General features: G+C 37.9%; 1 long non-coding RNA gene across 1 annotated transcript; it reads right to left on the bottom strand.

Moving 5' to 3' along the window:
- Nucleotides 1-53,462: 53,462 nt before the first annotated feature.
- On the bottom strand, nt 53,463-53,969 carry LOC128648131 (uncharacterized). Its single transcript, XR_008400515.1, has 3 exons — nt 53,924-53,969; nt 53,694-53,771; nt 53,463-53,611 (listed from the first exon to the last, which is right to left on the bottom strand). It is a non-coding gene; the product is annotated as an uncharacterized LOC128648131 (long non-coding RNA).
- Between the last annotated feature and the right edge of the window lie 18,120 nt (nt 53,970-72,089).

Raw genomic sequence — 72,089 nt, 5'->3', positions numbered from 1 at the left:
TGCTAAGAGCTTTATGTTCCGGCATTAGCCCATAAAACTCTTAACTACTGACTTTTAAATGCGGTAGGAGTCTTGGAGGTAGAGGCTGTACCGCTCACTTCTTCCAAGACTTGTAATACCAGCATTAGGAAAATCCCATTAAAAAGATAGGATACGCAATTGACGTAAGGGGATTTGCGGTATGGAAAAGTCGTGGAAGAAAAGTGAGCGGTACACCTTTACCAGCCAGACTTGTAATACCAGCAGGCGTTAAAAAGCAGAGTTAGGACCCCTTAACGCTGCTTTTTAAGGCTAACGCAGAACTCGTAATCTAGGCGTGTTACACAAAAAATAAACACTAAGTTACAAAAAATAAAAAAGAAATTATCAAAGATTTAAACTAATTACACCTAACCTACAATAAACTACAAATAGCCCTTAAAAGGGCCTTTTGCGGGGCATTGCCCCAAAGAAATAAACTCTTTTACCTGTAAATAAAAAATACAAATACCCCCCACAACAGTAAAACCCATTACCCACACAACCAACCCCCCAAATAAATCCTAATCTAAAAAAACCTAGATAGAATTCTATCAGCCAATCGGAATCTAAGGGAAGCCATCTTGGATGACATCATTTAAAGGAACCTTCATTCCGAAGAAGCCGTCGATTGAAGAGGATGCTCCGCGTCGGATGTCTTGAAGATGGAGCCGCTCCGCGCCGGATGATGAAGATAGAAGATGCCGTCTGGGTGAAGACTTCTGCGGGCTTGGAGGAAGACTTCGGCCGTTTGGCTGAAGACTTCTGCCGGCTTCTTGGAGAATGGATGTCGGATCTAATAGTTAGGGTAGGTTAATTATTAATTTAATATAGTTTAATGTAATTTTAAAGGTAAGTTTAAATTTATTATAAGATAGGGATAAGTTAATATTTAATATAAAGTTAGCGGGTTATTAGGTTTAGGGGTTAATAGTTTAATTTAGTTTATGGCGATGTGGGGGGCTGGCGGTTTAGGGGTTTATAGGTTTAGTAAGTGGTAGTGATGTGGGAGGCCAGGGGTTTAGGGGTTAATACATTTATTTAGTTGCGGTAGGGTCCGGGAGCAGCGGGATAGGGGTTAATAACTTTATGTAGGTGGCGGCGGTGTAGGGGCGGCAGATTAGGGGTTAATAAGTATAATGTAGGTGGCGGCAGTGTAGGGGGCGGCGGAATAGGGGTTAATAACTTTATTTAGTTGCGGTGGGATAGGGGTTAATAAGATAATGTAGGTGGCGGTGGGCTCCGGGAGCAGAGGGATAGGGGTTAATGCATTTATTAGAGTTGCGGTGGGCTCCGGGAGCGGCGGTTTAGGGGTTAATAACTTTATTTAGCTGCGGCGGGGTCCGGGAGCGGCGGGATAGGGGTTAAACATTTTAGTATAGTGGCGGTGCTTAGTGACAGTATACAAATAAAGTTGGGAAAAAGCCGAATAGCAGAGAGATCGATGACTGTTGGTTAACAACAGTCCACTGCTCATCGCCCAGTACTTGGTGCGCAGCTTTTTGACAGCTTTTTTGTTAAATATGGAGAGCGTATTCAGGTCCGCAGCAGCGATGTTAGGCGATGTCAGGCGAGCGTATTGGTGCCGGCGAATGCAGCATAGTTGACGGCTTGATAAATAGGCCTCAATGTGTGCACTGAAAACCTCCAATAGTGCATGCGAGTGTACACCGGCAAGCTATTGGTTAGACCAGATAAGATAACATTAGACAAAAGTACTGATAAGGGAAAGAGGATAGCGGCACAAGTAATTTGCATATTTTTTTTATGTTTTATGGCACTTGTAAGTCATGTTTATTAAAAAAAAATAATTAAAACAGTTTCCCCAATTTAAGCATAGTTTGTTCAGTTATTTTAACTCAAGTATGACCAAAGACAATTTTCCAAGCTGGTTATCATTGTTGTTGTGCAAAGAAAATACAAAGTAACAAAAACATTACAATTTCAAACACAATCTATTAATAAGTTATTCAATTAGCTTTAATGGCATTTTTTTTCTTCCCAACCTGCCTTGCTCTGTAAATATTTTTCTCATGGGTAGTAAAATTGTTTTTAAGGAGCTGGTTTCTTTGAATGCCGCAGGTTCAGGGGGTATTTCATTGGTATCTGAATACAGTAGATGTGTTACAAGCTGTTTCAGATACTCTAAAAAAGGCACTTTTTGGTTTGATACTGCTACTTTATAGGCAATAAAGAAGCTGTAGGCAACCTTTGCTTTTTACTTGTACCAGACTATTTATTTTTATTGTAGAACAGAAAGGTCATGGGACTTGGTTTGTTCTGTCAGCACCACGTATGTGTTTATTGGAAATATTTCCACAATGTTCAGCTGGCAACCATTAAAGGGACAGTCTACACCAGAATTTTTATTGTTTTAAAATATAGATAATCCCTTTATTACCCATTTCCCAGTTTTGCATAACCAACACATTTATAATAATATACTTTTAACCTCTGTGATTATCTGGTATCTAACGAGCACAGTGTTATCTATATGAAATACGTGAACTAACACCCTCTAGTGGTGAAAAACTGTTAAAATGCAATCTGAAAGAGGTGGGCTTCAAGGTCTAAGAAATTAGCATATGAACCTCCTAGGTTAAGCTTTCAACTAAGAATACCAAGAGAACAAAGCAAAATTGGTGATAAAAGTAAATTGGAAAATTGTTTAAAATTACATGCTCTATCTGAATCATGAAAGTTTATTTTGGCCTAGACTGTCCCTTTAATGAAAATCATGATTATTAGACTATTGTATAAAAATAATTACAGGTAATTGTCTGATTCAAACACAATGGGCTAGATTACGAGTGGAGCGGTAGTTTGTGCGTTAACCTTGCTAGACTTCAGCTTTTTGCATGCATTGAGTTGCGCACGTATAACAAATTTAAAGTATGACATTTCACTCGTGTGCTAACCCGATGTGTGCAAAAGCCGAACCTTGAATATTGCAACCTATTGTATTAAAACAAGGGTGAAAAAAAGCACACACAACACAACTCAAGGGATCGCTATGTATACCCCAAATACACAAAAAATACACAAAAGATATATATAAGATATAGTATGTGGTCATATCCAAATGTCTAATGGCTAAATACACAATGTAAGGCAACCTCCGTTATATGACACACCAAATATCTTACAGGTATTCACATAGACAAACCCAATAGATTGCAGGTATACACATAGACATAGAATTACGTATGGGTCTTAAGGATGAAACCAGGTAATAAATGTCCACAATATCCAAAAGCAATAGAGAACATCAGAAAGTCAAAAAATAATAAGTCAAATAATAAGTAATACAAAAACAAGAAAGGGAACAGGGAGGCGCAAACACCTCTAAATGCAGAATGTATGTACAAGTTATAATTTATTAAGATTTTCACAATATAACACTCACACTCAGGACCCTCAAACATATGAGGTATGTAAATTCACAGCAAAAATAAGGCACTCAAAGATTCCTTAGCGATATGTATCATCCAACGTAATACAATCCTCCTTAGGTGATCCAATATTCAGTCAGTTAAAAAGTACTGTTAAGTTCACAAGTTAAAAGTATGACATTTCACTCGTGTGCTAACCCGATGTGTGCAAAAGCCGAACCTTGAATATTGCAACCTTCTTAACATATTCCCCCATAGACTTCAATGGAGCCCAAAAAGTAAAAAAAATAAAACACCATTAATTGCCTGGTCGCATTTCCTCAAGTGTGTGAAGCCAACATGACATATGAATATTTCTCATTCCAATATGTTCTATTTATTCATAAATATTTCTGATGCTATTTTGGTAATATATATATATATATATATAAACAGGCATGGAAGTTATTCTAGTTTTTGTTCTGTCTCAGCTGAGTGTGTCTCTCTCTTTTCTTGATTATGCAAATTGATCTTGGGTCTCCCTAAGAGTAAAAGGGGAAACCAGAAGTGGACTCCTTGCAACTGCACCTCACTGACGAGGCCAACAGAAGGCCAAAACGTACATCTGGGGTTTGTTGTTTCTCTTGTTCAGAGAGGAATTGCCTGGTATTTCGGTGCTGGACTTTCATTGGGCAGGGTCAGACTGATATGCTACAGGATATTTTTACTCTGTGAAAAGGTATAGTGTGCTGAAACAGTATGCACCTCGAGTGGCACTGAAAATGAACAGGCATGTAAGTTATTCCAGCTTTTGTTCTGTCTTAGCTACGTTTGTCTCTCTCTTTTATAAATATATATATATATATATATATATATATATATATATATAATTATATATCTATAAAGGGATATATATATACAGAAATATATAGGAATATCAATTTTAAAATACTTAGAACATATTCCATTATGTGAAAAACATTGGAATGGGAAATGTTTATCGTAAATACACACTCTGGCCTCTATTTATCAAGTAGACAGATTTCCAGCCTCCAGGATATAATAAAAAGACCTTTATTTTCTTTTCACAGGGTCCATAAACAAACAACAACGTTTCAAACCACTTACTGGTTCTTAATGGTTTGAAACGTTGTTGACTTGTTTGTTTATGGACCCTGTGAAAAGAAAATTAAGGTATTTTTATTATATCCTGGAGGCTTGAAATCCGTCTATTTGAGTACTACGTTGGGACCTGGCTAGTCCTATTCTTTGCCACAGGACAAGAATAAACAGGTGCTGTATCCCATACCTACAATTGACTCTATTTATCAAGGTCTGTCGGACCTGATCCGACAGTGCGGATCAGGTCTGACAGACCTTCGCTGAATACGGCGAGCAATACGCTCGCCGTATTCAGCATTGCACCAGCAGCTCACAAGAGCTGCTGGTGCAACGCCGCCCCCTGCAGACTCGCGGCCAATGGGCCGCCAGCAGGGGGGTATCAATCAACCCGATCATACTCGATAGGGTTGATTTCCGGCAATGTCTGTCCGCCTGCTCAGAGCAGGCGGACAGGTTATGGAGCAGCGGTCTTTGTGACCGCTGTTTCATAACTGCTGTTTCTGGCGAGCCTGCAGGCTCGCCAGAAGCACGGCCCTTCAAGCTCCATACTGAGCTTGATAAATATGGGCCTATAACACTTTATTAAATATTAATATTGCATAAATAGGATACGCTGTTTTCAGCTACTTGGCTGCAAAGGGCTCCAATGTACTTATATAGATGTATATTTTTTGTGTTTATATGTGTGTAAATACATATATAAACATATAAATACATAAATATATATGTACACACACACACACATATACACATATACATATTTAGACATGTGTATGTATGTATCTCCATGTTAGAGCCCTTTGCAGCCCTTTTTTTCTAACACCAGAGACCTCATATCTTTAAACCCTTATAACTTTTTAATGCAATTTTTTTAATAGTTTTTTTTTATCAGACAGTGTTATTATGAGTATAACTGTACTTTAAAAAGTAATTTTGATGTGTTTTGTGCAACTTTTTTGACTCGTGTCACAGTGAACCAGAGCTCTGAAGTCGCAATAACCCTTTGCACTTTAAATTAAATTGTGCTTAAGCGAACGCATTTACTTTCAACTCCTAATACAGCTCATCTTCAGTCATGCGCAAAGAGCTGCGATCAAGCCCTTTTCGATTTATAGCCCAACATAGGGCTAGATTACAAATGGTGAACAATCCTTAGTGTGGGCATGATTTTGCAGTATTGCACCCACACTAACGATAGTTCGCCACAGTCATGCGCAAAGAGCTGCGATCAAGTCCATTTTGATTTCTAGCCGAACATAGCGCTAGATTACAAGTGGTGAACTATCGTTAGTATGGGCGCAATACTGCAAAATCATGCCCACACTAACTTGTTTAAAGTGTTAGAGCTAAAGTGTTAGAGCTAAAGAGACGTAACTAGAAACCACAGGGCCCAGGTGCAAGAATCAGAGGTACCCTGTGCCCACAGTCTGTGAGATGGTCTGACCCCCTATTACTGTATATAGTGACACTGTTTAACCCACCAGTACTGTATATAGTGAGTTAGTGACACAGTATGTAATCTGCCGGTGAGATGACTTGCCTGACCCTACCCGCCCCAGTACTTTATAGAGTGACAACAGTAGTCTGTGACATGGTCCAGCCCCCCTGTATTGTATATAGTGGTACTGAATAGTGACACTGTTTCCCCGCGCCCTCATGCTGTGGTAACAAGGTCTGTAATTTGCTGATCCCACAAACATACACACACACATACATGCATAAATACACCACAGTCACATACATACATACAATGGGTAAAACAGAAACACTAAGCCCTGTAGTCAGAGACACTAGTGAAGCATCATGTCACACTCACATGATATCAGTGCAGGCAGTGGCAGGTCAACGTTTTTTACCCTCAGGGGCCCAGTCACAGTTGCGAACTCAGCACCCCCTGTAGTTTTGCCCCAGACTAAATAAAAGGTTACACTAAACACAACATAAATACATTAAAATAAAGTGTTACACCCATATATACACTATGTAATAAAAATGTATTATATAAATGTCTAAATATGTGTATATATGTATATACACTGTGTGCAGAATTATTAGGCAAATGAGTATTTTGACCACATCATCCTCTTTATGCATGTTGTCTTACTCCAAGCTGTATAGGCTCGAAAGCCTACTACCAATTAAGCATATTAGGTGATGTGCATCTCTGTAATGAGAAGAGGTGTGGTCTAATGACATCAACACCCTATATCAGGTGTGCATAATATTAAGCAACTTCCTTTCCTTTGGCAAAATGGGTCAAAAGAAGGACTTGACAGGCTCAGCAAAGTAAAAAATATTGAGATATCTTGCAGAGGGATGCAGCACTCTTAAAATTGCAAAGCTTCTGAAGCGTGATCATCGAACAATCAAGCGTTTCATTCAAAATAGTCAACAGGGTTGCAAGAAGCGTGTGGAAAAACCAAGGCGCAAAATAACTGCCCATGAACTGAGAAAACTCAAGCGTGCAGCTGCCAAGATGCCACTTGCCACCAGTTTGGCCATATTTCAGAGCTGCAACATCACTGGAGTGCCCAAAAGCACAAGGTGTGCAATACTCAGAGACATGGCCAAGGTAAGAAAGGCTGAAAGACGACCACCACTGAACAAGACACACAAGCTGAAACGTCAAGACTGGGCCAAGAAATATCTCAAGACTGATTTTTCTAAGGTTTTATGAACTGATGAAATGAGAGTGAGTCTTGATGGGCCAGATGGATGGGCCCGTGGCTGGATTGGTAAAGGGCAGAGAGCTCCAGTCCGACTCAGACGCCAGCAAGGTGGAGGTGGAGTACTGGTTTGGGCTGGTATCATCAAAGATGAGCTTGTGGGGCCTTTTCGGGTTGAGGATGGAGTCAAGCTCAACTCCCAGTCCTACTGCCAGTTTCTGGAAGACACCTTCTTCAAGCAGTGGTACACGAAGAAGTCTGCATCCTTCAAGAAAAACATGATTTTCATGCAGGACAATGCTCCATCACACGCGTCCAAGTACTCCACAGCGTGGCTGGCAAGAAAGGGTATAAAAGAAGAAAATCTAATGACATGGCCTCCTTGTTCACCTGATCTGAACCCCATTGAGAACCTGTGGTCCATCATCAAATGTGAGATTTACAAGGAGGGAAAACAGTACACCTCTCTGAACAGTGTCTGGGAGGCTGTGGTTGCTGCTGCACGCAATGTTGATGGTGAACAGATCAAAACACTGACAGAATCCATGGATGGCAGGCTTTTGAGTGTCCTTGCAAAGAAAGGTGGCTATATTGGTCACTGATTTGTTTTTGTTTTGTTTTTGAATGTCAGAAATGTATATTTGTGAATGTTGAGATGTTATATTGTTTTCACTGGTAAAAATAAATCATTGAAATGGGTATATATTTGTTTTTTGTTAAGTTGCCTAATAATTATGCACAGTAATAGTCACCTGCACACACAGATATCCCCCTAAAATAGCTATAACTAAAAACAAACTAAAAACTACTTCCAAAACTATTCAGCTTTGATATTAATGAGTTTTTTGGGTTCATTGAGAACATGGTTGTTGTTCAATAATAAAATTAATCCTCAAAAATACAACTTGTCTAATAATTCTGCACTCCCTGTATACATATGTATATATGTGTATACATGTGTGTTTATGTGTTTATATGTGTGTATATATGTGTGTATATATATATATATATATACATATAAATACATATATATTAGGTACATCCTAAAAAACAACTACTTCAGATTTGAAGGAAACTTTTACCTACAATGTACAGGGACCGCAATGGGCACCAAATTTGCGCCCAATTTTGCGAACCTGTACATGGGAGTCTTCGAGGAAGATATGATCTATGAAGATTCTAATTTTAAATATAAAAATATAATCCGATGGCATCGGTTCATAGATGACATTCTGATTATTTGGGATGGCGAAGTTGAACTTTGGAATACCTTTGTACATGAGCTTAATACAAACTGTATGAACCTAAAGTTCACCCAAAGACTAGAAGAGTCCGCAATTGACTTTTTGGACATTACACTATATATTTCTGAGGGAAAAATATGCAGCAAACTTTATAGGAAATCTACGGATACTAATGGTTATCTAGACGCAAGAAGCAGCCACCACCCTAAGTGGATAGAAAACATCCCTTACGGTCAGTTTCAAAGACTGAGGCGTAATTGCACTGATATCAATAATTTTAAAATAGAAGCACATACCCTGAAAGATAAGTTTGTAGAGAAACACTATCCTATAGAGACAGTCCAGGGTGCATATGAGAAAGTAATTAAACTGGATAGGCAGACACTCATACGAGGAAAGGATATTAGTCAAGAACAACCAGCTGCTAATATGAACAACATAAGTAGAAGTACTGCCAGACATAAAAGGGATAATAGAATTAACTTTGTCACTACATTCAATGAAGGACACTGGAAAATCAAAAATATATTACAAAAGAATTGGTCAATACTAAAGAATGACCCTATACTTAAGGATACTATAGGAAATAGACCAAATGTTACCTATAAGAAAAATAAAAATTTGAAAAACTTCTTGGCACCTAGCGATACACAATTAACAAAGAAAAAAGGTAGTGGTAAGATCACGAATCTACAAGGCTTCTATAAGTGCTATAGAAAGAACTGCGTCTGTTGTGCACATACACACAAAGAGAAAAAGTATAACAAATATATTGATAGCGGGACAAAGGGAGACAATTACCCCATTAAAGGCTTACTAAACTGCAAATCAGACTTTGTTGTTTACATGTTAGAATGCACATGCAGCAACCCTAAAAGGTATATAGGGCGCACGACACGGGGTCTTAAAATTCGCTGCCTTGAGCATATGAAAAATATTGAGGCAGGTATACTAAAAAACCCACTAATAACCCACTTTTCTCAGGTTCATGGAAAAAATAACAAGGAATTTTTTATTAAAGCAATAGACCACATACTACCAGGTAAAAGAGGGGGTAGTAGACTCCTAGAATTACGCAAACGGGAGACGATGTGGATTCATAAACTAGAAACTCTAGAACCCAAAGGGCTAAACAGAGATATTGACCTTGCAGCCTTTCTGTAATAATCCAAGATAGTATTTTACTGTGTCCATTCTTAATACGTATTAATAAAAACAGAAACACATACTAATATAATAAACAATGATCAGCTTTTATACACAAAGGCTGTGATAGTTATAGAAAAATTGTTTTAAATACAAAAACAATTTACCCATCATCTACTTACAAACTAACAGCGGTTTTAAGTGGTCCTGTAATAATAATAAAAACAGGGAACCCTATGAAACATTATTTTATAACATGCTTCTTTACAATGTACTATTTTAAAGTTTTAAATAATTTTATAAAGTTTTAAAATGTTATATATATAGATTCTATTTATCTAATCACTTTTTATTTAATCTGTGTAAAACTTAAAACGTGTAACTATGCCTCTAAGATTATGTTGTCTTATGTAAATTCACCAGCTGGTATGCTTTGCAGCTGAAGGAATTTGACATAGGATTTAAACATGTGAGGAGACTAATATGTTTTAGCATTCTCTGAAATAACATGTGGTCCATGTACACAATGGATTATAGGTTTGGGATACTACTGCGTGTCTAAGTAATATTGCACACTTTATGTAAATACGAAATAAGCACAAATTTGTCTGCCCTTATTCAAAATGGCGATAGAGGGGCACACAGGAGGCAGACTAGCCTCACTAATGCGTATAAATAGATCAAGGTAGGGGGGCGGCCCACACCTCTGATGAAGTAACCCATTGGTTACGAAACGCGTTAGGCTCCGCCCCCCGCCACACGCTGACATTGCACGCTGTGCCTATACACCTACACGGAGCTGCATAAAGGATTGGACTGCTTTAATATCTACTTATATAAGCAGATCTGCGAATATCCTTTGGTGCTCCATACTTGTTTATACATTTATCAGAGCAATTTAGTCACTTGTGTTTCTAGCCCTGCATGCTGGATGTAACACCTGTATGACTACAGCTCTATAGTGTTTTTTTCTGCTAAACGTGGAATATTTCTCTCGCTTCTCCTACAAAGAAATACCTGTAGGGGCTTTTATCTTGCACTGTTAAAAACGATATCTTTTTGTGTGTACATATATAAATAAACACCTGTTTTTATCACTATAACCTGGTAGTTGTATATTTTAAACAGTACACACTATCGTACTCCTATGCCCTAGTCCCCTTCTAGATATAGGCTGCAGAGATCCAGGAACACTCTGCAGACTCAAAGGAGGAACTGGAGACCTGAGGACCTATAGGAGGGCGATACGAGACCTGAGTATATAAACAGAAGCGCCTATTACATACCTCATAAGCTGAGGTTGAATCAGGTGAGAGCGGATTTTCTCCAACTGTTAAAGTATAAGTTATTTATCTAAACGTACTACACGAAGTGTGCCTCTGGGCGCTTGTTTTGTCTCACACTCTTCTATATATATATATATATATATATATATATATATATATATAGAAATCAGGAGACAGCACTCACTGGTCTTGACAATACTGGATTTATTCAGTGACGTTTCGGGAAATACACCCCCTTCATCAGACCAAAGTACATAGAATGAAGCAAACATTTATACTGTTCCATAAGACCCTCCCCCAGTGTGAAAATGCACCAAAATTGTTGCCATGGCAACCACCAAATGTCAACAAACCCCATACAAATGAATTAAAAAACAAATTAAATATAACACAATATACCAAATAAGTGAACATTGCAACCATGTACATATACAGAGCAAATGGGAATCATAATGCAAACGGTAGATACAATTAAAGATCAAACAGAATATCAATAGAAAAAAGTATTCAGCATTATGTAACCGATGAGCAGCAGTTAACAGGACCAATGAGCAATGCATAGATTAAACGTTTTATTACAGGCTTATACTGAGCAAGCAATATATACATATACAGGGCATACTATCCCCATCATACAGGCAGGTAGAAAAGATAGCGGAACGACTATAGGTAGAAATCACACTGCAGGCATATATTAGCAGGGGGTGTCCAAGATATATGTATTGGGACTTATCTCATTAGTATCAATGTAGCGCTGGCAGGAAGAAGGGCTATCAAGGCACATGAACATGGAGTAACCAGTGAAACACTCTATGCATACAGATAAGGAGAAGATAAATACCTGATGGGTTTAGAGGGATATAGCTCCGCGGAGAGTTGTGTGTGTTACCGGAGATACAATAAGCTTGGAGTACTGCGCATGCGTATCGCTATCAAACAACGCCCCTAAGGCTATCGCTATGTGAAAGTTAATTGGTTAGAGGAGACAAGCCCCTATGTTGTCAACAGGCAATGAACAGCTAAAGACAGCAGCAAGAGCAGCTGGAAAAAGAGATCCCTGGATACGCATAGCCAGAGATTGTAAGGGACACCCTTACACGGTGTAAAAATTCATATGGGGAAAGTAAAAATAACTGATCTGCCATATATAGCACAGACACAGTCCCTAACACGGTCAAATGCAGGAATATTGAGCTGATCAATAGTTGGTAGATCCATTAGCACCGGATGGTAAACGAAAGAATTAATCAAGGGGGCATATTGTACAGAAGAGTACATGCACAGTGGATAAAATAGTACATGTATAGTATATCAAAAAAGCAAATTTGATTTTAAAAAAGGCAAATTTTGATTTTACAAAAAGCCAAATTTGATTAAAAAATAAACAATTAACCTATTGTATTAAAACAAGGTTGAAAAAAAGCACACACAACACAACTCAAGGGATCGCTATGTATACCCCAAATACACAAAAGATATATATAAGATATAGTATGTGGTCATATCCAAATGTCTAATGGCTAAATACACAATGTAAGGCAACCTCCGTTATATGACACACCAAATATCTTACAGGTATTCACATAGACAAACCCAATAGATTGCAGGTATACACATAGACATAGAATTCAATGTCCAATACCCACGCATGGGTCTTAAGGATGAAACCAGGTAATAAATGTCCACAATATCCAAAAGCAATCGAGAACATCAGAAAGTCAAAAAATAATAAGTCAAATAATAAGTAATACAAAAACAAGAAAGGGAACAGGGAGGCGCAAACACCTCTAAATGCAGAATGTATGTACAAGTTATAATTTATTAAGATTTTCACAATATAACACTCACACTCAGGACCCTCAAACATATGAGGTATGTAAATTCTCAGCAAACATAAGGCACTCAAAGATTCCTTAGCGATATGTATCATCCAACGTAATACAATCCTCCTTAGGTGATCCAATATTCAGTCAGTCAAAAAGTACTGTTAAGTTCACTGTAGGAGTACATGTATTGTTCAAAACAAGTATTAAAATTGTCGCCAAAAGCTCATACCACACCAAACTATCAGGATAAAAAAGCCGGCTCTCCCTCAGCTGATGTGTACGGCGTGTCGAAAAGACGGTGGGCGGGGCCTAACACGTTTTGTAGGACGTCTTCCTACTTCGTCAGAGGCTGCCCACACCTAGTCTCCACCGTCTTTTAATAGCCATATCAGACCTTCCTTCAATCCTATTGGATCTCTGCAACTTATAGTTAAGGTAATGCCTGATAATGTACGGTCCCCACTAAATAAAAATCTGTGTGACAACGAAGTTCAGCTTATAAAATAAACTTATGCGATAATACAAGGATCTTAATTTCAGCATAATAATTAAATTTTCACACTATTATAGAAAATTCATTATAAAATATATACCCAGACATTACCTAATCAGGACATGATAATGTGTAAATCTTATAATAAGCTTCATGTTAAACAAAATTGGGGTTAATCTCATGTTAGATAGAAGAGCTAATCACTTATATTATTAATTAATTGCAACTTCTTAAAAAATGCATTATTAAAACAATATTTGATTCATAAAAATACTGTAATCAAATAAGAATAATGCATCTAAAAAATATATTGATAAAAATAAAATTAAAAATACACTTAAAAATACACAATAAAATCCACATAGAATAAATACATTCATAAAAATATATATGTATATATATTTATACAGAGGCATATACACACCTATAAATTAATAATATATAAAATGTGCTGAACATTAAAATAGTTTAGATGTGCTAAATTAATTACCATAGTCTATTTATAGACATATAGGTGCATAGACCGTAACGGACCATAAGAGGGCATACACACATATATACATACACATTAACCTAAAAAAGGAATCATCTTATGTATAAGCTATATATATATCTGTGCCTTCATACTATTTATGCCTTCATTATGTTACTCATCTATTAAAAACGCTGCAAGGTCAATTTCTCTATTCATACCCTGGGGCTCCATTGAGCCCAGGGTATGAATCCAGAATGTTTCTCTACGCCTCAATTTAATTAATCTATTTCCACCTCTTTTATCAAGTGGAACCCTTTCAATTGCCTTAACTTTTAGACCACTGGGATCTCCATTGTGAATCAAATTAAAATGAGCTGAGACCCCATGATTGAGGATGCCTTTCTCTATATTTGACAGATGTTCCCTAAAACGAGTTTTTAGACTGCGTTTGGTTCGCCCTATCTAAATCTTCTCACATGAGCATGTTAACTGGTAGACAACATGGGTACTCTTACAGTTGATGGTCTCTTTAATTTCATATTGTTTTTTCTTATCTCTCAATGATTGAAAATTAGTGTTACAGGGATCATAGTGTGCACAACTCAACCATCCCCTTCTCCCACATTTAAAGAATCCTTTTGATCTTCTTTGTAACCAATTCACTTGTCTGTCTACCTCTTTTAATTTACTGGGTGCTAGAATACTTTTAAAGTCCAGATTCTTCCGAAATATTACATTTGGTCTTTCAGTTAGCACATCTTTTAAAATAGAGTCCTGTAAAAGAATTGGCCAGTGTTTCGCTATACTTTTTTCTATCTGCCGTGAGGCTCTATTATATTTAGTCACAAATAAAGGTTGGTCTTTCATAGATTTTTTGTGTTGTTTCTTCTGTAGTAAATCTAACCTATTGAGGTTGCTCGCTCTTACATAAGCATTTTGTAAATGCTGAGCATCATACCCCTTACTTAAAAATCTATTCATAAGGATCTCAGATTCTTTTATAAAAGTATCCTCATCCGTACAGTTCCTCTTTACTCTCTGGAACTGTCCGTATGGGATGTTCTGGATCCATTTGCGGTGATGGCCACTTTTAGCATGTAAATATGCATTTGTGTCCGTTTCTTTTCTAAAAAGACTCGTAATAATTTCACCATCTCTATGTGACAAATTTAGATCTAAAAATGTAATACTCTCTTTGTTATGAGATTCAGTAAACTTTAAATTTAAAAGATTGTAATTGACATAAGTGACTAAATCCTTTATACCGGTCTCAGGTCCCCGCCAGATGATCAATATGTCATCTATAAAACGACACCACTTCACTATATGGGGGGTGAGAGGATTTTCTTTAAAGATATACATCTCCTCCCACCACCCCATATACAAATTAGCAAAATTAGGTGCGAATATCGTACCCATGGCGGTCCCAGTTAGTTGTAAATAAAATTCACTCTCGAAAAGAAAATAATTCTTCTCTAGAATGAACTTTATACTTTCTTTTATGAATTCTCTTTTAGTCACTTCAATATAATTAGTCTTCCTAAAATAGTATTCAATTGCTTGTAAACCCAAACCATGTGGAATTGAGGTATAAAGAGAAGCAACATCTAAAGTAATCCACATATAACCATCCTCCCACTTAATTTGGGATAACTGTGTGATTACATCCGTGCTGTCTCTCGTGTATGATTGTAAACAAGGCACCATGGGTTTCAAGATATTGTCTACATATTGAGACAATTTGGTTGTAAGGGACCCTATCCCAGATACTATGGGTCTCCCCGGGGGATCAATGAGCTGTTTATGGATCTTTGGCAGGTGGTAGAATATTGCAATACGTGGTTCCACCACCTGCAAAAAATCAAACTCAGATTTATCTAAAACTTGAGATTCCCTAGCCTTCCTAATCAATAAATTATATGCCTCTGAAAAGGCTGTTGTAGGATTTTGTCCAAGTTTGACATACGTTTTTTTATCCTTCAACAAACGATAGGCTTCTCTCAAATAATCATCCCTATCTTGAAGGACGATCCCTCCTCCCTTATCTGCGTTTCGTATCACCAATGAATTGTTTCTTCTTAGACTTTCTAAAGCTTTTCTCTCATTCAAGCTCAAGTTATTTTCATTGATATTATATTTCTTTTTACAAATTTTTTCCAAATCTTGAGAAACAAGACTATTAAATACTGGAATAAAATTTCCTTGAGCCTGTCTGGGAAAAAAAGTAGATTTAGGCCTAAGACCTGTATGATTTACCCTTAACTCTAAGGCTTCTAGTTCTAATTCTTGAAGTGTTTCCAAAATGTCTGGAGGGTCACTTCCATTATTCCCTGTTAGCTCTTGATCCTCTAATTCCAATAGGGTATCATAAGTACCAGACTCCTCAAGGATGTTGTGTTCATCCTCAGGCTGTTCGAATTCACCACTTATTTTCTTATTATTTTCATGAAATCTCTTTAGGGTTAATTTCCTTGTAAATTTTTGCAAGTCAATAAATAGCTCAAACTCTTTGGGGGTATTTGTTGGGGCAAAAGAGAGTCATTTTTTCAAAACCTCTTCTTTACACGGAGTCAAAACTTTAGAGCAGTGGTTCTCAACCTAAGTGACCTCAAGGCCCGGTAAGTTTTAGCCGGACCGGTCCAGTGCCCGGTAAGCATCGGGAGTGGGTTGCAGTAGGTTTGGAAGAAATATATATACAGGGAGTGCAGAATTATTAGGCAAATTAGTATTTTGACCACATCATCCTCTTTATGCATGTTGTCTTACTCCAAGCTGTATAGGCTCGAAAGCCTACTACCAATTAAGCATATTAGGTGATGTGCATCTCTGTAATGAGAAGGGGTGTGGTCTAATGACATCAACACCCTATATCAGGTGTGCATAATTATTAGGCAACTTCCTTTCCTTTGGCAAAATGGGTCAAAAGAAGGACTTGACAGGCTCAGAAAAGTCAAAAATAGTGAGATATCTTGCAGAGGGATGCAGCACTCTTAAAATTGCAAAGCTTCTGAAGCGTGATCATCGAACAATCAAGCGTTTCATTCAAAATAGTCAACAGGGTCGCAAGAAGCGTGTGGAAAAACCAAGGTGCAAAATAACTGCCCATGAACTGAGAAATGTCAAGCGTGCAGCTGCCAAGATGCCACTTGCCACCAGTTTGGCCATATTTCAGAGCTGCAACATCACTGGAGTGCCCAAAAGCACAAGGTGTGCAATACTCAGAGACTGTAACATATCTCAGCCTAATGTCACTATCCCTTTAAGAAAACCTTCTCTAACTGCTGCATTTGGGCAGTATTCACATTCAGCTTGCCTGCCTGCCTCATTAATCATTCATGCACCTGATTATCTCAGCCTCATTTTAAGCCTTCTCAGGTCTAATGTGCCTTGCATTAACAATGAAGTTGTGATCCTGAACAACAGAGGTCTGTGACTGTTTCCTGTATGAATTTACCAACTATTTCAACCTACAGCATTTTCTATTCCAATGCCTAAAATCATCAAATCGCAAGTATCCAAATAATTCCATTTTCTGTTTCCTGGACACTGCTACTTAACAAATTCAGAACTTTATTATAAATCAAGCATACTTTTGGTTATCATTCACTCTCTAATTACAACAGCATCCTACTCAGAACTTTATAACTATTTCTCTGCTACAAGTTGTCATTGCTGAAATATCCTGCTGCAAATATGTTAACATATTCTGAACTCTGCATCTATGTGTTCAATTAAAAGCTTTCCTGTGATTCTCCAATATATGTTCAAACAGTAATTGATGCCTTAAACTTAACTTTCACCTGTGCTGCTCTGCTAATTACTGACATACAGCTCTTTATAACAATATGTACTGTGAACCTGCAACAAACCAAGTTTGCATCTAAATGCACAAACAGTAATTAATGCCTAAACTTGCAGCTTGTCTAAGTACCTGTGCAGCTGTGCTTTAACTCTGACATACAGCTTTATATAATATTATGTACTGTGAACCTGCAACAATCCTTAGTTTGCATCTAAGTGTCAATCTTTTACCAGATTACTCTGAAGCCTGAACATTCCACTTTGCTATATTTTTCTCTCATTGAATCCTGCAGTTACTTCTATTAACTAACTATAAGTCACAGTGAACTCAGAATATATTGTATACAAATGTTGCACTCTCCATTTATTCTACAATAACTTCTAGCAACTATGAATCACAGAATATCATCTATCCACGTCCAGAATACTCTTCCCCGGGTCAGGGGTCGGTGTCTTCAAATCCCTACCACTGCCCCGAGGGTCTGTGTCCTGAGCGCATGTACACCGGATCATGACAGAGACATGGCCAAGGTAAGAAAGGCTGAAAGACGACCACCACTGAACAAGACACACAAGCTGAAACGTCAAGACTGGGCCAAGAAATATCTCAAGACTGATTTTTCTAAGGTTTTATGGACTGATGAAATGAGAGTGAGTCTTGATGGGCCAGATGGATGGGCCCGTGGCTGGATTGGTAAAGGGCAGAGAGCTCCAGTCCGACTCAGACGCCAGCAAGGTGGAGGTGGAGTACTGGTTTGGGCTGGTATCATCAAAGATGAGCTTGTGGGGCCTTTTCGGGTTGAGGATGGAGTCAAGCTCAACTCCCAGTCCTACTGCCAGTTTCTGGAAGACACCTTCTTCAAGCAATGGTACAGGAAGAAGTCTGCATCCTTCAAGAAAAACATGATTTTCATGCAGGACAATGCTCCATCACACGCGTCCAAGTACTCCACAGCGTGGCTGGCAAGAAAGGGTATAAAAGAAGAAAATCTAATGACATGGCCTCCTTGTTCACCTGATCTGAACCCCATTGAGAACCTGTGGTCCATCATCAAATGTGAGATTTACAAGGAGGGAAAACAGTACACTTCTCTGAACAGTGTCTGGGAGGCTGTGGTTGCTGCTGCACGCAATGTTGATGGTGAACAGATCAAAACACTGACAGAATCCATGGATGGCAGGCTTTTGAGTGTCCTTGCAAAGAAAGGTGGCTATATTGGTCACTGATTTGTTTTTGTTTTGTTTTTGAATGTCAGAAATGTATATTTGTGAATGTTGAGATGTTATATTGGTTTCACTGGTAAAAATAAATAATTGAAATGGGTATATATTTGTTTTTTGTTAAGTTGCCTAATAATTATGCACAGTAATAGTCACCTGCACACACAGATATCCCCCTAAAATAGCTATAACTAAAAACAAACTAAAAACTACTTCCAAAACTATTCAGCTTTGATATTAATAAGTTTTTTGGGTTCATTGAGAACATGGTTGTTGTTAAATAATAAAATTAATCCTCAAAAATACAACTTGCCTAATAATTCTGCACTCCCTGTATATATATATACATATACACACAGTCTCTTTCTCTCCTCCCCTCTCTCTTTCTCTCCTCCCCTCTCTCTCTTTCTCTCTCTCCTTCTCCCTCTCTTTCTCTCTGTCTCTATCTATCTATCTCCTCCCTCTCTCTTTTTCTCTCCTCCCTCTCTTTCTCTCTCTCGTCTCCCTCTCTTTCTTTCACTCTCTCTCCTCCCTCACCCACTGACACCAATGAATTATAAAATTAACCCACTATAAACCATTTATATATATTATATATGGATCCCACACCACTGAATTATCATATAATTATAATATATATATATATATATATATATATATATATATATAAAACAGTGGGTTAATTATATGATAATTCATTGGTGTCAGTGGGATCCATATATATATATATATATATATAAATATATATATATATATATATATATATGGTTTACAGTGGGTTAATATTTTATAATTCATTGGTGTCAGTGGGATATACAGTATATATATATATATATTTACACACACACAGTTTACAAATACACATTGGTGTCCAGTGGCCGCCCTAAATATATACATTGGTGTCAGTGTCCGTAATTATGTCATTGGTGTCAGTGGACTTACTTACCTGTGAGCCGATGCTTCACGCTCTGCACGCCGCCAGCCGCTTCTACCCGCCCGCCGCTACATGCTCACAGTGCGCAAACTGACATGCGCAGTGGCACTCTGACAGGCCCCTCCAAAATTTAGGAGATGTGTAAAGGCGGGCCTGTCAGAGCGAGTGTCTGGAGGCAATGTCGGGTCGCGGCCCACCAGCAGGGCCGTCGCGGCCTGGTAGTGGGCCGCGGCCCGGCTGTTGAGAAACACTGCTTTAGAGGAGATATTAAATAATTTTTGTTCATATTTCTTTCTTAATGCCACTCTCTCTCTTTTCTGGATCGGAGTGCCACTCCTCCTCTGCATCCTCTTCTATTTCTCTTGCCCCTCTTTTTAATAATCTCCCCATGGGAGATTCTACTCTCCCTAAAAAAGTCTGGTTTTCTGAATTAGTTTTAAAATACTGACCTATTTTATTTTGTTTACCTCCATTACTCTCTTTATATCTGTTCCCATAATTGTCTGCTTTTGGTCTAGCTCCTAAGGGTTCATAAGATCCCTGTCCAGTTTGCTTTTTATTTGGGTGTTAATACATACGTTTTTGTTGCATCTCCTGCTCTCTAGGCCGATTTGACCCGTATACATTTGTGTCCTCTCTAAAGGAACCTCTTCTACCATTCCCTGCATTAAAATTTCCATTATTGCCATTATGGGCTTTATTAACAAATACCCTAGGGCTATTCCGAGGTTGATACTCACTTCCTCCCCATTGATCAGGGTTCATGTTTTTATTTTGGTTATTGCCATTTTTGCCTTTATTTTTATTGCTATTTTTACCCTTCACATTATACCTAGGTTGACCATTGGCATAGAATCTACTAGGTTTCAACAATCGGTACTACCTCCACTACTTGAGTGGGCTCATCGTTTGCATTACTTGTGTTATATAACTCAAAAGCATTTCTAAGTTTTCTTTTTTTGATTTTGATGATCTCTTTTTCAAATTGTATGATAGATTGTCGGTTTCTATCATCCAATTATTTAAACCTCTCATTTTCACCACATTTCTCTAGTTCCTCTTCAATCTCTTTAATTTGTTCTGTTGTGGCTTTTACTTTTTTGTCTCTATATTTTATAGCAATATTTATTAGTTTAGTGGAACACTCATCCAGAGCCTCCTCCAACTCTGTATGGAGCTCCACTTCCTCTAATTCAAATATGCAATTCTTTGACACTTGTAATCCATTAGGTTTGAGTTTGTTGCTTTTGAAATTTTCAAGTGCAATCATATCATACCAGTGTCTCACTTGGATCTTTGATAATATCTCAAGTTTCTTGAAAAGCAATTCAGGATCTAGAGATTCAGTTGTATCAGCAAAATCATTAGACAAAATTCTATTTCTATTGGTAGTACTAAAGTACTGACCATATTTAAGGGTCATAATTAAAATAATAATATGCTCTATTTATAGGAAAGAATATATGATAAAGTAATGCAATAAAATAATATTTGTTTCTAGATAATCGTGTGAGAAAAAAGGACAAACAAATATTAGATAAAATATTGTAACCACAGATCAGCTCCTAAAACCAGAAAAAATGAGATAGATTCACCAACTCAGATGTATACGCAATAACAATAATACACAATACTTGTGCAAAATTAGGAGAGCTCAATATGTGCAACCAATATCATAAACCCATAAATAGAAGTGCATATAACACAATTATGGTGCATATAGCGTGCATATAAATAACACAGCTAGTATATGCCAATCGGCACTAACAAAAGGATATGCTTGCTTCAGTTTTTAAGTGCATCTGTTAGGACATCAGTACATCAGTTAGGAGTTGCAGCTTCCCATAAAACACAGCACTGGTAGCTGGATATAGCTAATACAAAAACAAGAAATAATAAGTAAACAACAATTGTTTCTGTGGACTAGCCACAGAGAGTAAACACAGTGTTTACAGGGAACAAAAAGGTGGTACCTGTGTCTTCTGATGTCACAAGAAGCAATGCCAGTCGATACTCATGTTAAGGCCGTGTGGGTGGACTGTGTTCAATTTATAAATCCATTCAGCCTCTCTACGGAGTAGTAGCTTGTCACGGTCCCCCCCCCGCGGTTTAGCGGAGGGATGTGGTCAATCAGCTTGAACCTAAGATCAGATACCGTGTGGCCCATCTCCAAAAAGTGCCTGGCCATGGGTTGGTCACTCTTCCCCTTATCGATGGCTGCTCGTATGGCACTTCTGTGATTCGCCATCCTCTTTTTTATGTCATCAGAAGTTTTTCCAATGTAGAATAAACCACAATTGCAGTTCAGCATGTATATCACATATTGTGTGATACACGTAAGGTAATGTTTAATTTTAAACAACTCATTCGTGTGAGGATGTCGGAATTGACTGCCTTGGAGCATTGAATTGCACGTCACACAACTGGGGCACTTGAATGATCCTTTTTTTAGTGGGTCGGGTTATTTTACTGTAGCTGTTAATGGGATCTGTTTTCATCAGTATGTCTTTTAAATTCCTCCCTCTCTTGTAACCAATTCTTGGAGGGCCATACCCACGGTATGGTAATGATGCATCTGATTCAATTATGTCCCATTTCTCTTTCAATGTCATACCCAGTTTCCTTGTGTCTGGGGAGTAAGTAGTGATGAAATTCATTCTGGTCTTGGGGTCCACACTCGTCCTGTTCTCTGTGATATCCTTTCTAGCTTTCTTAATCAGTTCATTATTATAGCCCCTGTTCCGGAACCTTTCCTCCATTTCATTCAGCTGGGTGTACCTTCTGATGTCAGAAGAGTTATTTCTTGTAACCCGTAGTAGCTGCGCTTTTGGAATAGCTCTTATAAGAGATCTAGGGTGGAAGCTGGAGGCATGCAGCTGTGTATTACGGTCGGTTTCCTTCTTAAACAGGGTTGTACCCAGGCCAGAGTCTTCATTATAGATTCTTAGATCTAAAAAATCTACTTCGTTGTAGCTTTACACCTCTGTGTGGACCCTAGGACCAGAATGAATTTCATCACTACTTACTCCCCAGACACAAGGACACTGGGTATGACATTGAATGAGAAATGGGACATAATTGAATCAGATGCATCATTACCATACCGTGGGTATGGCCCTCCAAGAATTGGTTACAAGAGAGGGAGGAATTTAAAAGACATACTGATGAAAACAGACCCCATTAACAGCTACAGTAAAAAAAACCTGACTCACTAAAAAAGGATCATTCAAGTGCCCCAGTTGTGTGACGTGCAATTCAATGCCCCAAGGCAGTCAATTCCGACATCCTCACAACTCTCTGCGGAGCTATATCCCTCTAAACCCATCAGGTATTTATCTTCTCCTTATCTGTATGCATAGAGTGTTTCACTGGTTACTCCATGTTCATGTGCCTTGATAGCCCTTCTTCCTGCCAGCGCTACATTGATACTAATGAGATAAGTCCCAATACATATACCTTGGACACCCCCTGCTAATATATGCCTGCAGTGTGATTTCTATCTATAGTCGTTCCGCTATCTTTTCTACCTGCCTGTATGATGGGGATAGTATGCCCTGTATATGTTTATATTGCTTGCTCAGTATAAGCCTGTAATGAAACGTTTAATCTATGCATTGCTCATTGGTCCTGTTAACTGCTGCTCATCGGTTGCATAATGTCTATCTATGCTGAATACTTTTTTCTATTGATATTCTGCTTGATCTTTAATTGTATCTACCGTTTGCATTATGATTCCCACTTGCTCTGTATATGTACATGGTTGCAATGTTCACTTATTTGGTATATTGTGTTATATTTCATTTGTTTTTTAATTCATTTGTATGGGGTTTGTTGACACTTGGTGGTTGCCATGACAACAATTTTGGCGCATTTTCACACTGGGGGAGGGTCTTATGGAACAGTATAAATGTTTGCTTCATTCTATGTACTTTGGTCTGATGAAGGGGTGTATTCCCCAAAACGTCACTGAATAAATCCAGTATTGTCAAGACCAGTGAGTGATGTCTCCTGATTTCCATATTCTACACCATATTCTAGCACCCTGGCATTTGGAATTAAAGTGTTAGTGAGAGTGCACCTTCCACTACCTGCTGTATATATATATATATATATATATATATATATATACACATGTATACATACATATATGTATTTAAGCTATGAGGATAGGTTAGCCAAATTGTATCTGTTTTCCCTAAAAAAAAAAATGCTGGAGGAAAGGAGATTTAATCGCCAGCAAAGTAAAGGTTTTTTCATTGTAAGAGCAATCGAATTGTGGAACTTATTACCTAAGGATGTAATACATGCCAATTCCTTAGATACATTAAAAAATGGTTTAGATTCATTTATGGCTAGAAACAGAATTCAGGGATATGATTGTGTTAAATGGGTCACCTTTTTTCATGGGATTCATTTATGCTCACCTGGAGCTTTTATTGCAAGAATATTAAGATTTGTACAAGCTGAACTTGATGGACTACTGTCTATTTTCAACCTCATCTACTATTTTACTATATTTATATATATATATATATATATATATATATATATATAAGCAAGCAAAGAAAGGATGCACTCGCCAGGATTTTCAGTGTTACCTTTTAATGTAACATTTTGGGGTTTTACCCCCTTCGTCAGACAAAATAACAGTGTTAAACCTACTTAACCCCATGCCTTTTAAGCTGTCTCAAGTGATACAGTTGTAGGTCACAACCTGAGGCGCCACTCCCACTGGCTGACATCATCAGGTGGAGCCCCACTAACTGTACTCCCAATGTGAAAAAACTAAACATAAAACACCTCTAAAAAATTAGACGAGAAAATGAAACCATACATGCACAGAGCTCAGACCCAGAAGGAATCGTAACAAAGTAAGTGAGCAATAGTGCCAAGAGCTAGAATGGCTGTCAGATGGTTGTCATAGCAACCAGGAAACACATACAGCCCACAAAAAAGGTATGGCACTATGCAGCCAAATGGATTGTTCGATCCTAGAGGAACGCCCACCACCAATCTAACCTATTATATACAGAGTAACAGCAAAGAGCACAATGACAACATGTCAAAAATAACAATAGTAACACCAAACATCGCTTAACACAATCTGGTGAATAAAAAGAGAGACCGCATCATATGTGGATTGCACAGTCGCATCCATCTAGAGATCAGAATTATGCTCAATAAGAGAGGTGGAAACACCCGCGATGATCCAAGGTAGAGATGTGGCACTGCTGCCCAATAACAAGACAGTCAGGGGTAAGAAGGAGAAATGAATACACAAGGCACTCCAAAATAAAGTCCATTAACATATCAAATTGTGTGATAATACAGCATAATGACAGCAACACCGCATCCATCTGGGGGTAAAAATATACTCCACATAGAGACGGAAGATCACATAACGTTCTTAAGACAGGAGGGTGCGGTGCTACTGTCCAATAGAAAGACAGTCAAAAAATTAAACAAAATCCTCATAGGTAAATGCAAAGTACTATAGTGTAAAGAGGCGGAACCTATCACACTACCGAAACCATCTGAGAGACAGTGAGGCTCAAACACCCTGACATACTTAACAGTCGAGTAAAGATCAGAATCAGGTGGGTGCGGCATTGCCATCCAATGGCAAATCAACAAGCAAAAAGGCAACATATTTCAAATAAAATAAAATAAACAGCCCAAAATCCAATACACTAATGAAATTGAAGTATTGAAAATAGAAATGAAAAACAAAAATCCAAAATTCACAATGCAAAATTCAAATAGTCCTACTGATGGCAGTAGTGATTATCATACAATGCATCAGTGGGTTAGACCAAACACACACACCCACACCCTATCTAGACTTTGAGAGCCAGGGAAAATAAGACAGTACAGACAACAGCAAGTCTATTTAGACTCAGAAGGAATAGCCATGAAGGAAGGGGGAGGGGGGGAGAAAGGGGGGAAGGGGCGGGAAGGGGGGAAGGAAGGGGAAGGAAACATGACAAATAGATATCAAAAATTGATATCACCCATAATCTAAATACAATAGGTTACAAAAAAAGCTTTTTTTATATCTATTTATATATCTATTTGTCATGTTTCCTTGTTCTCCTTCCCTTCCTCCCCCTCATTTCCCCCTCCTCCCCTCTTACCCCCCCCCCCCTTCCACTTCCTTCATGGCTATTCATTCTGAGTCTAAATAGACTTGCTGTTGTCTGTACTGTCTTATTTTCCCTCGCTCTCCCAATCTGGATAGGGTGTGGGTTTGTGTTTGGTTTAACCCACTGATGCATTGTATGATAATCACTACTGCCATCAGTAGGACTATTTGAATTTTGCATTGTCAATTTTAGATTTTTGTTTCTCACTTCTATTTTCAATACTTTAATTTAATTAGTGTATTGGATTTTGTGCTGTTTATTTTATTTTATGTGAGTTATGTTGCCTTTTTGCTTGTTGATTTGCCAATGGATGGCAGTGCCGCACCCACCTGATTCTGATCTTTACTCGACTGTTGAGTATGTCAGGGCGTTTGAGCCTCACTTTCTCTCAGATGGTTGCGGTAGTGTGATAAGTTCCACCTCTTTACACTATATGGACTTTATTTTGGAGTGCCTTGTTTATTCATTTCTCCTTTTTACCCCTGACTGTCTTGTTATTGGGCAGCAGTGCCGCACCTCTAGCTAGGATCATCGCTGGTGTTTCCGCCTCTCTTATTGAGTATAATTCTGATCTCTAGATGATGCGGCTGTGCAATCCACATACAATGCAGTCTCTCTTTCTCTTTATTCACCAGATTGTGTTAAGCAATGTTTGGTGTTACTATTGTTATTTTTGACATGTTGTCATTATTATTATTATTATCATGTATTTGTAGAGCGCCAACAGATTCTGCAGCGCTGTAAACATAGTCATGTACAGGATAGCTTTGTAGGGGTCAAGTGGGTAGAGGGCCCTGCCGAGAGTTTCACTGTTGTAGTCGGCTCTTATGAAGCGATCTGTAAACAGCTGGGCCCATAGGCTTACAATCTAAGGGGTTCAAGGGGAAAGCAATGGTGTTAGGAAAGGTTAGTGTTGGTTGTATGCATCCCTGAATAGTAGAGTTTTTAGGGAGTGCTTAAAGCTGTTAAAACTAGGGGAGAGTCTTATGAAGCGAGGCAGGGAATTCCACAAGATGGGAGCCAGTCTGGAGAAGTCCTGTAAATGTGAATGTGAGGAAGTAACAAGAGAGGAGGAGAGGAGGAGATCCTGAGCTGATCGAAGGGGACGGGAGGGAGAGTATCTAGAGACAAGTTCTGAGATGTAGGGGGAGCAGTGCAGTTGAGAGCTTTATATGTCAGGGTGAGGATTTTATGTTTAATCCTAGAGGCAAGAGGAAGCCAGTGAAGGGATTGGCAGAGAGGTGCAGCAGATGAAGAGCGACGAGTAAGGAAGATGAGCCTGGCAGAGGCATTCATAATGGATTGAAAAGGAGCTATGTGGCAGCTAGGTAGACCAGAGAGGACGGAATTGCAGTAGTCGAGGTGGGAAAGGATGAGAGAGTGGATTAAAATCTTGGTTGTATCTTGTGTAAGGAAATGTGTAATTTTAGCAATGTTTTTAAGGTGGAAGCGGCAGGCTTTAGCCAAGGACTGAATGTGAGGAGTGAAGGAAAGATCTGAGTCAAGTGTGACCCCAAGACATCGGGCGTGCGGGGTAGGGGTAATGATGGAATTATCAACAGTTATAGAAATTTTGGGGGTGGAGACATTGGAAGAAGGGGGAAAAATAAAGAGTTCAGTTTTGGAGAGATTTAGCTTAAGGTAGTGAGAGGACATCCAAGATGAGATGTGAGAAAGACAGTTAGTGACACGGGTTAGTAAGGAAGGAGGTAGGTCTGGTGCAGAGAGGTAGATTTGGGTGTCATCGGCATACAAATGGTATTGAAACCCATGGGACTTTATTAAGGAACCTAGTGACGACGTGTAGATTGAAAAGAGAAGGGGACCAAGGACAGAGCCTTGAGGTACCCCAACAGAAAGTGGTAACGTGGCAGAGGATGTTCCGGAGAAGGCTACACTAAATGTACGGTTAGTCAGATAGGAAGAGAACCACGAGAGAGCTGTGTCACAGATGCCGAAGGATTGGAGGGTTTGGAGCAGAAGAGGGTGGTCAACAGTTTCAAAGGCTGCAGACAGGTCAAGGAGGATAAGCAGAGAGAAGTGGCCTTTGGATTTTGCTGTAAGTAGGTCATTGGTAACCTTGATAATTGCTGTCTCTGTAGAGTGATGGGAACAAAATCCAGATTGCAGTGGGTCAAGAAGAGAGTTTAGTGTAAGGAAATGGGATAGACGTGTGTAAACTAGCTTTTCAAGGAGCTTTGAGGCAAGAAGGAGTAGGGAAATAGGGCGGTAATTGGAAGGGGAGGTTGGATCAAGGGAAGGTTTTTTGAGGATAGGTGTGACCAGTGCATGTTATAGAGATGAGGGAAATATACCAGTGCTGAGGGAGAGGTTGAAAATGTGTGTGAGTATGGGGGTGAGGGTAGAAGAGAGGGAGGGGAGTAGCTGTGAGGGGATGGGGTCGAGGGGACAGGTAGTGAGGTGGGAGGACAGTATAAGGGCAGAAACTTCATCCTCATTAACAGGGGCAAAAGAGCTACATTTTTGGATATTTGGGTTTTGGGTGATTGTGAGCTTTTGAGAGGGGTGGGAGATTGGAAGTATGTTGAGAGCTGATTCACTTTGATGGAGTCAATTTTGTTTTTGAAGTGGCTTGCAAAATCTTGAGCTGAGAGAGAGGTTGTGTTAGAAATGGGGGTGGGTGGAGAAGAGTGTTGAACGTGGAGAACAGACGTTTAGGGTTAGAGGAAAGAGTAGAGATGAGATTACAAAAATATTGTTGCTTATAAAGATTAAGGGCAGAATAGTAGGAGTTCAGGATGAACTTATAGTGAAGAAAGTCAGCTGAACTCCGAGATTTCCTCCAATGCCGCTCAGCAGTACGGGAGCATCTGCGTAGGTATCGTGTCAGAGGAGTATGCCAGGGCTGAGGATATGAGTGTGGTTTCTGAGCTAAGGTTGGAGGGGCTAGAGTGTCAATGACCGATGTAAGGGTGGAATTATACTGGCAGACAGATTGGTCAGGGCAGGAAAAGAAGGTGATGGATGAGAGGAGAGGTTTGAGAGAGCTAGCGAGCTAATGCAGATCTAGTGACTTAGTGCTTCTGTGAAGTTTGGTGTGAGGGGTAGAGGGAGGGGTCATTGTGCTCTTTGCTGTTACTCTGTATATAATAGGTTAGTTTGGTGGTGGGCGTTCCTCTAGGATCGAACAATCCGTTTGGCTGCATAGTGCCATACCTTCTTCTGTGGGCTGTATGTGTTTCTTGGTTGCTATGACAACCATCTGACAGCCGTTCTAGCTCTTGGCACTATTGCTCACTCACATTGTTACGATTCCTTCTGGGTCTGAGCTCTGTGCATATATGGTTACTTTTTCTCCTATGATATTTGTTTTTTAGAGGGGCTTTATGATTAGTTTTTTCACATTGGGAGTACAGTTAGTGGGGCTCCACCTGATGATGTCAGCCATTGGGAGGGGCGGCTCAGGTCGTGACCTGCAACTGTATCACTTGAGATAGCTTAAAAGGCACGGGGTAAGTAGGTCTAACACTGTTATTTTGTTTCTCTGACGAAGGGGGTAAAACCCCGAAATGTTACATTTAAAGGTAACACTGAAAATCCTGGCGAATGCATCCTTTCTTTGCTTGATTCTATCTACACACTCTATATGCATAGGTACGCAGGTAAGCCTATGTCCAAAATGTTGTCATTATTATTCCCCTTTTTTTCCCTTTCTCCTTTTTTTGACTATCTTATATTCCCCTGTATACCTAATTTCACTTCATTATACATATTGATTCTATGTTGATATATAACTTTATGTCAGTATATGCTTTGTGTATAACCATATATTTCCCCTGTCTGTTATCCTTACTGACACTGTCTGCCTCTGTCTCCTAAACCCCATCATGATTTTTACAACACCCCCTACTCCCCTTGCATTCATCCCTCTGTAACACTTTCTGTCTTTTTAGCCATCCTATGTTTTAAGATATAATCTGTAAATTCAATCAAATTGGTCAGTATTGCTTCAGACTTGAAAAAGGAAGACATTCTTCCGAAAGCTTGTCATCTTATTAATGTATAGTAAGTCCAATAAAAAATTATAATTTCTCAATGCAATACTCTTGTTATTTTGATTGATATATATATATATATATATATATATATATATATATATATATATATATATATATATTTTACAAAAAAACATAAATATATATATATTTTTTTTTTTTATTTATTAAAAAAAATTACAATTCTAAAATGATGCATTATATATATATATATATATATATATATATATATATATATATATATATATACCACATACAAAATCATTTTGCAAAATAATTCCATAAATAACAATATATACCATTGTGAAAGAGAGAGAGAGAGGAAAAAAAGAAAGAAAAAGAAAAACAACAAACAAAAAGAAAAATTAATTATAATACCAAATAACTATCTACCTAATTCTCCATAATAACCATAACTAGGTCTTGGCCAAGAATATTATGAAGCTGGGTAGGATCTAACAAATTCATAAAGGGTTTCCATTTTTCTTTAAAACCAATCTTGTTTCCTGCTATGTTGTGATATAAATTATCCCTCTCTAAAATCAATTGGGATATAAGGTTCTGCTTTAACTGTTTGATAGTAGGTACTTTTTTGTGAATCCATAACTTGAAAATATTCTTTCTAGCTAATGAATGAATGAATGAGTAACTTGTATAGCGCTACACAGCAAACTAAATCGCCTCAAGGCGCTTTTCAGCCAGAAGCGGCCTGAGCCTTTAGAAAAGGTGGGTCTTGAGCTTCTTCTTGAAGGCTAGATGGTTTTCTTCTGAGCCTATGTCTGCGGGAAGCGCATTCCATAGCCGGGTCCTTGGACTGTGAATCTTCGATCGCCTTTTGATTTGTAGCGGGTCTTGGGTATGTGGAGGAGGTTCTAGTTGGCTGACCAGAGAGGGCGACTTGGGGTGTAGTACTTTATTTTGTCGCAGAGGTATTTTGGGGCTTTTCCTTGTGTACATTTGTGGATGAGGCAGAGGGTCTTGAATGTAACACAATCCTTCACGAGTAGCTAATGGAGTGTCTTCAGGGACGGGATGATCAATTCCCAGGGCTTTTTCCCAGTTACCAGTCTGGCGGCTGTGTTCTGGATGACTTGCAGTCGTGAGATTTGGTATTTGGGGAGTTCTAAGTAGAGGGAGTTTGCGTAGTCAAGTCGGGAGTTGATGATTGTTCCAACTACAGCTGCGGTGTCTCCTTCAGGGATGAGGGGATTAGTCGACATAGTAGGAGAAGAAGGTGGTGAGATCCACTGACTACTGATCCTATTTGTGCAACCATTGTCATGTCTGAGTCAAAGATGACTCCAAGGCTTTTGGCTTTGGTGCTGGGGGTGATGATTTGTCCGAGGATGGTAGGTGGGCTGGATGTTATACTGTGGTGTTTGTTTCGGTTTGCGTGGAGGAAGAGGAGTTCTGTTTTGGATCTGCTGAGTTTGAGGGAGCTCTCAGTCATCCACTCATCAATCAATGAGAGGAAGTTTTCCAGGGTGTGGTATTGGTCTTTCTAGTAGTATTGTTTGTGTGGTGGTAGTTAGTGGTGAGGCGGTGTTCCTCAGGCTAAGGAGGGTGTCAGATGAGTATTTGATGTTGTGCATGATGGATTGTGAGTTAGTGCATGGGATTCGATTGATGCTGAGTTGAGTGGGCACTGTGGAGTTGATAGGTGAGTCGTGGGTGAGTGGATGTTGTGTGGGAGAGAGGGTACTGTGTACTAGTGTTGTGTGTGGGTGTTATATGTTGGAGTTATATGTGCATGAGTGCAAGGGGTAAGGGTTGGTGAGTGGGGTCTAGGGGGTAAGTGCTTGTGAGTGCTATGGGTGGGTGTTGGTGAGTGAGTGCTAGGGGTGAGTGTTGGTGAGTGGGTTCTAGGGATGAGTGCTGGTGAGTGGGTGCTAGGGGTGAGTGTTAGTGGGTGCATGCTGGTGAGTGTTTGCTAGGGGTGAGGTTGGTGAATGAGTGCTAGGGGTGAGTGAGTGCTAGGGGTGAGTGCTAGTGAGTATGTGCTATGGGAGAGGGTTGGTGAGTGAGTGCTATGGGTAAAGGCTGGTGAGTGTTGGTGAGTGAGTTTTATGGGTGAGGTCTGGTGAGTGTGTGCTAGTGAGTGAGTGCTATGGGTGAGGGCTGGTGAGTGAGTGTTATTTTTACATCTTAACTATTAAACTTAAACATCTACCTTTTATACCGACAGCTTCTAACGCCGTAACTCTAGCCTGGCTATAAAAAATTATGTTTTCAAATGATGAATATCTTTCTAAACGTTTTGATTGGTCCCCCACTGGTGTCCCAACTGACTCACTCTACGCCCACAATTTAAAATACGCATGCGTGTCTCGCGGAAGTCTCAACCTGTATAGATGCCCGCTCATGAGAAACGCATGTGCATTCTCTAAGTGATCTACATACACAAGAATGAATCTACTGATTCAATATGTATCACTGCGGCAAAGATTTTCTCTACGCATGCGCAATTAAATGAAATTTCACAAGAACGCGCACGGAGGTACCAGTAAGAGTGGATAGGACCACTCTTACGTGTAAAGGAATAAAAGCAGGAAATGAGCGTGTGGGCGGAGGAAGGACTCATAATGTTATTGGATTTACTATATAAATATCTGCAAAAGACGAATGAATTTAAAAAAATAAAATTAGCGACTGAGTTAATCTAGATAAGATTAGTGAATGTCATTAATATTGAAGTGAAAAATTTACTTTCACTTTAATTTTAAGGGTTTTTGAAAGGAAATATAATACTTTAGACCAAGTTTATATGTAATGTATAAAATCAGGATTGAATGACATCCTCTCTCCATTTAGAGACCTGCCAAGGTAATATAAAGTCATAATTTATAAATCTAAATTGGGATTTCCTTTGGTCAGCTGATAAAGTATTCCTCTCTACTAACTTCAGGCAAGTACTAATTATTTGTTTAGAAATTTCTAGCTTATAGTTTTTATTCCATTTATCTAAGAGATTTTCTAGTTCACAATCAACTGATTTATGTGATATTACTTTGTGTATTTCAACAAATAACAGGTCAGGAGCACCGGTAGATGAGAAAGGTAGCTTTTATTCTTGCATAAACAGATACAACTTAAAAGTTCCAGTAATATTAGCTAACAAAGTAAAAACTCAGTTTGCATAAATAGTAACTTGGCTTGACAGCAGCTGGTTGGTCAAATTGGAGAAAAGGAAAAAGCAGCTGACATGTTTCGGCTTTACAGCCGTACTCTAAGCTGATAAAAAGTTAAAACCACGCGCCCTTTTTCCTTCCTTCCTCCAATTGCCCAAACAGTGAACCAATCCAAATGCTTTAGCTGACAAGCCGGCATACCTTTTAACATAAACATAAAATTACATTTTTCTTCATGTCCCAAATAAATGTACACAGCCCCATATTATTAAATATTGATAGTCCAGTTCCAATACCTTATTTCTGTTTTTCTTACTATCTAAATTTTGAATACCGCTATATTAATGGTTTTTACTACCTGTTAATCGCTTGAATATCTTTTTAAGTGTCCATATTAATTATATCTTAAAATGTGCTGACTGAATGGGGATATGAATGTGCTGTTTGCTTGAAAAAATGGGATACTAATATGAAAAAAGCCTGAAAACTAGATGCCATCCTCTCCTATTGCCTGATATTGTGTGAAGTATATGAAATCTGTATACAGGTAGCCCTCAGTTTACGCCGGGGTTAGCTTCCAGAAGGAATGGTTGTAAATCAAAACCATTGTAAATTGAAACCCAGTTTATACTGTAAGTCAATGGGAAGTGAGGGAGTTAGGTTCCAGGCCCCTCTCAAAATTGGCATAAGTAACACCTAATACATTATTTTTAAAGCTTTGAAATGAAGACTTTAAATGCTAAACTGCATTATAAACCTAATAAAATAATCACACAACACAGAATATATAATTAAACTAAGTTAAATGAACAAAAACATTTGCTAAACAGCATTATAAACCTAATAAAATAATCACACAACACAGAATTTACTTGCATTTTTCTGCAAACAGTTCTTTCTATGCATTCCAATGTTGCTTGGCTTGCATATCTTTGCTGCAACACAAGCGGACAGCTCCACCTACTGGCTATTTTAATCAATGCACTGCTTCTCAATGCTTTTCAATAGCAGTCACATGACTGAAAAAAAAGGTTGTTATTCTGAAACGGTGTGAACTGAACCTTGTTAACCGAGGGCCATCTGTATTTACATACTGTTATGTATGATTTAAGATAACAAAATATGTTATTTTGCATATAATGCAAGAGTGAGGAGTACTATTTACTAAGAGATCCATGTCCTATTTAGAACAGTTTTCAGTATGCATCTATATAGAATTTACTCAATGCCAATAATTAATCAAGTCATAGGAAGAATTTAGCCCAGAAGGTGTTCTGGTCCCCAATTTGAAGATCCAGAACACCTCCTGTCTACCCAAAAGTACCTCTCTGTCGCCCCCTCTTGATGGAGCTAAAATCCTCTCTATAGCCGTCCATCTAAAGCTGTCAGTCCCTTTATCATGATTTTGTGCGAAATGTTCTACTAATGGGGTGCTTGATCTGCCAATCCTAATTGTTGAAAGATGTTCCCTGATGCGTGACCTTATCTCTCTCGTCGTAAGACCCACATATTGAATTTTGCAAATTGTGCAAGTGATCAAATAAATTACATACTTTGATCTACATGTGATACAAGACTTAATTTCAAAGGACTGACCTGTGGTTGTGGACTGAAAAGTATCTCCACAAATAACCTTTTCACAGGCCACACAGTCCCTGAAATTGCATCTGTGCATTCCCTTCACTGTTAACCAGGCTGAGCCTCCTGGCTGTACAGTCTTGAGTTTGGTAGGGGCCACCTTGTTACCAATTGTCATGTTCCTTTTATAGGCAAAATGGCAGCCTGATTTGGCAATATCCATTAGATCATCATCTGCAGAAGCATATTAAAATGCTTCTTGATGATGCCACAAATTTCACTGTATTCCATAGAATAATCTGTGATGAAAAGTGGGCCTTTTTCAAATTGTTTTTTAGCTGAAACGGTCTTATCCTTGGGTACTAAAAGATCCTTCCTTTCTAATCCTTCTGCTAACTTTCTAGCTTTTTTGATTATTCTATGCTCATAACCTCTGATTTTGAGTCTCCTTGTTAACTCATTGCTCTCCCTCACATAGTGGTCATAATGGCTGCAGTTTCTTTTGACCCTTATGTACTGTCCCTTTGCTACTGCTCCAAACACGTGTTGGGGGTGACAGCTTTTTGCGTGAAGCAACGTGTTCCCTGTTATTGGCTTCCTATAAATTCTGGAAGTTACTTTCTCACCAATTTTACCTATAAGGGTGACATCAAGGTAATTGATGCTGCTACTATCACTTTCAAAGGTAAATTCAATCCCTTTGTCATTGTCATTTAAGTAGATAATGAAAGCATCAACTCCCGTTGTACTGCCTCTCTACACAAACAGGAGATCATCAAAAAATCTCCTGAAAAAGACTATATCGTCTTTATATGGGTTTCTTTCTCCAAATATGTGGCATTCCTCCCACCAACCCATGAACAGGTTGGCGTAGGAGGGGGCAAATTTGGCCCCCATGGCCGTACCACACATTTGGAGAAAGAAGCTGGCGTTAAATTCGAAGATATTATGCGTCAAAAGAAAAAGTGTGACTCTATTCACATAATCACATAGTGTGTAGTCATTGCCATAATATTTCTTCATGTAGTAGTCGACCGTTTCCAACCCCTTCTCATGGGGGATAGAAGAGTAGAGAGATTTCACATCAACAGTGACCCACCTGTAACCCTCTTGCCAGTCAATGTCTGACACCAAATTTAAAACATGTTTGGTGTCTAAAACATAACTTGACAGACTTCTGATCATTGGTTGTAAAAGTGCATCAAGCCACTCCGATAGAGGTTCAAAAAGTGACCCAATGCCACTGACAATGGGCCTACCTCTAACATCTGTAAGTGACTTGTGCACTTTAGGCAGGTGGTTAAATATTGGCATTCTGGGGTGGCTCACAAATAAATATTCACCAGTTTCCTTATCTAGTAGTCCCAATTCGAGACCATCATCAATAAGATCCTTAAGCTGCCTCTGAAAATCCTTTGTAGGATCAGAGGTCAGTACCCTGTATTCCTTTGTGTTTGAGAGTTGTCTGTTTGCCTCCCCGACAAAATCATCCTTGTCAAGGATAACTACAGACCCCCCCTTGTCTGCTGAGAGAATCACCAGATTGGGATTCTCACTTAGCTTTTGTAATGCCTGCCTCTCAGTCGCTGTGATGTTCGGCTTGTAAAGTCTCTCACGATAGTGTAAGTTCGTGAGATCTTTTTCAACTCTCGAATGAAATTTTTCAATTACAGAGCCTCTGTCTTGAACTGGGTAGAATTTCGAGGGCTTCTTGAATTTGGGCAGAACAGTGTGTGAATCATTCAGGTTAGACTCATCTTCATCCATTAATGTTTGCAGAGCTCTAACATCACATTGTTCCCCAAAACTCAATGTATCCTCTTGCACCAAAGCTTCTATTGGTGACTGGACCAAGTCAGTCACCACAGAGTCTCTGTGTGATTAAAATTTTTGGAAATGTTTGTGAAGCGTCAACTTCCTGACTAGTTTGTTCACATCCAACAATGTGTTGAAAAGATTAAAACTAACAGTAGGGACAAATCCCAAACCCAGTTCCAAAACTTTTGTTTCTGCTTTATTCAATACATAAGTGGACAGATTAATAATACTCATAATCACTGGATCCTTCACTTTTTCCTTAATGTGTATCTTCCCTTTGGCGTATCTCTTGTATCTTGCCCCCCCCACGTCTCCTTTTGGGGGGGCCAGCGAAAAAACCTGATTGGCCTGTACTTTTTCTATATTGGTAACAGTATTTAAATTGTTACCCACAATTGTCTCAGGTTTATTTAAATTATATTTGGAATAAGCATAGGGTCTCGCATTCTAAAGGATAGGTGCCTTGGGTGTGCTATCTTCCTTGGGCCTAACTGCTTGTGTTGTGACTTCATGGCTAGGTTGGGGTGTATCAGTACTGAGGGGATAAGGTGTATAGCCTGTATCAGTATCCTCCACTCCTGAACCTGAGCTCTCACCCTGTGAGTCAGTTTCATTGCCTGAGAACTGTATTCTGCGCTGACCTCTCCTTCCTCTGCCTCTCTGTCTCTGTCTATTGCCTCTCCTATTGCCAAATCCCCTTCTAGAAATATATTCTCTTCTCCTGGAGAAACGTTCTCTACGATTCCAAATGTATACCAAATTATTATTGAAATCTGTCTGGTCACGTATGAATTTATCGTGCTTTTTATCTAGTAATAATTGTTTGGATTCGGCTATAGTGTCTTGAAGGATCTGATCAAGTGCTGGGTAATCTACCTCTGAGCTATGTGAATTTAGCTCATTCTGAATAAGAGTGATCTTATCAGTTATAACTTTAAGCTGAGTTGTCTTATATTGTACTAAAAGTACCATCAACTTAGCTGAACATTTAGATAATGTGTCATTCCATAATTGTATAAACTCTCTGTCTTCAGTTACAAATGTGGGAAACTTATTTATACGTAATCCACTAGGAATTAAACCCAGTTCATTATATTTGTTTAACGTTATAATGTCCCACTTGAGTCTTTTTTCTTTTATCAGTAAATCTTCCATATCCTCAAATAAGGCCGTCAGAGTAAACTTGGTTGGATCAGTGGAAAAGATGGCATCAATTTCCCTTGTTTGCTCATCACTTTCAGTGGCAGTCTTTAATGAATAAAAGATATGTGCTTGAGTTTGCATACTGCTGTCAGTCCCAGTATTCATCATGAACCCCCAACTCCGGTGAAAAGAAGTTTACCAATTGAACCGATGTGTAGTGTGAGTGGGATTCAACGCCCAAAATGTGAACAATCAAAGTGAGGAACTGCACAAAAGGTTCTTAGGGTAATTCAAATGTAAACAGTGTTCTCGCTTCAATGTCCTAAGTATACAGTCCTTATCCACAAAGCAGGGCACATTAATCAATTGCTAACAAATGAATGGGAGTCTGTCTTACCGCGTCCGGTCCGTGAGTGCGATCAAATTGCTGTACCTTGTTAACAGACCAAAGTCCGTATCAACACTTTCTCCCGGAAACCTCCTCCGATCCAGCAGTATCCAGGGTCTCCAGGTTTCCTGAATCGGCTCGGTACGTAGTGGACACACCCTCCTCAGATGCGTGCAGTACTCTCCAATGGTCACAGTATCTTGACGTGCCTGCCCTGCTCAGTATCGGACCAATCCGGAGTAAAGGTGGGAGGAGACACTCAAACCTATTGGTGTCTGCGTCCGTGCTCACTGTGGGGAATCCTTTGAATATTTCAACAAATAACAGGTCAGGAGCACCAGTAGATGAGAAAGGTAGCTTTTATTCTTGCATAAACAGCTACAACTTAAAAGTTCCAGTAATATTAGCTAAAAAAGTAAAAACTCAGTTTGCATAGATAGTAACTTGGCTTGACAGCAGTTGGTTGGTCAAATTGGAGAAAAGGAAAAAGCAGCTGACATGTTTCGGCTTTACAGCCGTACTCTAAGCTGATAAAAAGTTAAAACCATGCGCCCTTTTTCTAGGGCCTTCCTTCCTCCAATTGGCCAAACAGTGAACCAATCCAAATGCTTTAGCTGACAAGCCGGCATACCTTTTAACATAAACATAAAATGACATTTTTCTTCATGTCCCAAATAAATGTACACAGCCCCATATTATTAAATATTGATAGTCCAGTTTCAATACCTTATTTCTGTTTTTATTACTATCTAAATTTTGAATACTGCTATATTAATGGTTTTTACTACCTGTTAATCGCTTGAATATCTTTTTAAGTGTCCATATTAATTATATCTTAAAATGTGCTGACTGAATGGGGATATGAATGTGCTGTTTGCTTGAAAAAATGGGACACTAATATGAAAAAAGCCTGAAAACTAGATGTCATCCTCTCCTATTGCCTGATATTGTGTGAAGTATATGAAATCTGTATATTTACATACTGTTATGTATGATTTAAGATAACAAAATATGTTATTTTGCATATAATGCAAGAGTGAGGAGTACTATCTACTAAGAGATCCATGTCCTATTTAGAACAGTTTTCAGTATGCATCTATGTAGAATTTACTCAATGCCAATATGTAATTAAGTCATAGGAAGAATTTAGCCCAGAAGGTGTTCTGGTCCCCAATTTGAAGATCCAGAACACTTCCTGTCTACCCAAAAGTACCTCTCTGTCGCCCCCTATTGATGGAGCTAAAATCTTCTCTATAGCCGTCCATCTAAAGCTGTCAGTCCCTTTATCATGATTTTTTGCGAAATGCTGTACTAATGGGGTGCTTGATCTGCCAATCCTAATTGTTGAAAGATGTTCCCTGATGCGTGACCTTATCTCTCTCGTTGTAAGACCCACATATTGAATTTTGCAAATTGTGCACGTGATCAAATAAATGACATACTTTGATCTACATGTGATACAAGACTTAATTTCAAAGGACTGACCTGTGGTTGTGGACTGAAAAGTATCTCCACAAATAACCTTTTCACAGGCCACATAGTCCCTGAAATTGCATCTGTGCATTCCCTTCACTGTTAGCCAGGCTGAGCCTCCTGGCTGTAAGGTCTTGAGTTTGGTAGGGGCCACCTTGTTACCAATTGTCATGTTCCTTTTATAGGCAAAATGGCAGCCTGATTTGGCAATATCCATTAGATCATCATCTGCAGAAAGCATATTAAAATGCTTCTTGATGATGCCACAAATTTCACTGTATTCCATAGAATAATCTGTGATGAAAAGTGGGCCTTTTTTAAATAGTTTTTTAGCTGAAATGGTCTTATCCTTGGGTACTAAAAGATCCTTCCCTTCTAATCCTTCTGCTAACTTTCTAGCTTTTTTTATTATTCTATGCTCATAACCTCTGTTTTTGAGTCTCCTTGTTAACTCATTGCTCTCCCTCACATAGTGGTCATAATGGCTGCAGTTTTTTTTTACCCTTATGTACTGTCCCTTTGCTACTGCTCCAAACACGTGTTGGGGGTGACAGCTTTTTGCGTGAAGCAACGTGTTCCCTGTTATTGGCTTCCTATAAATTGTGGAAGTTACTTTCTCACCAATTTTACCTATAAGGGTGACATCAAGGTAATTGATGCTGCTACTATCACTTTCAAAGGTAAATTCAATCCCTTTGCCATTGTCATTTAAGTAGTCAATGAAAGCATCAACTCCCGTTGTACTGCCTCTCCACACAAACAGGAGATCATCAATAAATCTCCTGAAAAAGACTATATCGTCTTTATATGGGTTTCTTTCTCCAAATATGTGGCATTCCTCCCACCAACCCATGAACAGGTTGGCGTAGGAGGGGGCAAATTTGGCCCCCATGGCCGTACCACACATTTGGAGAAAGCTGCCATTAAATTCAAAGAAATTATGCGTCAAAAGGAAAAGTGTGACTCTATTCACATAATCACATAGTGTGGAGTCATTGCCATAATATTTCTTTATGTAGTAGTCAACCGCTTCCAACCCCTTCTCATGGGGGATAGAAGAGTAGAGAGATTTCACATTAACAGTGACCCACCTGTAACCCTCTTGCCAGTCAATGTCTGACACCAAATTTAAAACATGTTTGGTGTCTAAAACATAACTTGACAGACTTCTGAACATTGGTTGTAAAAGTGCATCAAGCCACTCCGATAGAGGTTCAAAAAGTGACCCAATGCCACTGACAATGGGCCTACCTCTAACATCTGTAAGTGACTTGTGCACTTTAGGCAAGTGGTTAAATATTGGCATTCTGGGGTGGCTCACAAATAAATATTCACCAGTTTCCTTATCTAGTAGTCCCAATTCGAGACCATCATCAATAAGATCCTTAAGCTGCCTCTGAAAATCCTTTGTAGGATCAGAGTTCAGTACCCTGTATTCCTTTGTGTTTGAGAGTTGTCTGTTTGCCTCCCCGACAAAATCATCCTTGTCAAGGATAACTACAGACCCCCCTTGTGGCATCATCAAGAAGCATTTTAATATGCTTTCTGCAGATGATGATCTAATGGATATTGCCAAATCAGGCTGCCATTTTGCCTATAAAAGGAACATGACAATTGGTAACAAGGTGGCCCCTACCAAACTCAAGACTGTACAGCCAGGAGGCTCAGCCTGGCTAAGAGTGAAGGGAATGCACAGATGCAATTTCAGGGACTGTGTGGCTTGTGAAAAGGTTATTTGTGGAGATACTTTTCAGTCCACAACCACAGGTCAGTCCTTTGAAATTAAGTCTTGTATCACATGTAGATCAAAGTATGTCATTTATTTGATCACTTGCACAATTTGCAAAATTCAATATGTGGGTCTTACGACGAGAGAGATAAGGTCACGCATCAGGGAACATCTTTCAACAATTAGGATTGGCAGATCAAGCACCCCATTAGTACAACATTTTGCACAAAATCATGATAAAGGGACTGACAGCTTTAGATGGATGGCTATAGAGAAGATTTTAGCTCCATCAAGAGGGGGCGACAGAGAGGTACTTTTGGGTAGACAGGAGGTGTTCTGGATCTTCAAATTGGGGACCAGAACACCTTCTGGGCTAAATTCTTCCTATGACTTGATTAATTATTGGCATTGAGTAACTTCTATATAGATGCATACTGAAAACTGTTCTAAATAGGACATGGATCTCTTAGTAAATAGTACTCCTCACTCTTGCATTATATGCAAAATAACATATTTTGTTATCTTAAATCATACATAACAGTATGTAAATATACAGATTTCATATACTTCACACAATATCAGGCAATAGGAGAGGTCGGCATCTAGTTTTCAGGCTTTTTTCATATTAGTATCCCATTTTTTCAAGCAAACAGCACATTCATATCCCCATTCAGTCAGCACATTTTAAGATATAATTAATATGGACACTTAAAAAGATATTCAAGCGATTAACAGGTAGTAAAAACCATTAATATAGCAGTATTAAAAATTTAGATAGTAATAAAAACAGAAATAAGGTATTGGAACTGGACTATCAATATTTAATAATATGGGGCTGTGTACATTTATTTGGGACATGAAGAAAAATGTCATTTTATGTTTATGTTAAAAGGTATGCCGGCTTGTCAGCTAAAGCATTTGGATTGGTTCACTGTTTGGCCAACTGGAGGAAGGAAGGCCCTAGAAAAAGGGTGCGTGGTTTTAACTTTTTATTAGCTTAGAGTACGGCTGTAAAGCCGAAACATGTCAGCTGCTTTTTCCTTTTCTCCAATTTGACCAACCAGCTGCTGTCAAGCCAAGTTACTATCTATGCAAACTGAGTTTTTACTTTGTTAGCTAATATTACTGGAACTTTTAAGTTGTAGCTGTTTATGCAAGAATAAAAGCTACCTTTCTCACCTACCGGTGCTCCTGACCTGTTATTTGTTGAAATATTCAAAGGATTCCCCACAGTGAGCACGGACGCAGACATCAATAGGTTTGAGTGTCTCCTCCCACCTTTACTCCGGATTGGTCCGATACTGAGCAGGGCAGGCACGTCAAGATACTGTGACCATTGGACAGTACTGCACGCATCTGAGGAGGGTGTGTCCACTACGTACCGAGCTGATTCAGGAAACCTGGAGACCCTGGATACCGCTGGATCGGAGGAGGTTTCCGGGAGAAAGTGTTGATACGGACTTCGGTCTATTAACAAGGTGCAGCAATTTGATCGCACCCACGGACCTGACGCGGTAAGACAGACTCCCATTCATTTGTTAGCAATTGATTAATGTGCCCTGCTTTGTGGATAAGGACTGTATACTTAGGACATTGAAGGGAGAACACTGTTTACATTTGAATTACCGTAAGAACCTTTTGTGCAGTTCCTCACTTTGATTGTTCACATTTTGGGCGTTGACACTACACATTGGTTCAATTGGTAAACTTCTTTTCACCGGAGTTGGGGGTTCATGATGAATACCGGGACTGACAGCAGTATGCAAACTCAAGCACATATCTTTTATTCATTAAAGACTGCCACTGAAAGGGATGAGCATACAAGGGAAATTGATGCCATCTTTTCCACTGATCCAACCAAGTTTACTCTGACGGTCTTATTTGAGGATATGGAAGATTTACTGATAAAAGAAAATAGACTCAAGTGGGACATTATAACGTTAAACAAATATAATGAACTGGGTTTAATTCCTAGTGGATTACGTATAAATAAGTTTCCCACATTTGTAACTGAAGACAGAGAGTTTATACAATTATGGAATGACACATTATCTGAATGTTCAGCTAAGTTGATGGTACTTTTAGTACAATATAAGACAACTCAGCTTAAAGTTATAACTGATAAGATCACTCTTATTCAGAATGAGCTAAATTCACATAGCTCAGAGGTAGATTACCCAGCACTTGATCAGATCCTTCAAGACACTATAGCCGAATCCAAACAATTATTACTAGATAAAAAGCACAATAAATTCTTACGTGACCAGACAGATTTCAATAATAATTTGGTATACATTTGGAATCGTAGAGAACGTTTCTCCAGGAGGAGAGAATATAATTCTAGAAGGGGATTTGGCAATAGGAGAGGCAATAGACAGAGACAGAGAGGCAGAGGAAGGCGAGGTCAGCGCAGAATACAGTTCTCAGGCAATGAAACTGACTCACAGGGTGAGAGCTCAGGTTCAGGAGGGGAGGATACTGATACAGGCTATACACCTTATCCCCTCAGTACTGATACACCCCAACCTAGCCATGAAGTCACAACACAAGCAGCTAGGCCCAAGGAAGATAGCACACCCAAGGCACCTATCCTTAAGAATGCGAGACCCTATGCTTATTCCAAATATAATTTAAATAAACCTGAGACAATTGTGGGTAACAATTTAAATACTGTTACTGATATAGAAAAAGTACAGGCCAATCAGGTTTTTTCGCTGCTCCCCCCCCAAGAGGAGACGTGGGGGGGCAAGATACAAGAGATACTCCAAAGGGAAGATACACATTAAGGAAAAAGTGAAGGATCCAGTGATTATGAGTATTATTAATCTGTCCACTTATGTATTGAATAAAGCAGAAACAAAAGTTTTGGAACTGGGTTTGGGATTTGTCCCTACTGTTAATTTTAATCTTTTCAACACATTGTTGGATGTGAACAAACTAGTCAGGAAGTTGACGCTTCACAAACATTTCCAAAAATTTTAATCACACAGAGACTCTGTGGTGACTGACTTGGTCCAGTCACCAATAGAAGCTTTGGTGCAAGAGGATACATTGAGTTTTGGGGAACAATGTGATGTTAGAGCTCTGCAAACATTAATGGATGAAGATGAGTCTAACCTGAATGATTCACACACTGTTCTGCCCAAATTCAAGAAGCCCTCTAAATTCTACCCAGTTCAAGACAGAGGCTCTGTAATTGAAAAATTTCATTCGAGAGTAGAAAAAGATCTCACGAACTTACACTATCGTGAGAGATTTTACAAGCCGAACATCACAGCGACTGAGAGGCAGGCATTACAAAAGCTAAGTGAGAATCCCAATCTGGTGATTCGCTCAGCAGACAAGGGGGGGTCTGTAGTTATCCTTGAGAAGGATGATTTTGTCGGGGAGGCAAACAGACAACTCTCAAACACAAAGGAATACAGGGTACTGAACTCTGATCCTACAAAGGATTTTCAGAGGCAGCTTAAGGATCTTATTGATGATGGTCTCAAATTGGGACGACTACTAGATAAGGAAACTGGTGAATACTTATTTGTGAGCCACCCCAGAATGCCAATATTTAACCACTTCCCTAAAGTGCACAAGTCACTTACAGATGTTAGAGGTAGGCCCATTGTCAGTGGTATTGGGTCACTTTTTGAACCTCTATCGGAGTGGCTTGATGCACTTTTACAACCAATGATCAGAAGTCTGTCAAGTTATGTTTTAGACACCAAACATGTTTAAAATTTGGTGTCAGACATTGACTGGCAAGAGGGTTACAGGTGGGTCACTGTTGATGTGAAATCTCTCTACTCTTCTATCCCCCATGAGAAGGGGTTGGAAGCGGTTGACTACTACATGAAGAAATATTATGGCAATGACTCCACACTATGTGATTATGTGAATAGAGTCACACTTTTTCTTTTGACGCATAATTTCTTTGAATTTAATGGCAGCTTCTTTCTTCAAATGTGTGGTAAGGCCATGGGGGCCAAATTTGCCCCCTCCTACGCCAACCTGTTCATGGGTTGGTGGGAGGAATGCCACATATTTGGAGAAAGAAACCCATATAAAGACAATATAGTCTTTTTCAGGAGATTTATTGATGATCTCCTGTTTGTGTGGAGAGGCAGTACAACGGGAGTTGATGCTTTCATTGACTACTTAAATGACAATGACAAAGGGATTGAATTTACCTTTGAAAGTGATAGTAGCAGCATCAATTACCTTGATGTCACCCTTATAGGTAAAATTGGTGAGAAAGTAACTTCCACAATTTATAGGAAGCCAATAACAGGGAATATGTTGCTTCACGCAAAAAGCTGTCACCCCAACACGTGTTTGGAGCAGTAGCAAAGGGACAGTACATAAGGGTCAAAAGAAACTGCAGCCATTATGACCACTATGTGAGGGAGAGCAATGAGTTAACAAGGAGACTCGAAAACAGAGGTTATGAGCATAGAATAATAAAAAAAGCTAGAAAGTTAGCAGAAGGATTAGAAAGGAAGGATCTTTTAGTACCCAAGGATAAGACCGTTTCAGCTAAAAAACAATTTGAAAAAGGCCCACTTTTCATCACAGATTATTCTATGGAATACAGTGAAATTTGTGGCATCATCAAGAAGCATTTTAATATGCTTTCTGCAGATGATGATCTAATGGATATTGCCAAATCAGGCTGCCATTTTGCCTATAAAAGGAACATGACAATTGGTAACAAGGTGTCCCCTACCAAACTCAAGACTGTACAGCCAGGAGGCTCAGCCTGGCTAACAGTGAAGGGAATGCACAGATGCAATTTCAGGGACTGTGTGGCCTGTGAAAAGGTTATTTGTGGAGATACTTTTCAGTCCACAACCACAGGTCAGTCCTTTGAAATTAAGTCTTGTATCACATGTAGATCAAAGTATGTCATTTATTTGATCACTTGCACAATTTGCAAAATTCAATATGTGGGTCTTACGACGAGAGAGATAAGGTCACGCATCAGGGAACATCTTTCAACAATTAGGATTGGCAGATCAAGCACCCCATTAGTACAACATTTCGCACAAAATCATGATAAAGGGACTGACAGCTTTAGATGGATGGCTATAGAGAAGATTTTAGCTCCATCAAGAGGGGGCGACAGAGAGGTACTTTTGGGTAGACAGGAGGTGTTCTGGATCTTCAAATTGGGGACCAGAACACCTTCTGGGCTAAATTCTTCCTATGACTTGATTAATTATTGGCATTGAGTAAATTCTATATAGATGCATACTGAAAACTGTTCTAAATAGGACATGGATCTCTTAGTAAATAGTACTCCTCACTCTTGCATTATATGCAAAATAACATATTTTGTTATCTTAAATCATACATAACAGTATGTAAATATACAGATTTCATATACTTCACACAATATCAGGCAATAGGAGAGGATGGCATCTAGTTTTCAGGCTTTTTTCATATTAGTATCCCATTTTTTCAAGCAAACAGCACATTCATATCCCCATTCAGTCAGCACATTTTAAGATATAATTAATATGGACACTTAAAAAGATATTCAAGCGATTAACAGGTAGTAAAAACCATTAATATAGCAGTATTCAAAATTTAGATAGTAATAAAAACAGAAATAAGGTATTGGAACTGGACTATCAATATTTAATAATATGGGGCTGTGTACATTTATTTGGGACATGAAGAAAAATGTCATTTTATGTTTATGTTAAAAGGTATGCCGGCTTGTCAGCTAAAGCATTTGGATTGGTTCACTGTTTGGCCAACTGGAGGAAGGAAGGCCCTAGAAAAAGGGTGCGTGGTTTTAACTTTTTATTAGCTGAGAGTACGGCTGTAAAGCCGAAACATGTCAGCTGCTTTTTCCTTTTCTCCAATTTGACCAACCAGCTGCTGTCAAGCCAAGTTACTATCTATGCAAACTGAGTTTTTACTTTGTTAGCTAATATTACTGGAAGTTTTAAGTTGTAGCTGTTTATGCAAGAATAAAAGCTACCTTTCTCACCTACCGGTGCTCCTGACCTGTTATTTGTCGAAATATTCAAAGGATTCCCCACAGTGAGCACGGACGCAGACACCAATAGGTTTGAGTGTCTCCTCCCACCTTTACTCCGAATTGGTCCGATACCGAGCAGGGCAGGCACGTCAAGATACTGTGACCATTGGAGAGTACTGAAAACGTCTGAAGGGGTTGTGTCCACTACGTACCGAGCCGATTCAGGAAACCTGGAGACCCTGGATACCGCTGGATCGGAGGAGGTCTCCGGGAGAAAGTGTTGATACGGACTTCGGTCTGTTAACAAGGTACAGCAATTTGATCGCACCCACGGACCGGACGCGTTAAGACAGACTCCCATTCATTTGTTAGCAATTGATTAATGTGCCCTGCTTTGTGGATAAGGACTGTATACTTAGGACATTAAAGCGAGAACACTGTTTACATTTGAATTACCATAAGAACCTTTTGTGCAGTTCCTCACTTTGATATTACTTTGTGTTTCTCAGATATCTTAATTTTCTTTTTACAGCAAGTGTACATAACTCTTGAAAGGGAGAAGTTGTCCATAAGTCGGGATACATTCTAATGATAGATTTAATATAATGCATTACCTGGTGATAGTAGAACTCTTGAGATAGTGGAATACTATTTATAGAAGCAATTTCCTCAAATGGTTTAATTTTTCTTGTTTTATTCTCCAAAGATTTATAAATATATTTCATGCCATTATTATTCCATATATTATAGGGATATTGAAAACCTACCAGGAACGTAGGGTTTCACCAAAGTGGTAGATATCTTGAAAACATGTAATTATTATCAGAATCTTTATTCCCTCTATACCAAGCATTAAGAATATCATGGAAGCATAAACTCAATTTCAATTTATGTAACATAACCCAAACTAATGTTCCCTATCTTCTCCTGATCTAATTCATTTGTATTATTTTCTTTTTTATCTAGTAGCCAAACTAGACTATATTTCATGAGTATGGCTCTTTTATAATATTCTAAATTTGGTAGAGCCAATCCCCATTTGCATATGGCAAATATATATTTTTTTAAACTAATTCTAGCTTTCTTATTATTCCATAGAAAGGATCTTATGGCTTTTCAAGTTGGAATAAATCCAACCTATTCATTTTTATTGGTAAAATCTGTAAGATGTATATTATGCTTGGAAATATGATCATTTTTATAAGATGAATCTTGCCATGTAAAGATAATGGTAATTTCACCCAGGCTTTTAATTTTTCCTTTATTTTTACAATAGCCGGTTTTACGTTTAATTTATAAAGATTTTGACTTTCTTCATCAATCTTAATACCTAGATATTCCATAGGTAGAGATGAATCTTAAAAGCCAAAGCAGATCATCAGATTTGTTTTATAACTTCATAACTGGCAAAATTGCTCTATAGCATTTAAAATATTATCAAGATGTTCTTTTGGATCAGAGATGAATAATAATAAATCATCTGCATATGCAACCAGTTTCAGTTTACTTATCCTGATGTCAATACCTGGATTAGTTTGATTTTGAATGGCTAACAAAGGTTCCAAAGAGAGATTAACTAACAAAGGGGACAGGGGACATCCCTGTTGAGTGAAGTGTTGTAACTGTATTGGCGCTACAAATTTTCAATTCATTCGTACATATGCTATAGTGACTGTATACATATTCTTTATAAATTCCGAAAAAAAATACCACTAAAACCAAATTTCTCTAGAGAGGTAAATAAATGGGGCCATTCAACTAGCAGGAAGACCTCCGGCAGAGCATCATCCCCCACCCCCTTTCCTCTATCATCATATTTTTCTATGGCATACAAAATCTTCCTTAAATTTGTAGCTTAAGGTCTGCCAGAAACAAAACCTGTTTGGTCCATTGTGAGTAAATTAGGTATTATTGTTTTTAATTGATTTGATAACATTTTCATCAAAATTTTATAGTCCACGTTAATTAATTAAATGGGCCTATAAGATTGTGGTAGAGAAGCGTCTTTATTTGGTTTTGGGATTACAATTATATTAGCTAATTTAGAATTTGGGGTTGGTAAAACACCATTTGTATAATATTGATGGAAAAGTTGAAGTAAGGTAGGAACTGTTTTATTTTTTAATATATTATAGAATTGGTCTGGAAGTCGTTCCGGGCCGGCTGCTTTGCCTGTCTTCAAAGAATCAGATGTATTTTTTATCTCATCTGAATCTATAGGTTTTTTTGAAAATTTCTAATTTAGCCTCTGTTGTTTTCATAATATAAATTTTTGCCCAGAAATCATCCACATTCTTTGATCCATTCTTTTGTGATGTGTAAAGATTTTGGTAAAAATCTGCAAACGCTTTGACTATTTTATTGGGCTCTTGCAAGTTCTGTCCTTTATAATTAATATTGTTTATATAATTCCTAGGTCTTGTTTTTTTATTAGAGAAGCTAAAAGCTTCCCTGATCTATTTCCCCAACAAAACATTTTTGCCTCGAGTTGCCTTAACTTATCTCTTGTTTTGCTAATAAAATTTTTTGTTTATTTTTAATGTTTGGTTTATTCTGAAAATCACTTAACGTTGATGCCACTCTTTTTGAAAGCTCTAATTCTCATGTCTTTTTGTTCTTTTCTATGTCTTATTACATATGACGTAATATCTGATTTTATAGTAGCTTTAGCAGCTTCCCAATATATTTGGTTATTGTTTACAAGCAAGCTATTGTTTAGGTGATATTTTTCCCATTAATTTTGTAGATATTGTTTGAATTCACTTGAGTTATTAAGATAAGAGGGGTAATAAAATCTATTATTATTATATTTATTGTATTAGATATCCATTTTCATAGATACTGGGGCATAATCTGAGAAAATGAATTCCATTATTTGAACTTTATTTGTTTTATTTAATAGTCCTGTTGATATTAAAAATATATCTTACCTTGACATGGCATTGAGGTTTCTAGAGACACGTGTAAAGTCAATTTCATCTGGATTTTTCAGCCACCAAACATCTATCACTTTACAGGTTTCCTGTAAAGCCACGAATATTGCCTTTTCATATTTGGCTCTATTAGAAATATTTCCCTTTTTTGTTCCAGTTTTTGGATCACTTTTCCTATCTAATAATGGATTAGGAGTTATCTTATAATCACCCATGATAATTAATTGACCATCCATATAACTTAATAGCTTCTTTTTCAAGTTTTCCCAGAAACTTTGATTTTGTTTTTTGGGGCCATATATATTACTTAATACAATTGTATCCTTCCCAATTTGAACTTTCACTGTAATATATCTACCCTAGCTGCCTTGTGTATATAGTGAATTATTCTATATTGTATGTTTTTTCTAAATAATATTGTGACCCCTCTTGAATTATTTTTGTATGAAGAAAAAACAAATATAACTAATAGTTATATTGCATCTAGCTTAGGTTTTATTTTTATTTCACAGGTAAGTTTGTATTTATTTTAAGTCTTCATCCAAGCGGCAAGAAGAATGTTTTACCCTTTAATTCCAATTGGCTGATAGAATTCTATCAGCCAATCGGAATTCAAGGGACGCCATCTTGGATGACGTCATTGAAAGGGAACTTCATTCTTCAATAGCCAGTGAAAGAAGAGGATGCTCTGCGCCTGATGTCTTGAAGATGGAGCCGCTCCGCGTCGGAAGGATGAAGATAGAAGATGCCATCTGGATGAAGATGGAGCCGCTCCGCGTCGGAAGGATGAAAATAGAAGATGCCATCTGGATGAAGACTTCTGCCCGCCTCGAGAACAACTTCTTACTGCTTGGATGAAGACTTCTCCCGGCTGGATGAGGATGGATGTCCGGTCTTCAAAAACTGTAAGTGGATCTTCGGGGGTTAGTGTTAGGTTTTTTTAAGGGTTTATTGGGTGGGTTTTATTTTTAAATTAGGGACTTTGGGCAATGTAAAAAAACTAAATGCCCTTTTAATGGCAATGCCCATCCAAATGCCCTTTTCAGGGCAATGGGGAGTTAAGGTTTTTTAGGTAGGTTTTTATTTGGGGGGGTTGGTTGTGTGGGTGGTGGGTTTTACTGTTGGGGGGTTGTTTGTATTTTTTTTTTACAGGTAAAAGAGCTGATTTCCTTGGTGCAATGCCCTGCAAAGGCCCATTTAAGGGTAATTGGCAGTTTAGTGTAGGCTAGGGGTTTTTTTTTTATTTTGGGGGGGCTTTTTTATTTTGATAGAGCTATTAGATTAGGTGTAATTAGTTTAAATATTTGATAATTTCTTTTTTATTTTGTGTAATTTAGTTTTTATTATTTTTTGTAATTTAGATAAATGTTTTTTGTAATTTAATGTATTTAATTTTAGTGTAATTTTAGGTTTTAGTGTAAGACGGGTTAGGTTTTATTTTACAGGTAAGTTTGTATTTATTTTAACTAGTTAGTTAGTAAATAGTTAATAACTATTTACTAACTAGTCTGCCTAGTTAAAATAAATACAAACTTACCTGTAAAATAAAAATAAAACCTAAGATAGCTACAATGTAACTATTAGTTATATTGTAGCTAGCTTAGGGTTTATTTTACAGGTAAGTTTTTAGTCTTAAATAGAAATTATTTAGGTAATAATAGTAATTTTTATTTAGATTTATTTTAATTATATTAAAGTTAGGGGTGTTAGGGTTAGGGTTAGATTTAGGTTTAGGGGTTAATATATTTATTTAGTGTTAGTGATGTGGGAGGCCAGAGGTTTAGGGGTTAATAACTTTAGTATAGTGGCGGCGGCAACATTGGGGGTGGCAGATTAGGGGTTAATAAGTGTAGGTAGGTGGCCGCGACATTGGGGGTGGCAGATTAGGGATTAATAAATGTAGGTGGGTGGCAGGGACATTGGGGGAGGCAGATTAGGGGTTAATAAGTGTATGTAGGTGTCGGCGATGTCGGGGCAGCAGATTAGGGGTTAATAAGTGTAATGTAGGTGTCGGCGATGTCGGGGGCGGCAGATTAGGGGTGTTTAGACTCAGGGTTTATGTTAGGGTGTTAGGTTTAAACATACATTTTCTTTCCCCATAGGAATCAATGGGGCTGCATTACGGAGCTTTACGCTCCATTATTGCAGGTGTTAGGCTTTTTTTAGCTGGCTCTCCCTCCAGCGCTGGTATTTGTGTGCGGTATGGATCTCAACGCTGCCATATTGCCCACAAACACCGTTTTTTGCAAACCTGTAATAGCAGCGCTATTAAAGGTGAGCGGTGGAAATAATTTGCAAGTTATTACCGAGCCACTCTGGCAGATAGAAAATTACCATAATAAGAAGAGCTTTATACACCATATTATTAGATATTTCTCTTATTTTTCTGACTCTAAGAACTTTGCAGTGTCATCAGGTGACTCAAACAAGTATGTTTTGTCTCCAACTTTAAGGGGGATATTTATTAAAGCGTCAATCTCGGTGCATTCGCCGGCGTCAATACGGTGGCCAGACACCGCTGCCATGGATCCACATACGATGCTCTTATTTATAAAAAAAACGTCAAAAACATGTGCGTCAAGTACAGCGCAATGAGCATCAGACTGTTGTTAACTAACAGTCATCAATGTCACGGTTATTCAGGTTTTTCCCAACTTTATTTATACCATTTCCTTACTGTCCATGAACAAGCACATTTCTCTAAAGCTAATCTTTTATTTTTTATCTGTTAATGTCCAAGAAATAGCTATATTTATATCTCAGCAACTCACTTTTGTTGCCAACGGTTTAGACATTAATGGCTGTGTGTTGCGTTATGTTGAGGGGACAGCAAATTTACACTGTTATACAGGCTGTACACTCACTACTTTACATTGTAGCAAAGTGTAATTTCTTCAGTGTTGTCACATGAAAAGATATAATAAAATATTTACAAAAATGTGAGGGGTGTACTTACTTTTGTGAGATACTGTATATGTATATATATATATATATATATATATATATATATATATATATACAGTATATATATGTACATATATTTGTATATAAATATATATATATATATGAGTAAATATATTTATAACTCTTTTCATGTTTTTATTTTTAAATAATGTTATTTCTGATCTTAAAGGGACATCAAACTCATATCAGAAATATTATTAATATTATTATGAAGATATAGAAGACCATCTTAAGCAACATTACAACCTTTGTACTTTTATTATTCCTTAGATATCCTTTTTAGTAGAAATAGCAATGCACATGTGCAAGCCAATCATATGAGTCATCTATGGGCAGTCGCCAATCAGCAGCTACATAGTTTATATGCATATGCTCTTCATCAAAGGATATTTAAAAAATTAAGAGAAATACAATATTTATAAAAAAATATATATAAAACCAAAGAATAATTTACCACATTGCATGCTATTTATACATCATTCAACATATATTTTGCTTTTCATGTCCCTTCAAAATAATATTTAAATGAATACAGCTACACTATAATTTTTATTACATACATATTTATTATAAATAAATTTTAACTTTTTTTTCCACAAACTTAAAACTTTTTACAAAAAATTGTGTATGGCCTCCTGTATCCCCTGCACTGCAGTGGCGACAGTCTGGAGACCCTCCGCCAGGAAAGGCTCAGTCTGTGTCTCCTGATCGCAAGCTATAAAAAGACAAAATAAAATATGTTCTACAAATTTATTATCAAGAAACAATTGTTAAAACATAATATTAAGATTTCTTACATTCTCCTCCAGCCACCTCATCCTCTGCCAGTGCTGGAAAGATTGCAGGAGCAGTGCCCGGGATGGATTCCTGGTCAGCTGTCAAAAATCAAGCACAAACACAAATCATTTTTAGTATGAGGAATATGTGACAAGGCCTATATTATACACATTATTGTTAAAAAAAAACAGAAAATAAATATGTTTTACCAATTATTTATCAAGTGTTAAAACATAATATATTTTCTTACATAGTGTTTCAGCCACCTCCTCATCTGCCAGCGCTGGCGAGATGGCTGGTACAGGATCCTCCCCCGGTACTTGGTCATCTGTCAGATAAAGCACAAACACAAATCATTGTTAGTATGAGGAATATGTGACAATGCCTATATTATACACATCATGTTGTAGACTGTTATGAACACATGATGAAAAACAAAAAAATTTAATTCTAAAACACAATCCATTACAATAACCTGCATCCTGAATGAACCTGTAGAAAAATCCCTTTTTAATGTTAAATACTGCAAACATGAGGGGGCGGGTCTAGCCCTGCATCTGAGCAGTCGCATATTACAGCAGCTCCAGACCAGAACCGATTTTATCTACATCTTTGACTGCTCAATGCAGCCCAAATTACACTAATGAGGAAGATAACACCTTAAGGAGATTAAACCGACCATATTAACCTAAGAATCAGCCTAGAGGAAGGAGTATGCATCCTGGGAAGCGGCCATTTTCTTAGCCACGCAGCGCGTCAGCTATAAACAGAAGACTGTATTTTAGAGGCCCAAAGTAAACTCTCCCTATGGAGGATCTCGTTACAAGGCTACATGCCCTAATTTCCAAGTTTGAGGTCTCGATGTTACAAGAGATCACCCATACACTAAACTGTACCCATCCGGTAGCAGGGTACTCTGATACTAAGCTGACGATAGTACCTGAGGATAGACCTATGTGGCTAGGAACCCTTGCACTCTGCTTTCTAGACCAAACTCCTGGCATAGCTGACACTACAGTGGAAATCCCTGTACCTCTCAATATCTACACTATGAAGGATGCGGCGAAACCCCAGTCGCTGGAGGTATACACCTTGGAAGATCAGAGGGAGGACCTTAATGGCATGCTCACAGAGTCAGAGCTGTCAGAATATTCCTATGCTACTCTGCAAAGAGGGGGTCAATATGGCGATATCCGGATCAGCTGTGGCTACTATATTAGCGCTGAAGGGATCCACGTAGGCCTTTCCAGTTTGCTCCCTACAGAAATGAGTTACCCTACAATGCTCAAGAGAAACGCCTGATCGATAGGAAACATTTGACCATGGGACACTTGAAACCAGCCATAGAGGCTATATCATGGGGATAATATCGGTTTTGGGACGATATGGTGAGAAGTCAAGTACCTTGGCCATCTGGGATGGGATAAATACTACAAGGCGTCTAACGATTTGTACCAATCTCTTTATCCAATAAGCATTGTATGGAACTAGGGTGAGGTTAGCTATTATAAGCCACTATGTTTACAGATATATGGACTTCCTCTATGCTCCAGGACTGACCCTTATAGTTTTCCACTACATAATATTTTCTATAGTTATTAATGTTCATCAAGACCTCTATAAAGTTCACAAATTTAAGTTTCAATCCAGTACATATTTTCGTGCTTCATGATTGAATTGTGAGTCCTAATGTATTTTATGCTCTCTCTAAATTTAACTACTCTAGTAGTAGTGTTACTATTATACACGGTGCTAGCTTTGCCTCTTTGGTAAATTGTTTAATAGTTCAGAATTGGTTAAGATATTTCTAAATGTATGGCTTTTACAGTTCTTCTGGCTGGGAGTGTTATATATGGATATAGTTACCTGAATGTATACATATATATTTGTGGCTATATTTCACATACATACCTTATATTGGGATCTTCAATGATCATATAAAATAAAGAGTACATTCAAGTTATTTATTAGACTATAATACAATGTTGCTTAGCTACTCTCCTTAATAGTCACAGAGAATTTGTACTTGTATACCTCTTAATCCAACTCTTTTGGTGGCTACGTCTCCAGTCTTCACATAATAATTTGTTTAATATGTACCAACTGACTTATTGAATGAATAGTGAAATCTCTGGATTTACTAGGCCAGCACTGCTACATTGGACTCCAGATGCTCATTACAGGAGTAGAGCTAGTTAGTTTTAAATTCATAGGCTTTATTAAGACTACCTACTATCCTTACCTTATTTACAATACACTCTCCATTAAGATGTTAATTTTTTTATGGGATACAGGGATCTTTTCTCCTTATTTACTCCAGATCAGCTTTAGACCATCTTCCTCTGAATACCAGATCTTGATACATTGGACTCCAGATGCTCATTACAGGAGTAGAGCTAGTTAGTTTTAAATTCATAGGCTTTATTAAGACTACCTACTATCCTTACCTTATTTACAATACACTCTCCATTAAGATGTTAATTTTTTTATGGGATACAGGGATCTTTTCTCCTTATTTACTCCAGATCAGCTTTAGACCATCTTCCTCTGAATACCAGATCTTGATATCTCCGTAAATATTGTAATAATCACAACTCATGTCAGTTTTTATATCTGGAGGGTGTTACCCTATATATAAGGATTGCAAATACATTTGCCATCATACCACCATCTAGATAAGTTGTTCCTTCATATAGCAATACTAACCCCCCCACACTCCGTTTACTTTGGTAAACAAAGGAAACTACATCCCTCGAATACCCTATATCTTGTTCATCTTCCCCCTAATCCTACCTTAGCTACTGACGTCTCTTGAGAGGTCCATGAGAGGCCTATATCTCTTACTGGGGGGAAATCTTATGTTAGTTGTGTCATTGTTTGTTATGGGGAAATATAACTTTATATATTACTAAAAAAAAAAAAGGAGGCGTTATAATACTTATGCATCAAACGACTTATACAGAACATGATATCTAGTAATATTTATGTTATTTCATAATATTTATTCAGTGTCATCTATGCTAAGCTTACATTTTGCATTATACTAAACTTTTGTATGTCTACTAATTTGCCTCAATAAAAATTATTCTAAAAAAAAATCAAAAATACTGCAAACATAGTATTATACTTGAAAATTATCTTGGATATCAGGGATGTCCACATCTGTCCCAGACTCATCCTCTGGACGACCCTCAAGCAGTGTCAATGGCAGCGGGGGAGAAAAGCGGTTGCTCCTTGGTGTCGCCATTGACACTGGCCTGATGTACCGGGGGATTCTGTCTTTTGGCCGTCTGAGGTCTGTGAACATATAAAGTTGTATGTCAACATTAGATCCATGTGATATTTTTTCTTTTGTGTAATGTATCTGCAGCTGTAGTGCATGTACTCTTTATTTCCTCTGATGAAAATAACAACCTATTTAAAAGTGTGTATATATATATATATATATATATATATATATAAATGCAGTATATATATATATATATATATATATATATATATTATTTTTTTATTTCATAATTCAGATAAAGCATGAATTTTTAATCAACCTAATTTACTCATATTATCAATTTTTCTTCTTTCTATGGCTATCTTTATTTGAAAAATAAGGTATCTAAGCTAAGGAGGCAGCCAATTTTAGTTTCAGCACACTGCACAGCACTTATTATTGGTGGCTGCCATTTAGCCACCAATCAGCAAGAACAACCCATGTTTTGAAAATAAAATGGGCCTGCTACTAAAGTTGCATTCTTGATTTTCAAATAAAGAACTAAAGAGAATGAAATAAAATGAATAATAGGATTAAATTAGAAAGTAGATTAAAATGTAATGCTCTACCATGAAATAAAATTAAAATATACATAATTTATAAATATAATACACAATATAATAAATGCTACTTACAGACCCTAATGAGTGATGTGTTTTCAAACTCCCATTGATTTCTATGGCATCCGCAGCCTCAAGGGTGGCGGTTTGAAAACTAGGTACACTGCGTCGGAAAAGACGCGAGCGTACCTGTTAAATGTTTAATAAATTGAGAAAAGGGTCAAATAGTGTTGAATGTGAATTCAAAACATCTGTAATTACGCAAGCATCAATCTGCGTCAGATTAAGATCACGGGAGCGTATATTTTGTCACACATTTCCACATTTAATGATCTTGACACTTTGATAACTATCTAATCAATCTTGCGACAAATACGACGCGGGGTTCAAGCGTATTTTCAGTTGACACTTTGATAAATATCACCCCTAGCCTTAACTTGGGAGAAAGCTCTTTTATCTTTGTATAGCTGATTGCATATGGTGGTAAATGATTTTCTCTTCTTCAAGACTTCTATAGAATAGTCCTGAAATTAAAGGATCTTCTTTCCCTGAAATTATAGTGACTGAATTTGCCTATAAGCTCTCAGAATATCCATTTTTGCTTGTAGGTTCACGAATCTTATTATTACTGTTCTTGATCTTTGAGAAAGATTATTTTCTTCTTGTGGTTTAAACGCTCCAGCTCTATAGATTTGACTCAATATTAATGGCAGTTCTTCTTCCACAAATTTTTGGATAGCCATTGCATTCATGTTTTCAAGTAGGCCTATTATCCGTAGAGTGTTACATCTTGCTTTATTGTCCATGTCTTCTAGTCTTGTGTTTAGTTTTGCTGTGTTAGATCTTTTATTTTTTTCTTCATGTTTTAATTGAAAATCCTCTGTGTCAGAGATTCCATTAAATTGAGCCTTTGAGTGATTTGTTTCACTTCTTGAATTATAGTTTCTAACCCCATCTGGATCTTATCAATCTTTACTGTTAAGTTGGATAACTGGGTAGAAATAGAATCGACTTCCTTTAATGGTGTTGAACATTCACTCATAGAGCCAGTCACTGAAGTATGACTTGCTTGTTTTGTATTATAGTTGCTACTATTAGAAATCCTTTTCTCCATGTTTTTACTTTTAGGAGCCATTTTTGAATTGTTTATATATTTGTCTATTTAATTGGTAACTTTATATTTTTCTCTAGGTATTGGCCAGTCAATTTTCCCCCTTCTGGTTTTTGAGGCTTATTCAGGACAAAGTTTAATCTTGCTTAGTCCGCTACTTTGTGATATTAGCGTAGCTGAATAGTGTGGGGGGGGGGAAGAAAATGCGGACCAATACAATAATACATTTATATTGTACAAGCCCAGGTACAGATCAATGTTTTGACTATGATCTCTGTAGTGTTACCCACTGTTTGAATAACAGAGTTTTTTTCTCTTGATTAGCTGCGTATCTTAGCTCTGTATCTAGCACAGTATCTTTTACACTAAAAAGAAAAGAGAAAAAAAAGACAAAGCACTCAAAGTCCTGAGATTACAGAAAGTTGATAGGCTGAATATAAAATACATTTTTACCACGTAATAAACCTCTTGTGGATTACCAAACTTGTCCTTGAACGGTAAAGTCCTCAACAAGAGATGTATAATACTTATTTTATGTGTTTATAAGAAAGTAGGGAGACTTCAATGCGACAACACTTTATCAGTTCGTCAAAAACAGTGCCTCTAAAGTAACCCAGGTCAGGATATAATATACCACTTAGATTATCCACAGTTAATCTTCAGATGGGCTTACTTTATGCTGTATAACACGCTGTTTTGCTCTAAAACAGCGTTGTAACTACTGTGCTTCACTCCCTATGTAGCTCCGTCCAGTGTTAGGGGGAACAATAACCTCACCACCCTGTCGCTCCAAAGGCGCTGCCTTGAGGGAAATAGCTGTCGGCTATCCGGCGGTAGCATCTCAACCCTACACCACGTCTGACAGGGAGAACTGATGTCTGGGTAACCAGTCTTGGAAACCAACTGGCCAACATCTAGGTCCTGGGCTTCTGGGGTATGCCGTTGTCGCTCAGCTTGCGAGCGTTAGCGTGAGTCACGTTATGATGTGTCCCCGCCCACCAGAGGATCATCAAGTGTAATTCTTCTAACATTCATTTCTTACCATACTTGATGATAAAGAAATATTTATAAATGTCAGGTTAGCGCACAAGCGATAAGTGTTAGTTTTTTTCTTAAGTTGCACTTTTCTATTGAAGTCTATAGCTATAGCTGAAGTCCTGCATCGGGTTTTGCTCCTTTTACTTTCAACTTGTAATGCACGCAATATCGCTTGTGCATTACAAGTTTAATTTCATCTTTAGGCGCTTAAGCATTAACGCTTAATACCGCTCCACTTGTAATCTGGGTCTTATTCAGCTATTCCATAGTTTAAGAAAATGCATACCTTTGGCAACTAAAGCTTGAACAATAGGTGATTTTTTTCTCAAATTTCCAGAATGATCATCATTGTTGAAAATACAAATCAAACTGTGCAAAGAAAAACAATTGGAAAAGGAGCTATGAACAGGATAGTAAATTAATTTAACCACATTTAGCCATTAAGGATTCATAGCTTCCATCACAGCAGATCAGGTTTTCCTTTGGAATTTTGGAAAGTAAATTATTCTGTCTTTTTTAATACCCACATTTTGCACATGCCTTGCTTATGTCAATATATTTTTTACTCCTAGGTTTGGTAAAATTCTGCTTAGGAGCTGGTTTTCTTTTGAACCTGACAGCATCATTAGACAAGGCAGGTTTAGTGGATATCTCATTTGTATTTGAATACAGCTGATGTGTTACAAAAATAAGACATTTTGACTCTGGTACTGATGTTTTATATACTATAAAGAAATTGTAGGAAGCCATCTGGACTACCACCCATGCATTTATTGTAGTTCTTAATGCACACTGGCTTGTGAGCATCTGGTTTGTTATTAGGTTGCATCACAACTGTGGATTCATTATTGATAGCTGGAGTGATAGTAGCATGTTTATAGACTAGCAGCTCCTTATGTCTTAGGACAGATGTTTCTTTGTCTTTTTGTCCCACAAGCAGACTTGGTAACCCTTCTTGTTGTGATTAATAGTACCAAAAGCCAGTTTGTCAAACCAATACTAGATCCTAAATAGGTAGTATAAAAGTTAACACAATATTGGTGGTATTAGTTGGTAAATTAAGATCCCAGATAATTTTGCTTGTGGTCAAATTAGGTGGATAGCTGTGCATATTTAAAGGGACATGAAACCCAAAAAAATTCTTTCATGATTCATATAGAAAATACAATTTTTTTTTTTATCTTTTTATTTTATAACCAGCAGTGTAAACAAAGATTACAAATAACACATATTTGGCGCCACGCAGGGCCCAAGACAAACAATAGAGAGGAAAAAAATAAAAAATAAATAAATACTGGAACCACCAATATTTATTAATACTGACCAAATTTCTCTAAATTAAATTGTATACTCTGGGGGTTTTTCCTTATTTTACCTTCCTGTATTAACAATTTTTTGATCGTTATAACTTTCGTAACACAACAAAAAAACAAAAAAAAAAAGGGGAGGGGAAGGAAGTAAGAAAAAAAAGATAAGTATGTAATTATAGGAGTTAATGATCCCTATCTGCCTCTATAACTGAGGCAGAGCAAATCTGTTTGTAATAAATAAAGGCTTGAATTCTCGTAACAGGGTTATTTTTATGTATACTCTAAAATGTTCCTTATTTTACCTAATGTCATGGTGGGTTCCTTACCCAAATCTAAATGTTGAGTTATTTTATGATCTAGAACATTGAACTAATGGTAAGGCAGTAGCCAATAGAAGGATGGACCAGAACTATACATCATACCACACACATTCATACAAAACATCGTGTGTGATACACACTCATACAAAAAAAAAAAAAAAACATGGGGAAGGGGGGGGGGTGAAAGAACATCTAACCCCTGTCTCCCCGTTTACCAAATACCAAGAAGAACTATTTCTGAGTTTTTAAATGGAAATATCAGAAAATCAATTTCCCTCTCTTGGAATGTTTTTATAAAGGCTGCCCATTTGTTAAAGAATTTTCTTATATCCAATTCTTTATCAATATTTGTGTCTCTCTGTTCTAGTACGCATTGTTTCTTTAAATAATTCTTAACTTCAGTAAGAGTTGACAGAGATCTCAGTTTTATAGACTTCATTCGGGAGTCCATCTGGGCCCGCTGCTTTATTGGAGGAGAGATTAGAGATTACCTTCTCTATCTCTTCTTTTAAGATTGGAGAGTTAAGGCTAGTTATCTCATCAGCCGGAATTATTGGATAGGTGATTTTGCTCCAGAACTCTGAAGCTTTCGCATCATCATATCCTCTACTAGTGTATATATCACGAAAATATTCTTTGAATAGGTTAGATATTTCTTTCGGTTTCGTTAATTGCTTCCCATAAAAAAAAAACATGGGGAAGAGGGGGGGGGGTTGAAAGAACATCTAACCCCTGTCTCCCCGTTTACCAAATACCAAGAAGAACTATTTCTGAGTTTTTAAATGGAAATATCAGAAAATCAATTTCCCTCTCTTGGAATGTTTTTATAAAGGCTACCCATTTGTTAAAGAATTTTCTTATATCCAATTCTTTATCAATATTTGTGTCTCTCTGTTCTAGTACGCATTGTTTCTTTAAATAATTCTTAACTTCAGTAAGAGTTGGCAGAGATCTCAGTTTCCATTTTTTGCAGATCAAATATCTAGTGGCCATGATAGAGAGGTTTACTAATTTTTCGTTACTACACACGATTTTATTCTCATTTAAACAGAAAATGATTTGATATAGTGATAAGGGGGTTATCTTAATTTTCAGAACATTTTTAATCCAGTATTGCAGTTTGATCCAGAATCTTCCAATCTTAGGACAATGCCAAAACATATGTGTCAAATCTGCAGCTGGAAAATAGCATTTGGGGCATTTATTGAATTGTTGGTTATGCACTCTAAGGCCTCTCTCCGGGGTGAAATAAGCCCTGTGAAGAAGCCTGAGATGCGCCTCTCGCCATGTAGCTGAGATGGTGGTGGATGCCACTTTGTTAATCGACATCTGGATAGTTTTGGATAGAATATTACCTTGAGGTATTAGGGAGGACCATGCCGTTGCCAGCCCTTCCAGACCAGGGGTGGCTTTGTTGGCACTGAGTAGATGGTAACACGGTGATATAGACATAAGACCAATTTTGCCAAGACTTAACCAATTTTCCAGCTTTCCTAGCGTCCAGTGCCAGTTGGCCTCTTTAACTAGTTCAGCTGTGAAGTGTCTTATTTGCAAGTATGCAAAGAAATCTTTATTAATAAGGTTAAATTCATTCTTCAGTTCTTCAAAAGTCTTAATACATTTTCTTTCGCTGTCTATCAGAAAAGAGATTTTTACTAGGCCATTATCCTGCCATCGATTAAAAACCGCTGAATTTACGCCCGCTGGAAATTGTGGATTTCCTATCAAAGGAAGATAACTTGAGATATTACTATTTATTCCCAGAAGTTTAGTTACGTTCCGCCATGCTTTTATAGGATTATATATAGTGTTTAATCTTTTAATTTTTTCTGGGAGTTTCTTTGGCAGGCAATGGATCAAGGCCAGTGGAAGATATGGATCACACACATTACGTTCCAGTTCATTATTAAGAACATAATTTTTAGTGAATATCCAATCCATAATTATACGTACGAGAAAGCTAAGGTTGTAAAGTCTCATATTTGGTACTGCTATACCTCCAAATTCCCTTGGTGCAGTGAGCTTAGTAATGGATATCTTGGATCTTTTCCCTTGCCATATAAATTGTATAAGTGCAGAGTTAATTGAGCGGATATCTTTTTCTAACAAGATTAATGGAACATTCTGCAGGATGTAGAGAAGCTTAGGGAGAAGGATCATTTTAAATAGTTCTGATCTTCCAGAAAAAGATAATGGTAGATGCTGCCAGTCCTTTAGCTTCTTTTTGATATTGATTAATATAGGGGAGATGTTCAATTTATATAGGTCTCTAAAATTAATCGGTATGTGGATCCCAAGGTATTTAAAAGATTCAGAGACCTCTTTAAATAAGGTGTTTGTGAAGGAGTTGTTGTTTCTCCTTAGCCAGCAGATCTCGGATTTTGATTTATTCACTTTATATCCAGAGAAAGAGCTAAAATGATCGGTTATTTGAAGGAGTCTTGGTATATTGACCCTTGTGTTGGAGAGGTAAATTAAAAGATCATCGGCATATAGCCCGATCTTTATCTCATAATTCCGAATTTTTATGACGTTTAGTGTTTCCCGTAGCATGATTGCGAGAGGCTCAATTGCTATATCAAACAGGAGTGGGGAGAGAGGACACCTTTGGCGAGTCCCCCTTTTAATTGCAATCGGGGGCGAGACAGTATCATTTATTATCAGTCTTGTTTGGGAATAATTATGCAAGTTGTCAAAAAATCTGGGGAGATTTCCTTTAATCCCAAACTTTGTTAAGGATGTTAATATATGATTAAATATTACTGAATCAAACGCTTTTTCTGCGTCAATAGATAAAATGGCTAAATCCGGGGTGTCCTCTCTCCCCACCTCCATGGGTGGAGTACTCTGGATATAATCCAGAGTAACAAGAAGTTCTCTGATTTTTGCCGCTGAATTTCGCTTATTAAGAAAGCCAGCTTGATCTGTGTGGATTATTTCGGGTAAAATGGTCTGTAGCCTATTTGCTAAGATGGAAGACATAATTTTGTAATCAGAATTCAGCAAGGCAATTGGCCTATAAGACTCTTTTTGCGATGGATCCTTCCCCCCCTTTAAGATCAGAGTTTTAAAAGAGGCAGAGAAGGAGGGTGAGACCGATTTGCCGTTGAGATAGATATCATTGTAAAGATTGGCCAGATAAGGCGTTATTTCATATGTTAAAATTTTATAGACTTCATTCGGGAGTCCATCTGGGCCCGCTGCTTTATTGGAGGAGAGATTAGAGATTACCTTCTCTATCTCTTCTTTTAAGATTGGAGAGTTAAGGCTAGTTATCTCATCAGCCGGAATTATTGGATAGGTGATTTTGCTCCAGAACTCTGAAGCTTTCGCATCATCATATCCTCTACAAGTGTATATATCCCGAAAATATTCTATGAATAGGTTAGATATTTCTTTCGGTTTTGTTAATTGCTTCCCATCATGTACAAGTCTTTCTATCGTTGGTTTATTTCCTTCGTTTTTAACTAGTCTGGCTAGCATTTTCCCCGATTTATTGCCAAATCTGTGTAGCTTGGCTTGGAATCTAAGTTCTCTATGTGTTTCTTGAGTCAGTAGGAAAGTGTCCCTACTATTTTTAGCGCGGATGTATTTCGCCCAATTTAGTGGAGTTTTTTCAAGTAGGAAGTGATTATAACCAAAGAGTTACATACTTCTCTTTCTCTTAATTTAAGATTTTTGAATAGCATTGCAGCATAGGCCGTTATTTCTCCTCTAAGCACTGCCTTTGCAGCCTCCCAAAAATTTCTGGGCGCTGCACGTAATCTTTATTAAAATTAGCATATTCAGAAAACTTATTTCTGATCCATTTTTTAAATTTAGGGTCGGTATTAAGATGGTAAGGAAAAAGAAAGCGCGACATTTTAGGCCGGAGATGATCCAAATATAGTTCAAGAGAGATAGGTCCATGATCAGACAGGAGAATTGGCATTATTTCGGCTTTAACTTTTGTTATGGATAAACGTTCGTCAGTTAGAAAAAGGTCGATCCTAGAGAGGGTCTTATGGGCTTTAGAAAGGCAAGTAAAGTTCTGGACATCCGGGTTTTGGACTCTCCAGATATCTCGAATTGCAAGGTTATGTTGAATTTTCTTAAGTATTTTAGAGTCTAGATTATCTTTTTTTGCTTCAAGTGCTTAGCCTTATTCCTAAGTCTGTCTAAAGGGCATTGTGGAGCCATATTAAGGTCACCCCCTAAGATTAAGTGACCTTCGTTAAGCAAGAGAAGTTTAGATTGCATTAGATTCCAAAACTCTGGATCAGAGATATTTGGACCATATATGTTACAAAGTGTGTAGATTGCCTGAGCAATTTTGAATTTTATCAGAACATATCTCCCCCCAGAGTCAGCCTCAGAGTGCAAAACCTTTACTTCTGCTTTTTTCCCAATTAGAATGACCACCCCTCTTTTTTTCCCAATGCTTGGTGCTACAAAAACTTCCTTAACCCATTGTGCCTTTAATTTTAGAGATTCCTCTAAATTTAAATGGGTTTCTTGAAGAAGGCCGATATCTGTGTGGATCTTTCGTCAATGGGTAAGAATCGCCTTTCGTTTAATGGGGGTCGAGATGCCACCAACATTCCACGACACAATTTTCAATTTATTTAACTCATGTGACATTTACAACTATAGAGAAGGAGAGAGAAAAAAAAAAAAAAAAAAAGGGGGGGGGGGAAGCAAAAACCCATTCATACAACCAGTCGCATCGTCCCGAACCCATGGGGATTTCCTAGTCATAGGCTTTATCCCTTCTTTAAATATGAAAATCATTTTATAATTAAGAATTTATCGTCTTAAAAAAGCTCTCAGCTGTTTGAGCATCCTCAAATAAATGTACGGTGTCGTTAACTACAACTCTGAGTTTAAAAGGGTAAATTATAGTAGCACGGTGTCCCTTATGTATGAACTTAGTGCAAATGGGGGCTAGCTCTCTTCTTCTAGAAGCTGTATAAGCTGAGAAATCTTGAAAGATTAAGATAGTGGCATTGTCTATGAGGATTGGTTGGCTTTTACGATAATATTGTAATATCATGTTCCTGTCCTGGAAATTCAGTAATTTCGCTATTATAGGTCTCGGGCGAGTAGTGTTTTTGTTATCTGAGCGAGGGTTACCTACTCTATGTGCTCTTTCCACTATAATTGGATGATAAGTTGTGGGAATTTTTAAAGCTTTGGTAAGTTTGTCAGATATAAAAAGACTTAGATTATCGTATTGCTTGTCCTCTGGAAGGCCTATAATACGTATGTTATTCCTTCTGGAACGATTTTCCAAATCCTCTAGTCTGTCATAGATTTTTTGCATATTATTACTTGAGGTCTCAATTTTTGAGCTGTGTACTGTTGTTAAATCTTCTAGATCTGATATTCGTTGTTCTATATCCTGAATTCTAATCGAAAATTGCCTAATCTCTTGAGATAGTGACATAATATCTTGTTTAATCTCTGACCTGAGGGCGTCAAATTTAGGTCCTAAAGCATCTGATATACTGGTGACCAGAGTCTGTAGGGTAGTGGATTCAGGAATAGCTACCCTGTGTGGTGAGATAGGTAGTGTTTCAGCAACAAGTTCTTGAGTATTTTTGGTTTTCTTGTCCCTTTGCCTGGCTGCCATATTTGGGGAGAGTGTCTTGGTTGAAGTGGAAAAAAATGTATCCATACGCTACGTGGGTGTGTGTAAACGTGGAGAAGAAAGTGCTAAGTAAAGCGGTTGATGGTGAGGGAAAAAAAAAAGAAGGGGGGGAGTGAAAATGTGAAAATGTGAGATCCCGGGGGGGGGTTAAAACCGGGAGAGTGAAAAATTGTGAGTGTGGTGATAAAGGAAAAACAAAGCAGTCAAAGAGGGTCAGAACGAAAAGAATAGAATAAGTGTTTCACGAGATAAGAGAATGATAGTATCAGCTACTTTGTGCTGAACTACCCTTAGATTGTTCTTAACTAAGTCAATCAAAGTATTTTGCAATTGTTAAATTTCTAAGTGTGTGCATCTGAAAAATATTGAGGGTGTGAAATTTTTGAGCGAAAGTGAAGGGAAATTTTTTTTACTGTGGGTTCAAATATGTGAACTTAGTGACATTTCATAAAGTAAAGTGCAAAAAAAAAAAAAAAAAAAAAAATATTCAAGCTTCAGTGATATGTGTCAAAGAAAACAGTGAGATTTTTTAATTAAATGTCTATAAGTAAAATCTGTAGGAAATCTCTCCCTTTTTCTGTTATGAAGATTAAGGTTGTTAATTTATACAGCAATTATAATTTAGCTAAATATAACCTATTAATACATTTTGTAAGTTACAAGGAGCTATTATAGCATAAGCTTGTGATGAATCTGCTTGTATCAACTATATGTCAGAAATTTGTATGAGGTAGAAACTACCTCAATTGATAACAGTATTTGAGAGAACTTGTTTTGTTTAGTTTAAGTAAATGAGGTAGACCATCTTTAAATGTGACCATCTAAGAGGAGATTTAAACATAAACCATAAGATAACAAAGCAATGATTCTGAGATTACAACTATTGTGTACACAGCAAAGTGGAACCCTAGCTTAGTTCATACAGCAATACATTTTTGGGAGAAAAGGTATAATAGCTAGTAATGCAAAGTGTTTAAGCAGAGAGTTTCAAATTAGGTTTTCTCCTCTTCTCACTGCAGATTCAGACTAGTTAAAAAATCATATTTAGATTAACATCTGCACATAACATTTTTAACTTTTTCCTCTATGGACTAGCTGAGACATAATATTTGGAAATTTAAAGTATCTGCATCCCCTTCAATAAGGGCAGTTCATACAGCACATAGACTAGGATATGAGTATTTTTTTAAAGTAGAGTTCGTATTGAGACAAACAGTTCCCTTTTTGATAAAGTTAAGTGGTCTGTATCACCAGCATAAGGGAAAAAATACACATTAACCAAAGGAATTATTCAGTAGCTTAGTCTTTTAACCAGAGGGGGTATAACTTTCCCCAGAAATTGAGAGCTAAGCAACCCAAGGGCCAAGTTAATCACTGAATTAATAGTCCCAAGACTCTTTTTCCTTCTCAGCTCCCCTTGCCTAAGCTTGACTTTGTGTGGATAATACAGTTATTTAGTGGAGGCAGGGAGAAACAGTTTAAGAGGGTGAAAAAAATACCCAACAATGTTACCCGTAGAAGATCTGGATGTCTGTGAGCAAGAGAGACCCGTTTTCTGGGGGCACCCCTCTCACGCAGCACCGGTGGGAGAGGGGCGTCCGGCCGGGTTTGCTGAGAGGTAGACGGTGTTAGTCAGCTGCCAGGAGTCCGGGGGTGCTCAGGAGACAAAGCTGTAGCGGAGATACTTGCGCCTGTTGTATAGGTAAGGCTCCTGGATACACGCAGCGGTCAAGTCCCCTCACGCAGCACCGGTGGGAGGGGACTGTGCGACTGGGGAAGGAAGTGCCCAATTCAGAGCCTCTCCACCCGCTACCGCTGTCAATGATGATCCGTGGTGGCGTCTCCCCTGAGCAGCAGATCCCGGGTCCGTACAAGGTAAGGTAGATCAAGTTGAAAGGGTCTCTCTTCTAGTCGGGTAAGGTTAGAGTGGGATCCGTATCGCTTTTAACACCCTTGATGAAGAAGACAGCCGGTGAAGCTTCAGCGTAGTAGGCCTCCTTGGGACTTAGCCTCTGGTTAGCTGAGAAAGATTCAGGTGTAAGAGAAATGACAAAATCCTTTAGGGATTATCCCATAATAGGATAATATTTTAAGGAAGAGTGATAAGTCTTATAACTGCTGCAATTTGCAGCCCAGTGCTTGGAATGGCACTGTCCGGTTCTAGAAGCGGTGATATTAGCTAGGAAAGCCACCCTAAGGTAGAGGGTTTGAGCGCGAAGATACCGCCAAGGCTTAAGGTGGAGGTGATGCTGCACAGGTGATTCACCTAACCACACACCTGAGCTCCTCCTCCAGAACTCAGAGCCTAGAAAATACAATTTTAAACAACTTTCTAATTTACTTCTATTATTTAATTTGTTTTATTCTCTTGGTATCATTTGTTGAAGGAGCAATGCACTACTGGTTTCTAACTAAACACATGGGTGAGCCAATGACAATCGGTATATATATGCAGCGACCAATCAGCAGCTAGAACCTAGTTTCTCTGCTGCTCCTGAGCTTTCATAGATAAACCTTTTAGCAAAGAATAACATGAAAATGAAGCAAATTAAATAATAGAAGTAATTTGGAAAGTTGTTTAAAATCGTATTCTCTATCTGAATCATAAAAGAAAAATTTTGGGTTTCATGTCCCTTTAATGTGGTTTCTGTTTAGTAAGAGTTTAAATTATAGCTATGTAATCTAAGGTTTTACTGTAAATGTAGTAGATTTCTTACAATTGTTTATCACGACACTGAAAGGGTGAAGAGACAGGCATGTGTGAAAAGGTTCACCTGAGCTGGCAGATATTGTTTAGAACATAAGAAATTTCCAAAGATATTTCCCCATTATAATACAGGTTACTATCATTAAACGCCCATGGAACGACCATGAAACTCCCATGGAATGCCTATATATTCACCATCACCTAGATTATGAGTTTTGCGCTAAACAGGGTGCAAAACTAATGCCAAAAAAATTGCGTTACTGCACTCTCCATAGCGCTGCCATTACGAGTTACTGAAAAGCCTCCTTGTGCTGTGCGTTATTGTGCATTAAGCTCCATACCGCACAAAAGTCAAGGGCTGAGTTTACGTGCTCATGCACGCTTTCCCCGATAGACATCAATGGGGAGAGAGTGTTAGAAAAAAATCTAACACCTGTGTTCGCGGTATGGAGATCGTTGTAACGCAACCCCATTGATGTCTATGGGGAAAAGAAAGTTACCTTTACACTAATACAAATTATTAACCCCTATTCTGCTGCTCCCAGACATCGCTGACACCTAAATAAACCTATTAACGCCTAAACCGCCGGCCCCCCACATCGCCAACACTATAATAAAGTAGTAACCCCTAAACTTCCAGCCCCCCCCACATCGTAACTACTAAACTAAACCTATTAACCCCTAAATTGCCGCCCCCCCACATCGCAAAACACTAAATTAAACTATTAACCTCTAAACCTAACACGCCCCTAACTTTTAATTAAAGTTACAATATAACTATCTTTAAAAAAATAAAAACATACCTGTCAAATAAAAAAAACTAAGTTTAAACTATAAATTAACCTAACATAACTATTTAAAAAATAAAAAACTTAGTTACAAAATTAAAATAATTCTAACACTACAAAAAAATTAAAAAAACTATCATTACAAAAAAATCTAACATTACAAAAAATTATAAACACTAAATTACAAAAAATAAAAAACTCTAAGATTACAGAAAATAATAAACAAAATTATCAAAAATAAAAACAATTACACCTAATCTAATAGCCCTATAAAAATAAAAAGCCCCTCCCCAAATAAAAACACCCCCTAACCTACAATAAACTACTAATAGCCCTTAAAAAGGCCTTTTGTCGCGGCGTTACAGGCTAAAATGCTTGCGGTATAGCTATACCGCCGCGACTCGTAATATGCGTTCCTTGCCATTCCAGCGTAATGGCCAATTTTTCAGCGTTAATAGCCTTACTGCAAAACTCATAATCTAACCACATGTATGCAATCACTATTGTTAATAAATAGCATAAAATGTAAAACATATATTAGCTGTGGTATACTGTGCATGTGTACATACTGTGTTACTGTCTGTATCAGCGATCTGGCTTCATATTGTTAGGGAGCAAGATCAGTGCTCCTTTACAATATGAAGGCAGATGTCTTCTGCCCCTCAATTGCTGCTCCCACTGTCATTAGCTCTCCACTTTATAATACCAGCGTACAATAATGTGCGCTGGTATTACAAATAAATCGCAATGCCAACTCAAGCGCACTTTTATAGGCTCCTATGGGAGTCTCAGAGATAGCATCAGAACCTCGCGCAGCGAAGGGGTAAGTGGCATAGCGATGGGCAGCATTTTTAAATATAAATGAATATATAAATATATATTTATGTGGTATAATGTGTATATACACATATTAACACATAAATATATATGTATATAAGCATATACTTTACAGGGACCACACAAATTTGCCTGTTTTCAGAAGTGCGATAATCTAGCCCTAAGTTCACTAAAGCAAACCTCCCACAGTAAAAAAAATAGTAAAAAGGGGGGCATGTCTAATGCACTCTTAAATCTATAATATAGCATTGTATACTGAAGTGCTATGGGGATATATTTATCAAGGTATTGTCACAGATTTCTGCATATTGGAGGTTGTATTATTTGTATTATTTTATATATGAAACCAGTCATATTTTTTATAGGCCGTACATGCAGGGCCGGATTGGTCTACCAGGAGATTTCCCAGTGAGTTGCAGCAGCTGGGGCTGGAAAGCTACAATTTAATGGGGTGATTAATGGATGCAATTGGGTTGTAGGGTGCATATATAACAACAATCTGGTAATTTTATTTAATACAAAGTTATATAATTTAATTCTGAAAAAAAATATTCGGGAAGGAGTATCCCAGTAATCCCTTTGAGAAAAACTAGGCATGTGTATTATACCGACTCAACGGAAAATAGGGCTGGTCTTCATATTTTTCCAGGGCTGCTTTTTATTCCCAGTATAGCCCTGCCTACATAGGATCTCTTGCTGTATTGCTGTTTGCAATAATATATAATAGGAGCAGTATTACGTATGCATAATCATGTTGATAATACCTCACATGTAGGTGAGGGAAGACATCCCTTTAACATCTGGCTAATGATTTAATAGGGGGGCATAATACTGAATCCTCCATATAT

The sequence above is a fragment of the Bombina bombina genome, chromosome 2 (genome assembly GCF_027579735.1).
Source record: "Bombina bombina isolate aBomBom1 chromosome 2, aBomBom1.pri, whole genome shotgun sequence".
In the NCBI taxonomy this organism is placed as follows: domain Eukaryota; kingdom Metazoa; phylum Chordata; class Amphibia; order Anura; family Bombinatoridae; genus Bombina; species Bombina bombina.
Note: the sequence above shows the minus strand (reverse complement) of the source record. Positions and strands in the feature narration are given on the sequence as shown.